At 37.7% G+C, this 72089-nt stretch overlaps 1 pseudogene; it reads left to right on the forward strand.

Moving 5' to 3' along the window:
- Positions 1-4533: 4533 nt before the first annotated feature.
- On the forward strand, positions 4534-54271 carry LOC122739654 (annotated as a pseudogene).
- The last annotated feature ends 17818 nt before the right edge of the window (positions 54272-72089 follow it).

Here is a 72089-nt window from a genome sequence, read left to right on the forward strand (position 1 = left end):
CAGAGTTATATGACTTGGGCAAGTCACTTTAAACTAGTTTCCCCATTTGTAAATTATGAGTGAGAATTGTTTCTCTCTCTCCCTCAAGAAGGTGCTTTGGAGGGTCAGATAAGACCTATAGAGTATCAAATGCATGTGAGAGAAGATGTTACTAACAAATATCCTGATCTATTTGAGGCCTTATTGGCACATCTACATTTATGTGTATACCAGTATATTGATGTTTGTTTTTTTTTTTGCATAAGCGCACACATATGTGTATGCATTTTTGCATGGAATAGTTTCAAAGCTCTGAAAAGTCAGTCTGTTGGACACTGGGTCAACTGCCTTAGTCTATAGCCTTGTTGGGGAGACAAGTCACAGAGATATGAAAAGGATTGTGCTACTGTGTGTCAGAGGCTCAGGAGCAAATGGGTGCTCTTGATATGAAGTAATGTATAAGTGATATCACTTGCCTCAGTGTGACCTCTAATCCTTTGACCACTCATTTCTCTCCCAAGTTCTGTCTCCTGCACTAACCATTCTCTCCTCTTCTTCCCATCTTAACTACTGGGTGAACCAATCCAATGCTACATTGTTTTACCCCATTGAATCCCTAGCCTCATTATCATATCATCAATCAAGTCTAGCCAAGCCTAAACTCTGGATCATTTCCAACACTGGTCACATTCACTCCTACACATAAGCTGCTCAATGAAGGTGCAGAAAATCACACACCTGTTCAAACAGGGTCCACTACAAAATCATGTTAAAGAATCTCAACTAAGTCTTGAGGGTTGCTAGGCATTCTTACCATGCCTTCCTCATCATTTCACTCTTCCACTCTCCACAGTGACTCTTCCAAACCTTCTCACACCTGGTTCTGCCTCCCCGCCCTCTCTCAGCAGAGAACCTTGACTTATATTTCACAAAAAAAAAAAAAAGGAAATTGAGGCCATTCACTATTAACTCCCTTTTCTTCCATCTTCTTTCACCCCTGTCTCACATGATACAGTAGACTTACTCTTTACCAAGGCCAAACCTTCTACTTGTACAAGCCATCCCATTATATACTGTCTCTTCCAACAGACTTCCCCCTCTGTCATCCCCACCTCCTTTTGACTTATTTTCAATTTCTCCCTCTCTCTTGACTGATTTCTTACTGCCTCCCAATATGCCCATGTCTCTTCTATCTTGAAATAAAAAACAACCAACCTTGATCCTTCCACCCCCACTATCTATCATTCTTTATCTTTGCTCCCTTTAGTTGCTAAATTCAGACAAAAGTTCATTTAAAATAGATGGTTCAACTTTCTTCCCTCTCACTTTCTTTTGAACTACATACAATCTGATTCTCATCCTTAGCATTCTCCTGAAACTCCATTCTCCAAAGTTACCAATGATCTCTCAGTTGCCCAATCCAATGGCCTATCATCAATGCTCAATCTCCTGGCCTTCTGCACAGACTTTTAGGCCATCTATCACTCTCTCCTTCTTGATACTCTCTTCTCTTTAGCTTTTCAGGACATTTCCTTTCTCTTGTTTCTCCTCATACCTATTTAATCACCCATTTTCTGTTTCTTTTGCTGGATCCTCCGCCCAATTATACCCCCAACCTCAGGTGTCACTCAGACTTCTGTCCTAGCCTGGGCCCTTTTCTAGTTGTCCTCTATACTGTTTCACTTGATGATCTCATCAATTTCCATCAATTTAATTATCATCTCTTTGTTGATTATTCTCCATTTTACTTATTCTGCCCCAATCTCTGCTGAACTCTAAATATCAAATCTCCAAATGCCTTTCAGTCATCTTGAACTGGAAGTCTAGTAGAAAGTTTAGATTCAGTGTGATCAAATGAGAACTCACAACACCCCACCAAAAACAAACAGACAAACAAACCTCATCCCTCATACTTTTCCTATTACTATCAAGAAAAATGCTATTTCCCCAGTTCCTCAAACTGCCAACTTTGCAATCATCCTGGACATCTCAAGCTGTTTCCAAGTTCTATATATTTCACCTTTGCAGCATCTATTGAAAACATTCCCTTCTTTTCTCTGACACTATCCCCACCCTGTCACAGACTCTCATCATCACACACCTAGACTATTTCATTATGTAACGATTGGAATGATGCCACCTGCTGGAGGCTTACTGTAGGAAAGCTCTGGTATCAGGAGAAGGCACCTGAGGGCAAGACATGTGGCTTTTCTTTGGCATCAGGAAGTGACATTTGCTTGTGGGAGGAAGAGGGGGCAAGGCTGGCGTTCTTACTCTCTTTTGCCAGGACTCTAGTGGAGAGTGGAGCAGGAAAACTGTAGCTCCCCAAGATAGATAGATGAATCTAGGCCTTTCTCTCTTCTTCACCAAATTTTTATTCTCCTTAATAAATGCTTAAAAGTCTAACTCTTCCTAAAGCTTGTAATTTATTGGTGACCACTCATTAGATATTTTAGACAGAATAGCTAGAATGATAGCCCCTTACAATTAGCTATTAATAGTTCTGTTTGCCTCAGGCATCTCTTCATTTCAATCCATTTTCCATTCATCCACAAAAGTGATTTTCCCAAAGATCTGATCATGCCACATACCCTACCTCAATAAACTCCAGTGCCTTCCTATTGTTCCCAAGAATAACTATACTATACCTATATCTATATCGACCTTCCTTCTGTTCTTAAATGACTGTCTCTGAATCCATGTCTTTATGGAAATAGGTGGGTCTGTTTGCTCCCTCCACTGTGTGCATTGTATTCTCTCAAACTGGTAGATGGTATGTATTCCACTGGTTCAATAACCTGGCATGCCAGGCATGCATTTGAGAAATCTACTTAGAATTGTCTCCAATTCTAAGGAGAGGAGACACAAAAGGTCTTTCCCAAACCAGAAGGAGATACTATCCAATATTGTTCTTTGATTTGATTAAGCTAAAATGAACTGTTCTTAAAATGATATTCTATCACCTAAGGGTCATCCCAGAGATATGGCCCATTACTGTATTCCAAAGCCCATTACTGTATCATTGTATTGGTAATTTGACATGTTGCTATTAATCCCTTCCTTAGTGATTAGACCTTGGGCTTATTGAGTTGGAGTTGTGGGGGGAAATAGATGAGGGTGGTCAAGACTAATTTTCACATATAAAAAATAAAATGGTTTTACTAGATGACTGTGAATGTCACTTCCAAGTCAAATTTGATGTTTCCATGATTCTATTATCAAGGTAACAATTTGGTAACATAATCTATCTAGTCTATCCATCCAACATTCTCCTAAATGTTGCTGAGATCTTCAATCTTGCAAGACTTAGATTATTGTGAAGTTCTTGAGGTTAGAGTAATTTATGTATGACAATGTTCCATGTAATTAAGTTACCAATTTTGTTTAGTAGTTCACAGTCATGGGGACCTCAGCACTGCCTTAATCTATCTGGTACCTGCTGTTATTCCTTTAAAGATTAGGCTACATATCTAGTGCACTGTCACCAACATGGATACCATACTAACATGTCTTCTGAATACCAAGCAAATCATTGCCAGGAAGTGTGAATCACCCTGTAGTACAAAAGAATCCTATAGAATAAATTCATTAAAAGCTTCTTGGAGGGGGGTAACTAGGTGTCCCAGTAGATAAAGCACTTGCCCTGGATTCAGGAAAACACTTGATACATACTAGACCCTGGGCAGTCACTTACAAAAAAGGAGGGATCCATTGGTATTCCTCAGTCACTTGATAGTGTATTAGGGTAAAAATGGAGTCAGTGTAATATGGTTCCAGTCTGTCTCTTCCTCTTATTAAGCAGGTGACTTTGGCTTCACCTATATGTGCCTCAGTTTCCACAGTTGTAGAACAGGTATAATACTTTCAGTACTCTTAATTTTTTTTAACTAGAACTCAAGGCTAGTATTAATTTTACCACAAAATGATTCTATTCCCCATTAATTCAGAGTTCATTCACCTACAACCAACCCACAACATGCATGGGAAGCATGGGCACAGATAGAGTATCCAAAAAGAGAGGTAAACACTTGGGCAACACACGTAGCTCAGTTTACTGACACTTCTCCCATTATAGGGTCCAAGAATCTATTCTTTTTCATGATATATCAGTGCTATTTTTCACTAGATAAAGCATTTCTCCTAGTCATTTTTTTTTTCTTAATTAAGTCTATTCCTGTCTTCAGAAAAATTCCTCATGGCCAGACGTAAGCCTCCCTTGACTCAAAAAGTTACCTTTGGGGGCTGCTAGGTGGCACAGTGGATAGAGCACCAGGAGCACTAGCTTTGGATTCAGGAGAACCTAAGTTCAAATCTGGGATCAGAACCTTGACACTTACTAGCTGTGTGGCCCTGGGCAAGTCACTTAACCCCAATTGCCTCACCAAAAAAAAAAAAAAAAAAAAAAAAAAAACACAAAAAAAACAAAACAAACAAACAAAAACTTACCTTCCTTGGTTGGGTAATTGGGTAAACTGACTCTGCTGGACTCCCCACATCTGCTCCTTTCTGCTTGCTATGTTTCCTATTGTGTAAGTATCTGCACTGCAGGACACCATGAGTGATGGTGGGCAGAGAAGTGGGACTGCCAGGCATGCATTTGAGAAATCTACTTCCTACCTCCTCTTAGATGATGGACTTCTTTGTTTTTCTCATAACAGACTTTTTGTTTTTCAAATCTCACACCCCTAAAAGATGTTTCCTGCCTCAATAGATTTCCCCAGAGAAAGATACATGTGATCTCTTTAAAGGGGCCTCAGGGCTATAACTAACCCCCAATTACCTGATTCCATTAAGTTTGAGCAAGAACTTCCTTGCACTATGTAAAGTGGTAACAGTGCAAAACTTATGGTTACAGCAAATTTATGATGTTCCTTCCCTCAGCATCATTGATGCCTCCTCAGAATATTCTCTGATTTCATCAGCTGAGCTGAACAGGAGGGGTTATCAATTTATCTGACAGACCTGATCCACCCCTCTCCCAATATACAAATAGATGCAATGTAAAAATGTTTTAAATTCATGAAATCAGAGAGCAACAAGACAATCGTCACAGTTATTAAGCACCTCTGCTAGGGGATGGGGAATATAATGAGTAGTAGTAGTAGTGGTAGTAGTAGTAGTAGTAGTAGTAGTAGTAGTAGTAGTAGTAGTAGTAGTAGTAGTAGTAGTAGTAGTGGTAGTACTGGTAGTAATGCTGGTGATGATGTTAGCAATGCTAATGATAGGGATGTTAACAGTAGTACTAGTAATACTAGTTTTAGTAATAATGGTGGTCATCATCATTGTTATAATTATAAGTAACATTTATATAATACTCTGGGGTTTAAAAAACACTGCATATTTGTTAAAATACAAGTAAACACAAACATCCAATCCTAAAAGATGGGAAGGACCAAGGAAAGTAAATGGAAAAGAACATTCCACATATGAATGAAAGTCTGTGCAAAAACAAGAAAATGAGAGATTCAGTATCATAAATAGGTAATAGCAATAGCAAGTTCCACTTTTTTTGTTTATGTTTTTTTAAAAAAACTTAGAGGATGTAGGGGGCAGCTAGGTGGCACAGTGGATAAAGCACCGGCCCTGGATTGAGGAGTACTTGAGTTCAAATCTGGCCTCAGACACTTGACACTTACTAGCTGTATGATCCTGGGCAAGTCACTTAACCCTCATTGCCCCTCCAAAAAAAAAAATTAGAGGATGTGAGTCATGTGAAATCAGCCTAGAATGAAAAAAAAATTAACAAACTGTGAAGGCTTTAAATACCCAAGGTGAAGCTTATATTACATCATGCAGGAAATGTGGGCACTCAATCTAATGATGCAGATAACATTCTCTGCTTTCATTTCTTATTTTAATTTTTAATTTTTAATTTTATTTTAATTTTATTTATTCATTTTCATTTTATTCCTTTTTTTCATTTTTCAAGGTAGGAGGCAGGGAGAGTTTAGAGGGAAAGATAATGAGTTCGGTTTTGGACATGCTTAGGTTTTAGATGTCTACTAGACATTGCATGGGAGATGTCTGAAAGACAGGTGGAACATTCTATCTGCTCCATCATTGACATGACAAAACCAAAAACAAACAAACAAAAAACAACTTGTCAAGATCAAGTTCTGAAAGTGAGTAACAGCTCATTGGGGTTTCATTGTAGAAGCCTCAAATTCACAAAGGAGATAAAGTAGGCATAGCCTGTTTAGGAGGTATTGTAGGAAAGCATAGTAATACATTGTTAGTGGAGCTGCAAATTCAGTTCATCCCTTATTTAAAAAAAATTCAGAATTATATAAGCCAGTAAATAAAGTGTCCATTATATCTATAATCTTTGAACCAGAAATAACACTGTTATGCATGTGAAACATGAAGGCCAATTCTTAAAAATAAGGGGGGGGATATGAATAGTGAGACTTTGTGGTAGCAAAGAATTGGAAACAAAGTTAATGTCCACAAATTGAGTTATGAGAAAACAAATCATTGTGCAATAAATTAATAGACTATAACTGTGTTGAAAGAAATGGTGAGTATGAAGAATTCATAAAACTACATGGAAATGAATACAAAGTGATGCAGAATGACAAAAACACAATCAGAGAACAATATACAATAATTGCATTGATGTCTTTAAAAAAGAAATGTTGTGAGTCCAGAAAACATCAACAATCACAAACATAGCAAGTTATGAAGGAGAAAAGGGAAATAAATGGAATTGGAATGTATTATGATTATAATGTCCATCCTTTGTCCAGAAGAAGAGTTTGAGCAAACTCACCTCCCTTCCTTCATTGAACACAGAAGGGACCATGGTTAGACAATTGTCCATGTAATGTAAGCAGTTGTCTATGTGTTGGCTTCTTTTGATAACTTTCTTTTTAAAACTCTTTTTGAAAAAAGTCATGGCTTCTGGGGTGGGGAGAGGAAAGAGATGGATTAGGAAATAAAGGTGACATGAAATTGAAAGGAATAAAATGTAAACGATTTTAAAAGAAAAAAATCAGAAAATGAAAAACTCTGTTGGATGATACATAAATGAAAAACTATGCTGTTTTCTCTTTCAAAATGTTTGGGTTTTTTTAGGGGGGAGAGGAACCAAAACAGCCGGAGAGTGAGCATGTAGCACCTGGAATTATTATCTTCACCATGTTTATTGGACATTGACATTTCTGACCTGATCTGAGGGACCTTCATTTTCCATTTCATTGTTATTAAAAATACCTCAATATTATGGGGGGAAATATGATTGCAGTCAACCCAAGGTCATGGAGGTGGCTATGATGAGCATAAGCTAGTGTCAGCATGCTTCCAAAAATTACTTGTACATTAAAAATGTTATAAAAAATGTCATCCATGATATAGAAAATGGGGAAATGGACCAACCACTTGTGCAATGAGAGCAAGGGATAAAAGTTGTGAAGTACAAATTTTGTATTTCTATGGAATAAATATGACTCTAGGACAGGTTCACTCTAACCAGTGCAGAGGTGCATCCCAGGAGTTAATTAGCAAACCCTGAACAGCTTACATTACCATTGGCAAACATCATTGGGGTTCAACAGGCCAGAATGCTTGTATAAGGCTTTTCATATCATCCATGGAAAACAAATCTCCTATGGAAATTGAGTTCTTTCAAATGAAGTGTGATAGTATTCTGAAACCTCTAAAATTCTGCTATACCCTTTTATTGCTAAGTGGACTGTCAACAATGGTCTCTCTTTCAACATTGAATTTTATAATTCCATTAAACATCAGTGCTAACTGGAGGACCTGCTGATTGGGAACTACAGGTTGATCCAATTTCATTTTCACTGTGGCTCCAATGGGAGCCAGGGCTCTGAGCACATTGTGGAAGGAAAGCAATATGCAGCTGAGCTTTCCTTGGAATACATTCATTAGATACAAAATATAGAGTTTCAAGGTTGATATGACCAAGGATTATGGACTGGCTGTTGTTGGGGTCTTCTTAGAGGTGGGAAGTGCTAAACCAGGACTTTAGGAAGTCATTGATGTGCTGAATAAAATCTAAAGCATAAAGATGCAGTCTCCACTGACTTTATCCCAATTTGTCTCTTTCCTTAGTTTTTGGAATTTTATATTTTTAAACTGTCTCATTGGCCACTCCTCCTTTCTTGGAATATGTAACCTGGATTGTCTTACACTAGACCAGCTGTGTGAACCATGATCAGATTGCAAAATTATACAGCCTTTACTTCACTTCTGTTGGTGAAAGTCCCCCGAAACACATGATATGGAATTGGTGACCCATTCAACCCCTCTCTGGTAGGAGAAGCAGATCTTTCCAATGCTGATTTCTGATGGAAATGACCCTTTACTAAGCACAAATCAGTCTGTACATTGGCAGCTTCGCTGCTAGTCTCAGTCTTTTTCTGTATTTGTGCCTGATATTCTTCCTCATAAAATATAAAATGGTTGTAGATCAAGTTAAAATGTTCTTCATGTGTGAACCCAATAACTTACACATACAGACCCATGTGCAATATTTGGCAAAGTGATGTTGACCTGGTGATTTGGAAATGACATTGCTTTTTTTTTTTTTTACAAGGTACAGGATGCTCTGCCATGAGGAGAAGGCAACTGAGGGCAAGACATGCTGCTCTTTGGTGTCAGGACGTGACATTTGCTTGTGGGACAAAGAGGGGGGCGAGGCTGGTGCTCTTTTTAGTCAGGACTCTGATTGAGAGTGGAGCTAGGAATGCTCTCTCCCTTTAATAGATAGATGAATCTAGGCCTTTCTCTCTCTCTTTACCGAATTCTTATTCTCCTTAATAAATGCTTAAAAGTCTAACTCTTGCTAAAGCTTATAATTTATTGGTGACCACTCATTAGATATTTTAGACAGACTAGCTAGAATTTTAGCCACTTACCAAGCCAATAATAAGGAATAGTAGAATTCTTCCTTCTTCCCCATGCAAAGGGAGACATGAGTGCAGAGAGCTGTAAACCTTAAAGCTGTTTTTATACAAATATAGCAATGCAGAAGGTTTGAAGGCAAACCTCCAATGAAGGATTAAATTACATCAATATAAACTGTAAGAAGGCAGAATTAGTAATAGTGATTCCAAGAGGTTACATTTAAGATATGGAAGTACATTTTTTTTAAAAATTCTTATTAGTTTGTATCCATGCAATTTTGTAACAGGAATAATGTTTTTTTAATTTATTTTATGAATTTTGAATTAAGTATTATCTATGTATGAATTAAGTATTATCTATCTATTTTGATTACAGTTATAAAACAGATTATATTCCCATTCAAAGAATACATACCATAACTTGAAGAAAAAAATACTGCATTTCAGATATGTTAGCTAAAAAAATAAAACATATATAAAAAAGAAATATGACTCTAAACACTTTCTTAGGTGGATCTCTTGTAGAAGATGAATATAAGTAAGGAGTAAGATAGTACAACATGAAGAGGGTTAGATAAGATATGGGGAGTCAACATATTCAAGTAAATGCAGTGGAACCATGGATAGATATCAGGAACTGGAGCCAGGAAGGCTGGAGTTCGAATCTGGGCTCAGACACTCATTAAATGTGTAATCCTCAGGAAGTCATTTAAATTCTCTCTGCTTCAGTTTTCTCATCTGTGAAATGCATATGATGGGCATTTATCTCCCAGGATTGCTTTGAGGATAAAATGAAATAATATTTTAAGTGCTTTGCAAATTATAAAGTACTATATACATGATAGACATAATTCTTGTTGTTGTTGTTATTATTATTATTATTATAAAGAAACCTTCCACAAATATGTACTATGTGTTAGTCATTCTACTAGACATTAGAGATTGGGTTAACGATGAACCAGTGCCTCTCTTCCTGGAACTCATATCCATTTTTGTGACAACAGGAAGTACAAACTTAAGGAAACAGCATAAGTGCAGAGGAGCCTAGATTCAGGGGAGGAAGAGACATTAAAATTCATTGCCAAGCCCTCATTTCACAATGGAGCTTAATAAACTTGCCTGGAAATATAGAGATAATAAAGTGCAGACCAAGGGTTTGAAACCAGGTCCTCTTATTCCAGATTGTTCTTTTCACCGTACCATGGAGAATGTGGTATAATGGGACAGGGATTAAGCAGAAGATCTCTTAAACAGATTTAACAGAATAGCATCAAATGAGATAATATATTTTAATTACTTTGCAGCTATACTGAATTCTGTATTTGGCAGTGAAGGTGTAAAGTTGGAGGTCATCAGAAAGGTTGAGGAAGAATAGGTAGATGTAAGAATCATTCACAAATCAGACAACAATGACCATAAGTGTATCAGGGATCTCTTACAGTTGGGAAAACTGAAAAACAGAGGAGGAAAGTGACTTATCCAGGATGATACTGTGAGTTAGAGAATTAGAACTAGTACCCAATTCTCCCCAATCCAAATTCAATTCTGTTGTTTATGCGCATTCAATTTCCTTTAAGTCTCAGAGAGATTTTTCAGAAGCTATTATCCAGAGAAGGTACTTCCATCCTCTTCTGAAATCTACTGTACCCTTTCTTTCCCCTCCAGGTGGTTACCAGGGAGTCAGAGACAGTGTGGATGACTACCTGAGCAGGGAGTCCAGAGGCTCCATCCTAAACTGTGATTATTAGTCTCTCTTCTCATCACATTATTTACCAGGGTAGCTAAAAAATGTGGAGAAATATATCCCCTTTCCTTTCTGTTCCTATTGAGATGTGAAAGAACAGTGAGACACTTGAAAAAGAAGGGGAGAGATGTAAGCCATCAGATAACTTGCACTCAACAATTGGCCTCTAAACAGACTCCTCATGTAAGAGAAATGAACAGGAAATGAAAGAAGAAAATGTCAGAGCTGAAAGGTAACTCTCCAACATAGCATGTCCAAATTGAAAAAAAAAAAAACAAAATAAAACTTAGTACAGAAAACCAAGAATGTCACAGTGATAAGATATATTAGAGCATAACATGTGAGAGCAGAAAGATATTGGGATATGAAGAATATAAAATATCTACCTCTAGAGAGGGAACTGAAAGACTCAGGATAAACTGAGGCAAATGTTCTCTGTTCTTCCCTTATCTTTTCTTCTCTCCACTCCTCTCCCTTCCCTGCCTCTTACCTTCCCTATTACTATTGAGGGCAATACCATCTTCCTAGTCCCTCAGACCTGCTATCATCACCCACTCCTCACTAGCTCTTATGTCCTAATTTCCAATCTGCTGGGAGAACCTGTTGGTTTTCCCATTGCGACATTTCTCAAACATGCCCCTTCTGTCTTCTGACATTGCCACTGCCCTTGTTCAGGCCCTCATCACCTCACACTTGAACTACCTTCATAGACATCTGGTTTGTTTGCCTGCCTTAAATCTCTCCACTGTAACCTATTCTGTATTCCACCACTGAAGGGATTTTCCTAAAGCACATATTCGCCCATGTTATGCTTCCTACTCAATAAATTCCAGTGGCTCCTTGTTGCTTCTGGATAAAATATCCAATTCAATTTCTCATTCAAAGTCTTTCTTGACTTAGCCTCTTCCTGTCTACCTAGTATGCTTATACCTTACTCCTTTTCATATACTCTTTAATTCAGTGATACTGGCCTCCTGGCTGTTTTATATACAAGATACCCTGTTTCTCTTAGGTCTGGGCATTTCTTATAGCTAACCCACATGCCTGGCATGCCCCATGTCTTCCTTTCTGCCTTCTGACTTATTTTAAATTCCCAAGTAAAATCTATTGTCTACAAAGAAGCCTCTTCTAATTCATCTTAATTCTAGGACATTCCCTCTACTGTTTCCTAAGTCTCCTGTATAGAGCTTGTTTGCTTGTCTTCTTTCTCATTAGATTGTAAGTTCCTTGAGGGCAGGGACAGCCTTTTGCCTCTTTTTGTATCCCAAGTGTTTAACAAAGTAATGAGAGAAAAATAGGTGCTTAATACACTTTTTATAGATCTACACAGCTCATTTTTATTTTGTCTCTTGCTAAAATTTTACAATTAGAAATTTATTTGGTTAGGTGGGGAAGAGGGAGGGAATGAGCATTTCTATATTAGCTAGCACAGTGCCAGGCACTTTACAAATATGATCTTCTTTGTTCTTCATAACAGCACACTGAGGTAGGTGCTATTATTAGACTCATTTTATAGCTGAGGTCACATAGAGCAAGTTACTTAATATGGTCATGCAGCTACCAGATCTGAAATCAAGACTTCATGCAAATGGGCCCAGTGCTCTAGCCCCTGCTTCAGCCAGCTGCCTAGGAACAGAAAAATACACTTTAAAAAACAAACAAACAAACAAACAAAACCCAAGAATGGGGCAGCTAGGTGGTGCAGTGGATAGAGTACCGGCCCTGGAGTCAGGAGGACCTGAGTTCAAATCTGGCCTCAGACACTTAACATTTATTAGCTGTGTGACCCTGGGCAAGTCACTTAACCCCAATTGCCTCACTTAAAAAAATGTACATAGATATATCATTCGTACTTCATTTTATGTTGATTTGACCATTTCCAGATGTTTCTCACTCCTGAGATAAGGTTTTTAAAGAATGGTACTTTGCTTTTCTGGACTTCAGTTCTTTTAGTAACCTCTGTCTATTTCTTGACTTTTTCTAAGTAGACCTGTGACCCAGGGATGAGGAGGAAAGCACTATTCACAGAAGGAAGTGTGCAGTTGGAGTCCCTGCTACATATTAGCATATTTGCTAATATGATGCTGGGTGACTGCCCTGGTAGGTGTCTCAATTGTGTCACTTCACTCTATGGGTTATTGTTATGAAATGACTTTGCAAACTTTAAACTACTGTTCAGCCTTTTCCTTCTTGTGTCAAAAGTTCTCCTATTCCTGAGCCCTAAAGTTCAGTGGTTTCTGCCAGATAATTAAGGTTCCTCATACTTCAAAATGGACCTGGGGTAAATAATACATGAGTTCAAATCTGACCTCAGATATTTACTAATTGTGTGACACTTGGTAAGTCCTTAACCTTTATCTGCTTCACTTTCTTTATGTGTGAACAAAGAAAATAAAAGCACTTATTTCCCAGAGTTGTTCTGAGGAAAAACTAAGCCAATATTTAAAAAGTACTTTGCAAATTTTAAATGTCTACAAATGCCAGTCATTTTATTAACCTGAGCTATCAAATATCCACTACCATCCTCTTTTTCCCTGTTCACCTATCATCTATTCCATTACCTCTGGGGATATGTAGTTTGCTTTCAAGATTGGCATGAATAAATTCTGGAGGGGAAATACATTGGTAAATTGATGGGGGAGGGGATTGAAACTGTTATTGTCATTATTTTATATCTGGCTACTTGGTCTTAGTAGAATCATTATACCATTCTTTGTTCTCAGCTTCCTAATTGTGAGTGGACATTTGAGACGGGAGAAAGCTTTGACATCATAGAATTGCATAACTGAGGGAGACCGAAAAACACAGTGAATAGAGAATTTGTCAGAACTTGAAAGGAATTTAGAGACAAATGAATGTCAGACTGCCCTCAGAGGCAATGGGGTATGGTAGAAAGAGCATCAGAATTATGAGTAAGGTTATAATTCTTTCTGTCACCTACTACCTATCTCTATTTCCTTACCAAGGAAATAACTTAGAAGACCTCAAAGGCCTGTTCCAGTTCATGAAATTCTGAATATAAAAGTAGAATGTCAGAACCAGGGAAGACATTAGAATAGAGAATCTGAAAGTTGGGAGAGAGTTCAAAATCTTGTATGTCCAAGCTCAGTTACCCTTCAGAGATAATGCTGCCCAAACATGTTACTTTTTAGAGGAAGAAACTGAGCCTATAGAAGTGACTTAACCAAGATGCTAGAGTAAGACCATGCCAGACCCAGAAATAGACCAAAGATTACTGATCCCAAGATCAAGTTCTTTCCCCATCATCCTCTACTTCAGTTTTACCCAGGGTAGTCTCCTGCTATTATTCAGCTCCTAAAGTTATTGGAAGGCTAAAATCAGATCAATCAGTGTAGATGCTTCAGAAGTAAGTTATACCCAGAAAGGAAAAGGCACTACTTGAAGCTTGGCTGAGCTATTTTTAGTGTAAACAGCCCTCCAGCTGCTCAGGCTGCACCATCCTGAGATTAATGATGGCTTGCCAAGCCGGCACCTGCTGAAAAGTTTGTTCTTCAGCAAAGTCAAGGAAAGAATTGGAGTCTGTCTACAGAATGAGCCAGATATTTAGGGAGATTTCAGGATTCCTTAAGTTGACCTTTACTCTTACCCAGCATAGCATCATGTAGAAGAGATGAAATGGCTGCCTTATACATAAACCAAAATAAAGAAATCCCTGGTTTTAATCCCATCTTTTATTTAGTTCACTCATTCAACAACCACTTGCTATATGTGCCAAGTCAAAGTTTTAGATGTGAGAGAAAAATATATTTCAGGAAAACATGATCTATATGTTCCTTGACCTAACACATTATAAACATTCAGTACTGCCTTCTAAATTCATGATGAAAATGTAAAGGAATTATATCAGGTTAGGTCCAGAGGGAATAATCATTACCAACTGGTGAGTATGGAAAGTCTAATAACATTTGAAGGATTTAAAGGATAAGCAAGAATTCAATGAGACATTCTAGACATAAAGAATAAGTCAACGGAGTGATATATAGGGAGGAAAACTTAGGATGTGTTGGGAGTTTCAAGGAGACATCTAATTTAGCTGACACTTAAAATGCTTGAAGGAAAATGGTAGAATATTAGACTGGAAAAGGGAGAGTGTTACAGCCATGAATGTCAGGTAAAAATATGGGAACTTTATTTCAAAAGAAAAAGAGAATATGGAAACATCTTTGAGCAGAAGAATAGCATGTCCATATCTTATTGGGGAAAAAAAAAGAATTTGCTATTAGAAGCTGTGAGATTTAGAATTGGATATAAGAGCATTAAACTCCCCTTTGAACTTTCCCTTATATATCTCCCAGACCAATAAGTGAAAGAAACCTCTGAGCTTTAATTAGAGATGGATTACTTAGCTTTTATTGTTTGGGAATTAATTAGCCAACAAACAGGTGAGGCTGATTAGGGAAATGGGAAAGCAGAAATACAAATAAATAGTCTTAGATCTAAGCTTAGTCTATATACTTTATAAAACTCACCGAATCCCAAAGCTACCTCTCAGGCTGAGAACGAGTGTCAAGCATGTGTTGCCACCGAGGACCAGGGCCGATCACCAGAAACACGCTGTCAAACCTGAGCCAGTGTGTGTGTAGAGTGAGAGCAAAAGAGACCACTTCCGTTCTCTCCTCGTTTTTAAGCTCACACCCCGGAAGTGGAGTGCTTGGTCACGCTCTGCCAATCATCGGCAGGCACAGGGCTGTTCCTCAAGGTCTCCTCCCCAAAAGGGCGGTCCTTCAAAAACTGGTGGTTCTTCAGGTATTGTTAGCCAACTCTTAAATTTTAGTTAAAAACTTTCATTTTTTACCACAAAGCTTAAAGAACGTGTAGGAGGAATTAGAAAGTAGAGGTAGAAAAACCTGACAGGAAATTCTTGAAATTATCAGACCCAGTAGTTTCAAGAGCAAATTCTAGAGTGGAGACAGTAGCAAGAGTAAGCATGAGAAAGGCAAAAGTGTGAGGAGAGCAAATCTGATATATGATATAGAAGTAGCATTGACAGGACTATATGAGAAAAGAGGAAGAGATAAGAGGCAGAGGTAGCACCAATATGTGCAACATGGGCAAATTGGGGAATAGATGATGAAGGCAGTTGATTCTATCTGCAATAAAAGGTGGAAAGCCAGGGAAGATCCCCGGCACAGAAGAACTAATAAAAAAAAAAAAAAAAACAACCCATAAAGTTCATCTTCTTTGGGGTTGGAATCAATACAGTGGAGTAAAGGGTCAAATTGCTGAACATCCCCCCAAACCTCTCCTAGAAAATGACCTGAATAAAGTGTGGACATGCATTCCAGAGCTTTTGTGATTGGTGGCACAGCACTATGACTCAACATCTCCTAGTATATAGATTAGCTCTACCTCACTCTCTCAGAAAACTAATAAATTCCTGTTCTTTCGCCAAGGGGGCAACCTGACCTAGAGTCGTTCAATACTTCTGAGCCAGGGCTGAGTCCAGTGATGCAGGGCCATTTTTGACTGAGATTCCCTGAAGGACCACAGTCATGGTTACCCTAACTCTCTCAGGACCCAGTCTCATCCTCTTGATTTTTGTCTCTACCTTGGTACCCTCCCCTACCTTTGAGCTCTCCTTTGACAATTGTTTTTCTCCTATTTTAATGTAAGATTGTCGAATGCAAGGTTGTCTTGATTGCTTGATTTTGTTTTCCCAATGCATAGAAAGTGGATAGCACATGATATCTGCATAATAAATATTCTCCCTCTCCTCCCTTTCCCTACCTAACTAGTTTCAACTCAATGGACAGGTTACCTATATCATAGAATCTCTGAGGATAAGGATAAAAAGAATGTATTAATATACCATTTTTTGTTCCAACTTGAGAACTTGCTTAATGAATTACCTAAATGTTCTCCATGTTTCCCAAAAGCCACTGCTTGATCCTTAGTGGTAAAATAGGCTTCAAGGATTTCTACTGATTGTTTTTTGTTATCTGCTTTTATTTTGTAAATGACAATATGAATTTATGAATTTCTTCGATATAGACACTTAGGTAAGTTTTAATACTTTAAGAGAGAAAAACCAAAAACCAAAAACAATGGGGCAGTTAGGTGGCACAGTGGATAAAGCACCAGCCCTGGATTCAGGAGGACCTGAGTTCAAATCCAGCCTCAGACACTTGACACTTACTAGCTATGTGACTTTGGGCAAGTCACTTAACCCTCATTGTGCCCCCCCCCCAAAAAAAAAAAGAAAAAAGGAAAAGAATAATAGTCATCAGTATTTGAAATTTAGAAATATTTTATTTTAAATTATCTTGGGATCTGAAGGAGTCAGGAAGAAAAAGTGCTCTTTTGTTATTCATAGAATGGCCAGTCTTCTCCCTCAGAAACTTCACTATATTTAACTATTTTCTACCCTTATCATGGAACCTGCCTTAAATCATTTCCTCTACTTAGTATTTGCCCAGATCAACCTATATATGCTGGGTCTCCCCTCTCCTCCCATTAGTTAGCTCCTCCAGGTCTTACAATCTGGGAAGTGCCCCAGGCATGCCAACCTTCATTCTCCTTCTGGCTATACTTAATAATAACTAGAATGTACATAGGACTTGCTACATACCAGGAACTTTGATGACTATGACCCTGAGCATGACAGTCACTGAGGTAAACTGGGTTCTCCATGAAGTACAGCATATCGATAGGTTTTACCAAGCTTATTAAAGTACTGTATTGCTTGGCACATTCCTTTTATTTACTTATTGGAGAAAGATTTACCTGTACCTTCTTCAATGGAATATAAGCTGTCTAAGGGCAGGAGCTGTGTTGCCTTTTGGCCTCCATATCTCCAGCACCTAGTCCAAAATGCCTGCCATGTTAAGAATCGGTCAGTGAAGACTGACCAAATTGAGTTTTGTAAAGTCTTCAGATAAGGGGTAGAAAGTCTCGAGACAACACGGGGTGGTAGGAAACAACCTGATTTCTGACTCTTTTTGTTCTAGCTTTTGTGTCATTGGACAAATCAGTAAGCCCTCATCCTCTGAGCCTCCATTTCTTTATTTTGTAAATGAAGGGATTAAATTAAATGTCCTCTAAAATCCCCTTCCCATTCCAAGATGTATAATTATAGGGTTTTTAAAAATTTTTTTAAATTTTTTTTTGCGGGGCTATGGGGGTTAAGTGACTTGCCCAGGGTCACACAGCTAGTAAGTGTCAAGTGTCTGAGGACGAATTTGAACTCAGGTACTCCTGAATCCAGGGCCGGTGCTTTATCCACTGCGCCACCTATCTGACCCCCATAAGTATAGTTTAACAGAAGTGATTAGGAGGTTATCCTGATTTTCTAGCAAAGATGTGGAGTCAGTAAGACCTGAGTTCAAATCCAAGCTTAGAGAAGATCCAAAATGATGGAGAAAAAGAAGTAACTCACCTGAGCTCTCCCCCAAATCCCTCCAAATACCTTTAAATCATGCCACAAAAGCAATTTCTGGAGCAGCAAACCCCACAAAAGGATATGATTTTCTTGCCAAAAATAATTTAAAAGATCAGCAGGACAGGTATGTTGTACCAGGGTGAAAGTGGAGCACAATCCAGGACAGGTTGAGCCCTGCAAACCAGGAGCAGATGTTGGGAGCCACTGAATCCATAGCAGCAGTGGCTGCTTCCAGGGCTTTCAGCCTACAGGCTGTAAGACAGTCAAACAACTGGTCATAAGGAAATTACAAGGGTCTCTTTGCTAGCACTGATTCAGAACTCTGTTGCTTTGCCCATATATGGATCTAGGCTGCAGTCCTAGGTGGTAGTACATGCTGAGAAGGAGCACTAGTACAACTGAGCTTGTAGCTGTAGTGGAGCAGGGTACCTCCTCATAGTTTCAGTGCAGTGTTTGTAGTCACTCACAGAACAGTACATAGGTCAGAAGAGTAGTAAACAGATCTATCCTTAGATCATATCACATTGGAAGAAACAAAAACTTATAGGTTCCTAGAAGTATCTCTGAAAACAGTTTCATAAAATCCCTGAAGCTTGGGAAAAGTGCATACTCCACTCTGAAAGCAGAATCATACTTTTAAAAAGACTACAATTCAAGAAATAGACTGGGGAAATGAGCAAACGAAAAAAAAAAATCTGACCCTAGAAAGTTACTACAGTGACAATGAAGATCAAAACACACACTCAGAAGACAGCAGAGTAAAAGTCCTACATTCAAAACCTCAAAAGAGAATATGGGTTGTTCTTAGGCCATAGAAGAGCTCAAAAATTATTTTGAAAACCAATGAAGAGAAGTAGAGGAACAATTGGGAAGAGAAATAAGAATGATGAAAGAAAATCATGAAAAAGAATCATCAGCTTGGTAAAAGACACACACACACACACACACACACACACACACGCACACACACAAAATGCTGAAGAAAACATACCTTATAAAACAAACTAGGCCAAATGATAAAAGCAATACAAAAAACCAATGAGAAGAATGCCTTAAAAAGCATAGACAAATGGAAAAAGAGGTACTAAAGCTCACTGAAGAAAATAATTCCTTAAAAATTAGAATTGAGCTAAAAATAAAAATTAAAAAAAAATAAAATTGAGCAAATGAAATCTAGTGAAATCAAGAAACAATAAAACAAAACCAAAAGATTGAAAAAAACAAACATAGAAGACAATGTGAAATATCTCATTGGGAAATCAACCTACCTGGAAAATAGATCCCAGAGAAATAATTTAAAAATTATTGGAGTACCTGAAAATCATGATGAAATCTAACCTTAGATTCTTACTAGCTCCATGACCCTAGGAAAGTGACTTAGTTTTTCTGAGCCTCAATTTTTCCATCTATAAAAAAGGGCATAATAATCCCAACTTACTTCACAAAGTAGCTGCTAAGATGAAATGAGTTTTTGTATGTGTAAAATTCTTTGTAAACCCTACAGTTTGTTACAAATGCTTATTATTGTCATCATCTATAGCAGCAGAATTATTTATTGCTGATATGGTCTGGTTCTCTGCTGGTTGTGCTAATTTTGGCCTAGCAATAACACCAAGAAAAAGCAGGTGCACACAGTACACAGCATGTTGAGAAGTTTAGAATATCATGCATAAGTTCACTTGCCTTATCAGTATACTTTCCAGTGATGTACACAATGACGATGAAATTAACTTACACACTGCCAGAGCTAGCTCAGGATTTGGAAGGCTGTGAAGGAAAGTGTGGGAGAGAAGCAATATTAAGCAGCCCACCAAACTGAAGGTCTACAGAGTTGTGCTGACCTCATTGTTGTATGCCTGTGAAACCTGGACAGTCTACCAATGCCATACCAGGAAACTGAATCACTTCTATTTGAATTGTCTTAGGAAGATTCTGAAGATCACCTGGCAGGATAATAGGCCAGACACTGAGGTCCTTTCTTGAACTAAACTGCTAAGCATTCAAACTCTTCTGCAGAGACTGGAACTTTGATGGGCTGGCAAATGTACACTTCCTAAAAGACTATTTTATGGAGAACTCACATAGGCCAAGAACTCACATGAATGTCAGAAAAAGAAATGATACAAGGACACTCAATATCTTTCTTAAGAACTTTGTAATTGATTTCATGGCATGGAAGACGCTGGCACAGGACCACCGAGTATGGCATACCCTTATCAGAGAAGGTGCTGTGCTCTATGAGGAAAGCAGAATCAAAGTAGCTTAAAAGAAATATGATATGTACAAATTTAGAGAATCCACCCCAAATGTTCATATGTATTATTTGTGCCTGACCTGTGCTAGAACATTCCAAGCTCATATTGTTCTGATCAGCCACAGTCGGACACACTCTAACTTGACTCCAACATAGTGATGTCATTTTGGTCCTCTTCAAGGATGAAGAACCACCACCACCATTTGTTGCTGTTAGTCTATTTCTGGAAGTTTGTGACAATGGAAAATGTAATGTGCAGGTATTCTGTGAATGGTTCTTATGCTTTTACTACATGGTGAAGAGAATCCTTTGGGTGGACTATAGGACTGCAGCTGAATGGGAAATAAAAGGGATTAAGTCACTGGGTTGTTCTCTTAGTGGTGATTTAATGATTGCTATCGACCGGGGGGCGGGGGTCAGACAGACAGAGACAGAAACAGAGAGATAGAGAGGTGGGGGTAGGGGGAAGGGGCCATCAAGGTACTCTCCCCACCCCAGGCAACACAAGTATGAAATGAATGATTTTTCTGACTCAGTCATGAGTATAATTTATTCCGCTTAAATAAAGAAACATGGGAGATTACTACAATTAGAAAGATTTAAAAAGAAAGCCATGAAAGGTCCATGAAGTAAATCCCATAAAACATTTGCTGGCAAATAAGCTTATTATGGGGACAGCTAGGTAGATAGAGTATTGAGCTTGGAGTCAGGATGAATCCTCTTCCTGAGTTCAAATCTGGCCTTAGACCCTAACTGTGGGACCTTGGATAAGACACTTAATACTCTTTGCCTCAGTTTCCTCATCTGTAACATGGGCCGGAGAAGAAAATGACAAACCACTCTAGTACCTTTGCCAAGAAAACCCCAAATGGTATCACAAAGAGTTGGGCAAATGAAAAATGACTGAACACCAAAAAGCCCCTTCTGGCCACAAAGCCCTAAGGAGTAATACACTTTTCCAATGTGATGAAGATGTCTTGTCTTATTCTAGATTGTGCAGTGGAAAGGGAATGGGATCTGAAGTCTGAAAGACCTATGTTCAAATCCAACTAACTAGCTGGGGGACCTAGGTCAAATCATTTAACCTGCCTCGGTTTTCTCAACTCTTAAATGGATATAATAATAGAGCCTACCTCTCTGGGTGGTTGTGAGTATCATACAATATATTTGTGAGATGCTTCAAACAGTGCCTGGCATAGCGGGCCATTAATAAATCTTATTTTTTTTTTTACTCAAACCAGCTTTCTTTCCTTCATCACTTCTTCTCTTCCTATGGCTACATTATGACTCATTCAGTGGTTATGATGAATTTGAAAGTGAATATCATGGGATAAATGCTTTTTAGTAACCACTTAAAATTTGAGCCTACTCTCTCTGTAGGCAAAGGTGGAAGGGGGGAAATACGACTCTATTGTTGGAGAAAATGTTGCATATTTCTAATAATATAATAATAGGGAGCCATTGAACTTTATTATATATGAAAAGAACATTGTTGGGTTTTTTTTTTTAATCAGTTTGATTCACATATGAAAGACTAGAGATGAGAGGGAATTCAGGCAGGAAAACACATTAGAAGGGGATTGCAAAAGACCAGGGGAGAGGTGATACAGAACTAAATAAGGGTATTGACCATGTGAGGGTACAGGTAGATACAAGTTTATGAATGTAAATTATGTTTTTGAAGGAATAATTCATAAGAATTGATAGCTCATTGTAATGGAGCAAAAGTGGGGAAACTGAGCAAAAGTGAGCAATCCAGGGTAATGGAACTTCACAGTACTAAGCTAGTCATACACTGCACCTCTAGGGATAAAGTACAAGGCAGAATTGGACTTCAATCGCATATTGTATATCTCACTGAACAGTGGTTGTAATGTTTGGCTGTTCCCAGTGTGAGAATTAGAGCGCCACCAACCTGCTGAGAATGTCATTGCAGGGAAGTTCTGCCCTGAGGAGAAATCAGGAGGTGACCTTTCTGAGGTTTCAAGGGTCAGTTTGTTCCTGCTGCCTGTGGGTCATGTCAATCAAACCTACCAGCAAATTAGCTTGGAGTTATGTGTGTGGACAGCCCTGCTTCCTCTTTCAGAGAGGGCTTCTGGGAGAAGCGGCTAAGGATCTCAGTCTTTTCGTGCAGGAACTGGCTGTAGGTGGAGGGACATTATCTCTCTCTTAGATAGCTAGATGAAGGCTGTTCCCCACCCCACCCCCCTCTCTCTTTGATAACCCTTAATATACTTTAATAAATGCTTAATGCCCAAAGACTGATGCTAAAGTTTTTCTAATTTAAGGTGACCACACATTGGATTTTAAACATCACAGCTAGAATTTTAGGCTTTACACCTGTTAGAAAGGTGAAAGTAGGTTGGGTGATCTCTCATCTGGCATGTTGCAAAGAGAATTCTTATTCTATCCTGGAATGGACTGAATGCTTCTGAGGCCCCTTCTTAGTCTGTGTCTGTGATTCTGCTATAAAAGTTGATGATTATGGAGGATGTAGGAGATCTGTGTTATAACAGGAGATCATGCCATTTGTACACATTCCACATCTCCTAGTATAATGGAAGCTCTTGAAGGGTTCCATGAATTGGTTTGCATGTGGTCTTTGGATTCCCAGCTTCTAGAACATAGGGAGTAATGATGGTAGACATGGAGATAGGAACTACAGCTGCCATTTTCTTTGTGTAGGAACACCTGGGAAAGGAAATGTGTGTGTCTATGCAGTCTGAAAACTTCTCTGCAGTTTGCAGAGTCAGGAACACTCAGAAACAAAGTGAGTTGCCCAAGATCCCACGGCAGTATGTGTCAGAGCTGGGGCTTTAACCCAGGTCTTCCTGAAACTGAACTCTCTAGCCACTGAACCAATGCCTCATTTAATACATAATAAATGCTTACTAAATGCATATTGGGTAACAGTCCTGGCATTTTCCACTTTATACATGTAGTTAATACCTCTGTAGCCACAACTAAATACCCTCCAAGACCAGCAGAGTGTGTGCTCAGAGAATAGCTAGTTATTTTTCTTAGGATGTAAGGGATAAACCTGATGAATTGCAGTTCCCTCAGGTACTGCCACTTAGAAGACCATGCCATTGTTCTTCTCATATTCATTATTAATTAGCATCATTAGAAACCATCATTAGCTTTATTTATTTATTTATTCATTTTGGTGAGGCAATTGGGGTTAAGTGACTTGCCCAGGGTCACACAGCTAGTAAGTGTTAAGTGTCTGAGGCCGGATTTGAACTCAGGTACTCCTGAATCCAGGGCCAGTGCCTTATCCACTGCACCACCTAGCTGCCCCAAGAGTATTTGACTTTTCTTTCTTTCTTTCTTTCTTTTTTTTTGGTGGGGCAATGAGGGTTAAATGACTTCCCCAGGGTCACACAGCTAGTAAGTGTCAAGTGTCTGAGTCTGGATTTGAACTTGGGTCCTCCTGAATCCAGGGCCGGTGCTTTATCCACTGCTCCACCTAGCTGCCCCCAGCTTTATTTTTAAAAGGAAAATGTACAAGCATGTAAGGAGTTTGTAAAAAGACATCCTCCCTAAAAGTTGAAGGTACAGTCTTCTAGAAATGCAAAGGAATATGTGCTCAAGGTTAAAAATAATGTGTATATTGGGGTAACTCAGTTCTTCATTGGATGAAAATCTTTTTTCTCATTTCCTCTTCATATAGTTTCCCTGAGTTTTATGTAGCAACCTCTTGGGCCTCAAGGGTCAGTTCTCATATAGAGTCCTGAGACTTCTCTCCTCTTTGTCCTAAACAGTCACAATCTTTGAAGGTGCCTTTCCTCAGCCTCCCTAGTTTGTCTTCTCTCAGCTTCAGGCTCAATTCTTGGATTGTTACTAACTCTGTCTCTCTGAATTTAAGATCAATGGGGAGCGTGAAAGTCACTATCGGCTCATTCTAACACCACATACATATACACACACAGATACACACACACACACACACACACACACACTGCCCTTTTGTTACTGTCACAAGGGAATGACTCCACATAATATTTCCAAAAATTAAGTATCAAAGTGTTGCTGGAAAGCACCTGATGGAATCTCCCTTTATTATACATATATACATACATACATACATACATACATACATACATACATACATACATACATATACACACACATATGTGTGTATACATAGCCACATATATATGAATCTGTACACTATATACTCATGTGTGCATATAAACATATATAGACAGACCTTCGTTTATATCTAATGAATTTGACTCATTCCATTGCATATCAGCATCTGATTCCACCCAATGGATCCCAACACTAAACTCCTTTTCAACTTGATTACCTAGGATATTCATACTACCTTTTATGCTTTTGGTTGAATACTGGATTCAATAGATAATTCTAGGAATTGTTCTTGCCTACTTTGAATGATTTCAACAAAGGTTCTTTCTCATTTGATAAAGTGATCAAAGCACAGAGCATCTTGTTGGTTGCATTCCTTGGCTTTGGAGTTGTGAAACACCCCTCTTACACATCTGATTTCATTCAATGCTATTCAACACAATAGATATTTATTAAGTCCCACCTTAAGTCAAGGACCCTGTCCTAGTCATTGTTGAAATAAACATGAAAAGTAGCATTGTGTTCACCCTTTTGGCAGTTATAATTTAGGGTGGGGTCATGGAATGTACAGAGATAAATGACATCTAAGTGGCAAAGGCTTTCTAGGAAAATTAAAGGGAGTGCTGACTTTTAGTTGTAAGAAATCATATAGAAACCCAGAATCTCTGAGCTGGTATTTAAATACTGCTTAGAGGTATTTCAACTAATGCAAAGCTGACCAAGGCGACACTCCCCTGCAAAGAAAAAAGCTTTTGAAAGTGTCAGCAACATAGTAGGCACTATATAAATTCTCTTCCCCCTCACCTAGATTTTTCGATAGCATGGATAAACTCTTTGACTTCCATTAAGGGACAAGTTATTTGATAAGAGCACTAGATTTGGAATCAGGAAGAACAAAATTTAAATCCTTATTCAGATACTTATTGTGTGACTTTGGGCAGGTCACTCATCTTTCAAATGCACTTTCACCATTGCCATAATAAGGGTCATCATATTGCATACCTCATAAGGCTGTTTCGAGTATAAAATGAAATAATGTATTAAAAGTTCTTTGCAAATGTTAACATATTATATAAATGCTAGCCATCAGATATTATTTATTCTCTCCCCAAACAGCCTATTTTTTTTACTATGCAATGTCTTTGTATTACATAAGAATTTGGAATTCCATTCCATATGAAATCTTTTTGTTTGTTTGTTTGTTTTTTTGAGGGGCAATTGGGGTTAAGTGACTTGCCCAGGGTCACAAAGCTAGTAAGTGTTAAGTGTCTGAGGCCGGATTTGAACTCAGGTCCTCCTGAATCCAGGGCCGGTGCTCTATCCACTGCGCCATCTAGCTGCCCCCATATGAAATCTTAGTGGTAGAGATAGACTCCTCTCACCTGATCTTTGACAGAAGAATAAGAATTTCACAATCTTCTAATTGGGGCAATATGATCAATCAATCACCAATCATATATTTAGTGTGTACTACATACTAGGTAGAATGTCAATTTCTTAGGATAGCAAGATAAAAAGCAAAATATTCCCCATTTGACAGAGTAGAAAACCAAGGTTTATATCAGGAATATTATATAGGAAAGATCAACCAGGTCATAATTATTGGAAACAATGCTTGATTTAGACCCACATGTCTAAATCTTTCCAGGACTCCTTATTGATTTACTTTATTGAAGTCCAGTAAAAGTGCAACCAAAAATTCTAGCTAAATGATCCATAGTCTTTTCAAGGTATTTGACATGTGAGAATATATTTCTGGGTGTTTGTGACTGGAGAGTAAAATGTTTAAAAAAAAAAAAACTTATTTGTCTGCATCTCAATATTTTCCTTGCAATAGATTCAAGGAAAAGGATCACAGGAGTCAAAGTTTATATTTATACACTATGGAGTTGGTATTGACTCTGTGAGGCAGCTGACAAAATAGAGAAGCAAGAGGACATCACTCATAATCCTGACCCTTCCTCTTGCTGCTAATATTATTATTGGCTGATCACTTCAGTCTGATTTTCAGTTTCCTCATTTGTAAAATGAGGGGGTTAAGCTACATGATCTGGAGATTCCTTTCCATTCTATCCAGGATATCCTACCTGTCATTGGTAGAGAGACATTCTTCACCAAAAGTGTGCTATTCCAATTTAGGAAGAAAAATAAATGTATCAGATACAACTCCACTTCTATCAACTGAACCTTACTTGGCATTGTCTCAATTCTCTTAATCATCCCAATAAAATTTCTCTTTTTGTGTTTTTTTTTTAATTTTATAATATAGGATGCTCAGTACTGAACATGATTTTTCACTTATTGGTGCTATGATAATAAACTTCAAGGATTTGAAACTCTTTCATATGTGTTTAAGTTAAACTCTTTATATTACTAGATGGGAAGATGAGACTTTTAACTCTTTTTTTGTAAGGCAATGAGGGTTAAGCAACTTGCCCAGGGTCACATAGCTAGTAAGTGTCAAGTGAGGCCAAATTTGAATTCAGGTCCTCCTGAATCCAGGGCCGGTGCTTTATCCACTGCACCACCTAGCTGTCCCGAAAATATTTCATATAAAAAGGGGATTCAAGGGGCAGCTAGGTGGCACAGTGGATAGAACACTGGCCCTGGATTCAGGAGGACCTGAGTTCAAATCCAGCCTCAGACACTTAACACTTACTAGCTGTGTGACCCTGGGAAAGTCACTTAACCCCAATTGCCTCACCAAAAAATAAAGGGGGGGGGGGTTCACATTGTATTTCTTGGCCCTTGGGAGAAGAAGTAGAACAGGTATGTCTAAGTATAGACAGATTACATTCTATTTAAGGAAAGATTTGCTAACATTAAAACTATCCCAAAATGGAATAAGCTGCTATCTTGTGAGATAGTAGACTTCCTCCCTGGGCTTCTCCAAACAATGGATGGAGAACCCATTGTTGGGAATTGTCCCAGGTTCATAGATCCCTGGAATTTGTTCATTTTATCTCTCTCTCTCTCTCTCTCTCTCTCTCTCTCTCTCTCTCTCTCTCTCTCTCTCTCTCAATAGATAGATAGATAGATAGATAGATAGATAGATAGATAGATAGATAGATAGATAGATAGATAGATGGATGGATGGATGGATGGATGGATGGATGGATGGATGGATGGAAATAGAGAGATAGAGAGAGATAGAAAGAACTAGATATAGACCTAGAACTAGAACTAGATATAGATCTAGATATAGAACTAGATAGATATAGATATAGATATAGAGATAGAGATAGAGATAGAGATAGAGATAGAGATAGAGATAGAGATAGAGATAGAGATAGAGATAGAGATAGAGATAGAGATAGAGATAGAGATAGAGATAGAGATAGAGATAGAGATATAGATATAGATATAGATATAGATATAGATATAGATATAGATATAGATATAGATATAGATATAGATATAGATCTATAAGGCAATTTAGAAATAGATAGGATATATGCCCTTCCCAGTCTCACAAGGGCAGAAACAGAACTGAGATTCAAACACAAGACTTCTCATGTCATATCCTTCTTCTTCCCCTGTACCATGTAGTCTCTCTGCTGTTAGAGAAGAGATTTTTGTTCAAGCATAATTCAGATTGGATGACCTCTGAGGTTCTTTCTAACCTTGAAGTTCCACGATTTTGTCTTATTGGGACAATTAGTTGGAGCCGGCCTTAATGATAGAAGATATCCATATACTGAAAGAGTCACATTGGACCTTGAACACTTCTCACAATACATCAATCTCTTAAATCAGAGGAATTAGGAGTTAGGAGGAAAATGGATTTTCAGCTTTTTTATCCAAAGGATTTTTAAAATTCTCCCAATGCTTCTAAAAGCATTCCTGGGATCCGTGGAAGGTACTGCCAAGCTAAAAGTTTACAAAGGCTTCCATTGTAGTCCTAGGGATGTGGCTGCTGCCTGAGCAGCAGCCAAGCTAAACTGGTGATGTCAGGCTTAACAAGCCCATGGGAAAGGCACTGAATCTCTGAGCCCAGATGGTCTGCCTCTAAAATAGGCATAATACATGACATGTTTGTTTGTCCTTCAATATTGAAGAAGACCAATGGCATCACAGGTGATGTCTTGACTTTTACATGAATTAGATTTAGGTGAGTCAGAGTTGCACCAAGTCATTAGTCTTACTGTCTCTTCCAAAGTCATGTAAGCCCAGCAGCTCTAAGACAAAGGTCAATATGACCAGCAAAAGCCCAGGAGGCAGGAGATGACCTTGGGGTCTTTATGGATGACCAAGCTTTCAACCCAAAAATAACACCTTCTTTGGCCAGCTTCATGGCTTTCATCTTCCCATTCCACAGGGAAAATTCTTCATGTGCTTGGGGTGGACATCCCCAAAACTCACCAGCAGGTTTCAACCTATGGATTACTCTCAATTTGGTAGCCCATTTAGCAAGATGGTTTACCATAGTAACTAACCCTCACCCTAACCCTAACCCAACCTCTTGGAGTCACAGGTAAGAGTTGAGTGAATCAGATGGACATGAATGGTGGATGGGGAAACCCTAAGAAGGGCTAGGCAAGCCCTCACACAAGAGGTGCTAGTCCTATTGAACACCCCATACACGTTGATTGAGAGACAGTCATAGAGGGAGCACCAGCCTCTTTTCCTGTCTACTCACGTAAAACGTCTTGCCTGGCACTGATTGCAGATGAGTTATCGCTGTCAGTGTAAGAAGAGGTAAAGACCTCATCTCCATTTGATTTAAAAGGCTTTTTTGGAGTCATGATCATTAAGAGGGTGATGCTCTTGTGCCTGGCATCCTGAGGAGATCAGATCCAGAACCATTCTCAGAGAACACTGGTAGGCTTCTAATTAAACTTTTAAGATCCATTACAGCCTGTTCTCAGGGGCTGGGGGAAATAGATATATCCCCCTAGCGAAGCATAGTTTGACTGATGGAGAATATGACACACTTTTGCGGGTTCCCTTGAGGAGTACTGAGTGACCAGGTATTTAAGTGGGGAGAAGCCAGAAGTCACGGTGTGGGGGTTGGCAGTGTGGCTGTGATGATTCCCCACCCAGAATTGCAGAGTTAGGATTCTTGTGGTGTTCTACATTTTACACTTGGATAATTTCTTATCATGAATTTCCATATTAGTATCCTGTGGCTGTGAGAAGTGTGTTAGGGAAAATATTCAAAAGGGGAATGTTCTTAGGCCCCAAAGGAATAACCAAAAGGAAGATAGACAATCATTGATATCATCATTGAGACTGGAAAATATTTTCTTACCCACAAAGTGCTTTAACAGAGAGGTGTCAGACACACTGCTAGCATGTCAAGAAGCCAGGACATCCTTGAGTGCAGGCACACTAAATTAAAATGTAATTGGGTCTGACTTCAGGGGGGTGGAGCCAAGATGTCAGAGTAGAGAAAGCACTTAGTTGAGGTCTCCCAATATTCCCCTCTGAACAACTTGAACATAATGTTTCAAATTGAATTGTGGAATATCAGAGTCAAAGTAAAGTCAGTGAGAGATTCTTCCAGCCCAAGGAAACATAGAAGGTTGGAAAGAGAGATATGTAACACAGTGAAGGAGGCTGGAAAGGAAGCCACAAGGATGAAACAACTGTAGGGAGACTAACTGGTGTTGACAGAAACAGCAGAAGCTTGATAGTAAATCAAACTAGCAACTGAAAAGAAAGAGATTACAGGGATTTATGGGGATTAAGAGAAGACTTGCCCCTTGGTGTGAGGATGTCCCAAGACCTCTTTGGGGTTGCTTATCCACCTTTTGTGTCAACCTGTCCTTCAACCTGTGGCTGCAAGAAGCTGTAGCATGTAGAGGAGCCACTCCTTGCTAAAGCCATCTCAGAAGACAGCTAAACAAAGTTGAGGGTAAATGAAAGGAATCGAATGGGTAGATGAAAGCAATTTGTTCCAATGGCCATGAAGGCAGCTGAAGTAGGCGTTGTGGAGTGCTTAAAGCTTCATCAGAAATTAAAGACACCAAGGTCATCCACTGCATGCCAGGCTATCGCCAGTCATCTTTACTTTTAACTTGCCACTGGGCTTTGATGACTCTGGAAGAGAGACTGAAGCTGACAAATGTGTACAACTCGGCCTCACTTAAATCCAGTTCACACACAAGTCAAAACATTGCCCCTTGATGTCAGCAGTACTCTTCAAAAAGGAAGGATAAAAAAACAACGCTGTACTCCTAGGCTAGCACCCAACCCCAGACCCAGATGCTTATTGGCAATTAAACTCCATTCCCTATACCACTTCAGGATCATAGTTCAAAGGCAGACAGGAGCACTTTTTGTCAAGAGGGAGTGGGAACCCTGAGGGGAAGTATCAGGCTTGGGCCCAAGGGATTAGGGACCCTTCAGAACAGTATAATTTCTTGTCTCCAGGGAGGAAGACTTCTCCTGAGCAATGTTGATTGCAGTGGAAAGGGAGCAGGGTCCCTTCATCAGTAATGACAAAAGTATAGACAAAGAGAGCAGTGACCACACCTCTCCTTAGATCACAACATCTTCAACGGACCCAAAACTTTCAAAATCTTAGAACTACCTCTAAAAATAGCAGTGCAAAAAATTTTGAAGTTTGAGATAGTACCCCTCCATCTGCAGGATAGGAACAAAACCCAAAATTAACATAAAAAGTTCCAAATCAAGAAATAGGGTGAAAAAGGAAGAAACAATAACAACAATAAAAAGAACTTGATTATAAAAAACTTCAACACTGACAGGGAAGATTAAGATACCTACTAAGAAGAAGACAATGAAGTCAAAACAGCTATTTTGTTTTTAAATCAAAGAAAAAAATGCAAATTAAACACAACACCAAAAAAAATTTCTGGAAGAGCAAAAAACTATTTTCAAAATCAAATTAGAGTGGTAGAGAAAAATTAAGAAAAGTAATGATGGCACAGTGGATAAAGCACTGGCCCTGGATTCAGGAGGACCTGAGTTCAAATCTGGCCTCAGATACTTAATACTCACCAGCTGTGAGACCCTGGGCAAGTCACTTAACCCTCATTGCCCCTCAAAAGAAAAAAGAAAAAAAATGAAAAAAGAAAGAAATTAAATTAAATCAAAGCAAGAATTTTTAAAAGATAATAACAAATTGGTAAAAGAGACACAAAAGTAAATACTGAAGAAAATAATACCTTAAAAAACAGGACTGTCCAAGTGAAAAAGGAGATAAAAAAGGTCACTGAAGAAATAATTTCTTTAAAATTAGAATTAGACAAATGGAAGTTAATGAGTCCATGAGACACGAAGAAACATTGAAATCAAATCAAATTAATTAAAAATAAAAGAAAATGCAAAAATATCTCAATGGAAAACAATTGACCTAAAATTATAATTATTAGACTACCATTCCCAAAATGATAAATGGTCAAATGATATGAATAGGTAGTATTTAAATGTAGACATCAAACCTATCTATAATCATATGAAAAATATTCTAAAATTGTTAATTAGAGAAATGCAAATGAAATTAACTGAGGTCATACCTCACACTCATGAAATGGGTTAATCTGACTGAAAAGGAAAATAAGAAATGGTGTAGGGGATGTTGAAGTATTGGGAAACTAATGTATTGTTGGTGAACTTATGAACTGACCCCACCATACTGGAAAACAATTTGGAACTATAGCCAAAGGGCTATACAATGGTACATGACCTTTAACCCAGAAATACTATTTCTAGGGTGATATGCCAAAGGGATTTTAAAAAATGGGGTGCAGGAGGAGCAATTTGCAAAAAAAATATTTATAGCAGCTCTTTTTGTGGTGGTAAAGAATTAAAAATTAAGGAGAAGTCTGTAAATTAAAGAATGGCTGACCAAGTTGTGGTATATGATTATAATGGAATACTACTGTGCTATAAGAAATGACAAGTAGGATGATTCTTAACATGAAACAATTCAGATTGTGAGCAGAACCAGGAGAACATTATACAAAGACACAGCAATATTATTCAATGAGGAACTGTGAATGACTTAGTTATATTCAGAAATACAATGATAAAAGACAATTCTAACAGAAACATGATGAAAAATGTTATAGAGCTCCACAGATAGAACTAATGGAGTCTGAATGCAAATCAAAGATCGCTGTGTTTATTTTTTTTGTCTGAGTGTTTGTTTTTACAACATTACTAATATGGAAATATATTTTGGATGATTACATATGTATAATATCAAACTGCTTACAACTTGGGGGAAGAGAGGGAGAGAATTTCGAACTCAAAGCTTTAGCAAATGATAAGCATTGTTTTTACATACAATCGGGAAAATAAACATTGCTTTAAAAAAGAAGAAAACAATTATTGTAATACTTGAAAGCCATGATCAAAGAAAGACCTTAGATATCATATTGCAAGAAATTATTGAAGAAAACTATTCTAATCTCCTAGAATCAGAGGGGAAAATAGAAATTGAGAGAATCCACTGATCGCTCCTAAGAGATGCCAAAATGAAAACTTTCAGGAATATTGTAACCAAATTCCAGAATCCCATGGCAAAGAGAAAATATTTCAAGCAATAAGAAAGAAAAAAAAAAGTATGCATCTATGCATGCATGTATATGTGTGTATATAAGTACATGTAAATATACACATACACCTACACACATGTATATGTATTGTGTGGCTCTATACCCCCATGTGTGTGTGTGTGTGTGTGTGTGTATATATATATATATATATATATACATGCATGTATGTGTGCCTATGCAGCATACATACACATATAAAATAAATTGGTACTATGAATCTCTTACCCAACAGGAAAGTAGGGGAGGGGTTAAGGGAGGAGAAGTGATGAAATTGAGGCCGAATAAAAGAAAGCAGTGGTCAAAAGCAAAACAAACTTTGGAGGATGGACAGGATAAAAAGAAAAATGTTTAGAAGAAACAAAAGAAAATAGGATAGAAGAAAATGTCCAGATTGTAACCATAACTAGAAATGGGAATGAGATAAAAACTGAGGACAGTAGAATGAATATAAAAACAGAATTCAAAGATATGCTTTTACAAGAAAAACACATGCAATAGAAACACACAGAATTAAAATAAGGGATTGGAACATAATTTATTATGATCCAAAAGATGTAGAAAAAGGGGTAGCAATCATGATCTAATACAAAGGGAAAGCAAAAATAAACCTAATTAAAGGGGATAAGCAAAGAAACTACCTTTTGCTAAAAGGCACCATAGACAAAGAAGCAATATTAATAGTAAACATAAAGACTTAAAAAATGAAATAGCATCCAAATTCTTAAAGGAAAAAAATAAATTAATTACATGATGAAGCGACAGTAAAACAGTACTAGTGCAGGGCCTCTACTTGCCCCTCTCAAAGCTAGATAAATCTAAGGCCAAACTGACCCACAAAAAAAAAAAAAAACCCGAAAAGAAAGAAGGCAAGTATATGTAAAGAATCTTAGAAAAGTTAGATATGATAGACCTCTAGAGAAAACTTAAAAGAAAGAAATATAGCTTTTCTCAGCTTTATATGACATTTACAATATGCAACCATGTATTCATGTATTATGGAACAAGAACCTCATATACAAATGCAGAAAAAAAATGTTTAATACACCTTTTCAGACCATAATGCAATAAAAATGATATTTTATAAAGAGCCATGGGGGAAAAGCTTAATAATTTAATCAAACACTAAATAATCTAGTTCTGAAGATTGAGTTGCTCAAGGAATAAAACAAAGAAGTAGTCAATAATTTCATCAAAGAGAATGACAACAATGAAATAACATTCCGAAATTTATGGGATACAAGCAAAACACTACTTAGGGGGAATTTATCTAAATGCATATACCAATGGGGGGGAGGGGAGAGAGAGACAGAGGGAGGGAGGGAAGGAGAGAAAGAGATCAAGAAATCAATTGGCATGTAACAACAACACCAACAAAAAAGAACTAGAAAGACAACAAAATAAAAATACCAAAAATAAGGGGAGAGATCCATAAAAAGTGAAAGTTATAATACTCTAAAACTTTGAAATAATGAATAAAACTAGGGACTGGTTTTCTGAGGGAAAACATAAAATAAATAACATTGGTTAATTTGTTTCAAAAGAAAAGGAGAAAACAAAATTTCTAAAATCAAAAATGGAATTGGTAAATGCATCACCAATGAAGATGAAATTAAAGCAATTATTAGAAGTTCTTTTATCCAACCATGTGCTGGTAAAATTGACAAAGTCAAAAGGATGAATATTTACAGAAATATAAACTTTGCAGATTAACAGAAAAGGAAATAGATTATTTAAATAACCTTTTATTAGAAAAATTAATTGAAAATACCATCAATGAGTTCCCTAAGAAAATATCCCCAGGACCAGATAGATTTATGAGTAAATTTTAGCAAAATGTAAAGAAGATTAATATTCAATATATATAATCTATTTGAAAAATAATAAACGGGGGAGTCTTACAAAATTAGCTTTATGACAAAATATTTTGATGCTTACAAGAAAACTATAGTCCAGTTTCCTTAATAACTATTGATTAATTTTGAAATAAAATTCTAGGAAGGGGATTATGGCAAAATTTCATAAAGATAATAAGCTCTGAAAAGGTGTACTTTAGATCAGGAATTTAGGGCTCATTCAATATTAGGAAAATTATTAGCATAATAGACCATATCAGTAACAATAACCAAAAATAATGAGATTATATCGATAGATGCAGAAAAAGTCTTTCACAAAATACAACACCCATTTCCATTAAAAAACACTAGAGAGTTTATCAATCAATGGAGCCTTTCTTAAAATGATAAGTTTTGTTTATCTATAATGGAGAGTAAACATTATCTGTGATGGGGATAAAATTGAATCCTTCCCAATAAAATCAAGAATGAAGAAAAGATTTCCATTATCACCACTGTTATTATATATTGTACTAGAAAAGCTAGGTACAGCAATCAGAAAAGGAAAAAAAAAGAAATTGGATGAATAAAAATAGAAAACAAGGAAACAAAACTATCACTGTTTGCTGAGGTTGTAAAGGTATATTTAGAAAACCATAGAAAATAAACCACAAAAAAAAGCCTACTTAAAATTTTAAAACTTCTGCAAAGTTACAGGATATAGAATTGACCCAATACATTAGCATATACATATATTTGTGTGTATATGTGTATGCACACACGTGTGTATGTGTATACACACATATGCATATTATCACATATATAAATATTCTCACACATATGTATATATACACATATGCGCACATGTTTGTATATGTCTGTATGCATGTACATATAGGTACATGTATATATATATGTGTGTGTGTGTATATATTTATTTATAGTAGCTATTGTATGTGTGTGGTGACAATTAGAAATTGGGTGTCCATCAGCTGAAAAATGGCTGAATAAATCATGCCTTATTATTATCATGGAATACTATTATGCTATAGGAGATAATGAGCAGGATAATTTCAGAAAAAATAATTAGAAAGTTTTGAATGAAATCGCAAAAAACAATTGATGGGCCTCCCTTCAATTTCTATTTCTTTGCCACCATCAAGAGTTGCTAAGATATAGATATAGATGTGTGCATTTACATATTTTCACAAATATACATATATATACAAACTCATACACATACAAATATTCTATTTACTTTTCCTTTATTTCTTTGGAATAGAGACATAGGAGTGGTATTGCTAGATCAAAGACTATGCAAATTTTATAGTCCTTTGGACATAGTTCCAAATTGTTCTCTAGAAATATTAGACCAGTTCACAAGTCTACCTACAGTAAATTTGTGTACCTATTTTTTGACAGACATTTCAGCATTTATCATTTTTCTTTTCTGTCATTTTATTCAATCTGATAAATATGAGGTAATATCTCAGAGTTATTTAATTTTCATTTCTCTAATCATTATGGTTTCAAGCATTATTTCATGTGAATACTGATAACTTTGATTTCTTTTGAAAACTGCCTATCCATATTCCTTTCTTTGAATATGATGTAAGATGTTTGTCTATTCCTAATTTTGTCCAAATTACTTTCCAGTTTTCCCAGCAATTTTTGTTAAAAGATGAGTTCTATTCCAATCTTTGGGTTTATCAAAAATTAAAAAACTATGATCACTTACTATTCTGTAGTGTATATTGTTGAAAATTAAATATAGTTTAATCTGTCTGTCTCCTAAAAAATAATAAACAGATCAGATAAATTAATTTTATAATATCTCCTACAAAAATTCATAATAATAAACAGAGACATGTCTCTCCCAGAACAAAACCAACATCAGAAAACATAAAATCTCCTACAGGATAACCCAAATCAGTGACAGACAGGAAACACATAATTACAATTTATTTTGTCCCAAGAAGAAAGAAGCCATGATCGTGTGGATACCCTTCCCAAAAAAGCTTGGGGACTTCTTTTTTCTGAAAGTGTATAAGCCTTTTTTTGTCCAAGGGTTACAGAGTGTTATCAGTTTCAATAGTATGATAAATTCAACCCAGAAGCAAAAGCAGTTTAACAATTTCAGTTATAACAAGTATGGAGAAAATACAGAAGCATCGTGATAAGATTACAGGATTCAAAAAAAGAAAATAAAAAGGTTTGGCAAGGATGAGGATGTCCAGATGTTCCCAAAAGATAGGAACTTACTATCCTGAGGGAAAAGAAGTCACCAGATAGGGACTAATCTGCTAATCTGTCTGGGTTCAGTTTGGAGTTCAATTGAAGGGTATTTTGCCCCTATTAATCCTATTAATCCAGGGTTTCATAAAACTCCCTTGGATAATAAGGCACCTCCATCAAATCCAGGTGTTCCATACATTCATATTAACAATACCTAATCTATTCCACTGATCCTCTACTATATTTCTTTTCCATTACCAGATTGTTCTGATTACTGCTTTATAATATAGTTTGAAGTCTGATATTATTAGGCCAACTTTCTTCATTTTTTTTTATGATTCTCTTATTATTCCTGTTCTTTTTTTCTTCTGTAAGGAATTGTGATTTGGGGTTTTCATAAACCTATCTTTGCTTTATTATGGTCATACTGAAAAAAATGTAAGCTTAGGTGTGTACTGTGAGAGATAATTGAACAAACAAGAGGAATGCTTACCACAGGAAACATTTATTGAAACTATGTAACTAGCCTTTTTCTAATAGCTTTCCCACTCCCACATGGATCTGGCCAGATTATAATGGGGACAGTCCATGTGGGTGTGTTGAGCCAATCATAGACTCAGCATAGGTAAGAACTGCCCCTCCCCTTCCTGTGAAAAAGTCAGTTAAGATACAGTTAGGTTCAGTTGGAGGGGTTAGGGATTCAGTGAAAAGGCAGTTAGAGAGGTTCTGAGGGAAATGGGGAAGGAAGGCAGACATTTTAGGGGAGCTGCTGGTGTTTGACATTCAGACAGAAACATAAGAGACTGCACAGCTGATTCTCCTTAAAGTTACAGATTTCAGGTGTGGTGAGATTGATGTTTTTGTTTTGTTTGTTTGTTTTTAGGAAAAGCTCTTTGGAGCTAGCTGGGCTGGAGGTAGGTGCGGATGACTGAGGATTTTTCTTACTCCAGAGATTTATACATTGTTTCTAGTTCTATTAATATCACTTCTGTGATTCAGTTAGTGTTTTAAACTTATTCCCGTTAATAAACATTTTTTGTTTTTGAAAGAGGCTGTTTCTTTTCTTACCTCAATTTAAGGTGAGCCACCCAATTAACTCTTCCATGACTAAATTTGGCCCTTATACTTCCAGATTAATTTTGTTATTTTATTTTATTTTATTTGCTACATAAATTTCAACTACTACCTTTGATAATTACTAGTTGTGTAATCCAAGGCAAATCCTTCAGCCTCTCAATAGCTTCAAATTCAATAAGCTTTCATAAAGTGCTTTTTTATATGTGGGGTGCTCATTCCTATCCCCCTCAATCCTCTTCCACCAAAGTTTCAACCTCACTCCAGCCAATCCTTCCACTGTGTCCTCTGGAATGCCTGTTCCATGGTTAATATATTTCCCTGCATCTTAAATCCTTTTTTTCCCCCTCTCCCAACCCTTTTATTTATTAGCTCTCACTGAAACCTGACTTCCCCTTGATAACACAGCCTCTATTCCCAGTACTGGCTCCACCTTTGGCTCATTCTCTTAGTTCTCCATGCTTCCAATGGGGAGGATTTACAGTTTCTTCCCCTTCCTCCATCACTCATTAAGTTTTCTTCATTTTAAGTAATACTATTCATATCTACCACCTAATTAAAATCTTGTTACTTGTCTACAGACACCACCCTACCTTGTCATTCTCCTTCCTACCTCCATAATTTTGTGACCTAGTTCACAATTGTTTTGATTTTTCTTTCCTGCCCTCATATCAGGGGATTTCAACATATATAATGACACTCCTTTAAATGCCCTAACAACTCAATTGCTGATTTTTGTAACTTCCTACAAATTGCTCTTCCACCCCACATCAGTCACACAAAAAGATGGTCATACCTTTGATTTTGCATTATTCTCAGATATACAACTTCTACAATCAATAATTCTATAGTCCCATTATTTAACCATAATCTATTGCATTTTCACCTCACCTTCTGCCTTCTTAATCCACACTTTGGCCTCTACTTCCAATCCTTTGACCCTCAATTGTCTCCCAGGTCATCTCCCTTACTCTAACCACTTTTTTAATCTTCTTCTCATCTTGACTCTTTGGTGCATGAACTTAACCCCTTTATCACCTTACCAAGTACTTTCAGCCAAGCCTCAATTTTTCATCACTCCCACCACTCACAGACTTTGCTCCTGCACACTTACTGTTTATTTGTAATCTCTCTATTTCTACAGGCTCATTCCTTACTGTCAATAAAAATGCCTGTCTCCCCAGCCCTAAAATCAAAGCAAAACAAAGCAAAAAAAAAAAAAAAAAAAAAAGATTCACTGAACCCTTCCATCCTAACTATTGCCCTATATATCTTCTGTCCTTTGAAGCTAAATTCCTTAAAAAGACTGTCTACAATAAGTCCTTCCACTTCTCCTCTCATTCTTTTTTTTAACCCCTTATATTCTGGTTTCTGATATCATCATTCCAGTAAATTTATCTCTCCAAAGTTGTTAATGATCTCTTAGTGCCAAACCCAATACACTTTTCACAGCCATCATTCTTCATGACTTCTGTGCAGTCTCTGAAACTGTTGACCATTTCTTCCTCCTTGATATTCTCTTCTCTCTAGTTTTTCAGAACACTATTTTCTCCTCCCCTCTATCTGACCTCTTTCTCTGCTCTCTTTGCTGGATTTGATGTGGAAGCGAATGATCAAGGAATTGAGAATGACATCTAAGTTTCATGCCTGTGTGACTGGAAGAACTGTGATATACCCAATGGTAATAGGGAAGTTTGGAAGTGGAGAGTATTTGGAGAGAAATAGTGAATTCAATTTTGGATATTATTGAGCTAGCTAAGCTATCAACCCTGGCTATGGATTCTGCCAGGAAAGAGGAGCACTTGAAAAGCTGATGAGCACAATAGTTTATTATCCTTGCAGGGGATTGTAATGATTGTAATGATGCCACCTGCTGGATACTTACTGTAGGAAATGAGGAGAAGGGGCCTGAGGGCAAGACATGTGGCTTTTTCTTTGGCATCAGGAAGTGACTTTGGCTTGCGGGAGGAAGAAGAGGCGAGGCTGGTGCTCTAGGTCTCTTTTGTCAGGACTCTGGTGGAGAGAGGAGCTAGAAATGTGCTCTCCTTTTAATATATAGATGAATCTAGGCCTTTTTCTTTCTCTTCACCAAATTCTTATTCTAGTTAATAAATGCTTAAAAGTCTAACTCTTGATAAAGCATATAATTTATTGGCGACCACTCATTAGATATTTTAGAGGGCCAGCTAGAATTTTAGCCCCTTACAGGATGTGATAGGACTGGGAATGACTGAGCAGTCCATTCCAGTGACATAGCAGAACAGACAGACACAGAGACACATACACACAAACACACATCCAGTAAAAAGAACTGTGGACTCTGAATGCAGATTGAACCATACTGTTTCTACTTTTTTCTTCTTTTTTGAGGTTTTTCCCTTGTGTTCTGATTTTTCTTTCACAACATGACTAATGAAGAAATATGTTTAATGTGATTGTACATATATAACCTATATCAAATTGCTTTCAATCTTGGGGAGGGGGAAGGAATGGAAAGAGGGAGACAAATTTTCAATTGAAAATCTTATGAAAACAAATGTGAAAAGGTGTCTTTATATGCTACTGGAAAATAATAAAATGTTTTTATGATTTAAAAAAAAAGAGGGATAATCCAAGAGATCCTGCAGGCAAGCATTTGAAATGATGCCCGTGCTCCCACTCATATTTCCCTTTCAATGGGAATAAGGACCCAGACAAGCCTGAGCTTGCTGTACAGTCAATGATGAGTTTCTATGCGACATCCAGTTTTAGATGTCAACTAGGCAGTTGGATATGTGAGTCTGGAGGTTATAGAAGAGGTTGGGATACATAAATCTAAGAATTATTAGTATAGAGATAACCATTCCTACTGTGGAAGTTGATTTTTAACTTCCTGGTTCTACTTCCTCTCTTTCCATTTAATTCTCAACCCTTTGAAATCCCAAATCTAACCTAATCACTCCACTGAAAGTGACATTTCTATGCAAAATGGATGATTTTGATTACATTAAGTTAAAAAAAAAAGTTTTGTATGAACAGGAGCAATGCATCCAAAATTAGAAGGGAATCAGAAAGCTGAGAAAGAATTTTTACAGCTAGTGTTTCTGATAAAGACCTCATTTCTCAAATATATAGGGAACTAAATCAAATTGATAAGAATGCAAGTCATTCCCCAATTGAGAAATGGTCAAAGAATATGAATAGGTAGTTTTCATATGAAGTAATAAAACTATCTATTGCCATATGAAAAAATTCTCTAAATCACTATTGATTAGAGAAATGCAAATCAAAACAACTCTGAGGTACCACCTCACACCTATCAGACTGGCCAATATGAGAAAAAAGTAAAATAAAAAATTTGGAGATGCTGTGGACTAATTGGAACATTTATGCATTGTTGGTGGAGTTGTGAACTGATCCAACCATTTTGGAGTGCAATTTGGAACTATACCAAAAGGGCTTTGGGATTGTGCATACCCTTTGACCCAGTAATACCACTACTAGGTCTGTATCCCAAAGAGATAATAGAAAAGGGAAAGGGACCCACATGTACAAAAATATTTATAGCAGCTATTTTTGTGCTGGCAAAGAATTGGAAGTCAAGGGAATGCCCATCACTTGGGGAATGGCTGAACAAGTTGTGGTATATGAATGTAACGGTATATTATTGTGCTGATGATCAACTGTGATAGACTTGGCTCTTCTTAGCTGTTCAATGATCCAATACGATTCCAAACAATTCATGATAGAAAATGCTCTCCACATCCAGAAAAATGAACTGTGGACTCTGCAGATTGAACCATACTGCTTCTACTTTTGGACTCCTTTTATCTTCACAATATGACTAATTCAAAAATATGTTTAATACGATCGTGCATATATAACCTATATCAAATTGCTTTCTGTCTTGGGGAAGGGGGCGGGCAAGGAGGGAGGTAGAAAAAATTCAGAACTAAAAATATTATGAAAACACTTGTTGAAAACTATCTTTACATGTAACTGGAAAATAATAAAAAAACATTTTTGGGTGGGGCAATGAGGGTTAAGTGACTTGCCCAGGGTCCCACAGCTCTTAAGTGTCAAGTGTCTGTGGCCAGATTTGAACACAGGTCCTCCTGACTCCTGAGCCAGTGCTTTATCTACTGTGCCACCTATCTGTCCCCCCCCCGGGAAAATAATAAAATTATTTTATGATTAAACAAGTGACATTTCTAAAGTTTGCAGTGATATCATAATAGTCAAAGATGATAATATTTTCTCAGTTCTCATTCTTTAAGTTTCCAGTGCATTGGACACTATTGGTCCTTTTCTCCTGGATACTAAGCTCTGTCTGGAGTGCTTTGATAATATACTCCCCTGATTCTCCTCTTAAAGTCTTACTTTTGTTTCCTTTTCTGGTTCATTATCTATATCCCACCCCCAAATGTGTGTGGTGCATGGGGAAGAGTAGCACCTCTGGTATGAGGGTTTGCTGATCACTTGTCAGGGCTGCTCATCAACCTTTGGTGTTCACCTTCCACCCAACTTTCACTTTTGGCTCCAAGAAGCTACACCATTCCCAAGTGCATGCTATATCCCAGAAAAACCATATCTGTTGACAGATTAAACCATTGTGCGGTAACTGATAGATCTCAAACCTGTTGGTGAGTTGAGGATGGTCTACTTTAAGTATGTGAAGACTTCCCCTAGTAGAATGGGCAGATGAGAACAATTTGTTTTAACATCAATGAAGGCAGCTGAAACAGGAACTGTAGAGTGGTTAGAGCTTTGTCAGACATCAGATATGCCAAGGTCATCCACTGCATCCCTGGCCATTGCCAGTCATCTTTACTTTTGTCTTTCCACTGGATTTTGATGGCTCTGAAAGAGAGAGTGAGAATAAAGACTGCAACTCTACCACAACTAAATCCAAGTCATGCATAAGCCAAAGCATCACTTCATGATGTCACTGATCTCCTTCAAAAAGGAAGAACAAACAGCATCTATACCATACCCCTAAATCCTAAATGTAGATGTCCTTGTACAAGGTTCTGTCCTAGGTTATCTCTTCTATTTCTGCTCACTCTTTCTGTTTCTGTCTTTTCTTGTTTTTGACTCTCTCTCTCTCTCTCTCTCTCTCTCTCTCTCTCTCTCTCTCTCTCTCTCTCTCTCTTTCCCTCCCCCCCTCCCTCCCCCTATCTCCTTGTGATTCTGTCTGCCACTGTGTCTCTGTTTTTCTCTGTCTCATTGTCTTCCTCTGCCTCTTTCTCATTGTAACCTTATCAACTCCATTGGGTTAAGCATCATTTTTATGAAGATGACACCCAGATATCTATCAAGCTCCATTGTCGTCCCTCGGTTTCTGTCTTGAGTTCCCATTTATCTATTTGATTTTTCCAGTTGAGTGTCCTTGACAAAAAATTTGATCAACAAATTAAAACATAAAATGCTATCTTTCCCTGCCAAGTCTTCCCCCCTTCCAAATTTTCCCATTTCTGTAGAAGGCATCACCATCTTTCTAGTTTTCCAGAACTATGCATTTTATATTACTCATTCTCCTTTACCCACATTTTAAACCAGTTGCCAATTCTTGACATGTAACCCTTCCCAAAATCTCTTGCATTTAACCCTTTCACTCCACTCATTTGTTATGACCTTGGTTTATGCCCTTACCATATGTCACCTATATAATTATGACAACTTCCAAATTATTCCTTCTTGGTAAAATATCTCCCCATTTTCATCCGTCCTTCACCCAGCTGTTAAGTTAATCTTAAAAATGTAGGCCTGACCACATCATCCTTATTAAATAAACTTTGGTGACTCCTTATTGCCTCCAGAATCAAACATAAAAATATCCCTTTTAGATTTAAAGCCCATCATAAGCTGATGTCCTGATGTTCTCCTACATTTTCAATCTTTTTCTAAGTTACTCTGTTAGATATACTTGGAATCTACCATTAGTTTCCTTACTATTCCTCACTCCATACACAGACTCCAGACATTTTCACTGGCTATGCTCTATGTTCTAAACTGTCTTCTCTCTTTTCTCATCTATGCTTGCTGGATTCTTTTCAGTCTCTAATAAAGATCATTTTGTCCAAGAAGTCCTTCTGAATCCTCCTTCTCCTTTGTATATTACCTCTAAGATTATGACTAATTTATCCTGTATACACACACACACACACACACACACACACACACACACACACAGAGTCATTAACATTTTATCTTTCTGATTCAGATGTGAGCCTACTCAGAAGAGGTTCTTTCTTTCTTTCTTTTCCTTTCTTCCTTTCTCTCTTTCTTTCTTTTTGTTCTCTGACAAACTATTTTAATGAACCCAATTTCTCTTTTCTCTTCTTTCCTTCCTTCTTTCATTCCTTCATCCCTCCCTCCCTCTCCCTCTTCCTCTCTCTCTTCCTTCCTTACTTCTTTGTTCTCTTGCATTTTTGCTTTCTTTCCTGTCTATATCTATCTGTCCATCGATCTCTCTATCTGTCTGTCTCTCTGCCTTTCTATCACAAAATTGCAGAATGTGAGAGTTGAAAGGAAATCATGTCCTCATCAGTCATCTAGACCTACCCATACACAAAAAATTATCCCCAATACAATAGACCAAGAAGCGGTCATCCATTGTCTGAGTCTACAATTAATGGGACCCTCTCACTTATCTAGGAATCCCATTCTTTTTAGGGACAACTCAAATGCTTAGTTAGTTGTTTGTTTTTCTTTCTAACACCAAGTCTAAATTTGTTCCTTTTTAATCACTATGAAAAAGAAAAGTACATGAGGCTTTGGAAATGCTTTTCACCTAGAAAGCAATGGAGAGAAATGTGGGGAGTAAGTGAGAAAAGGAAGCAAAATAAAACCAATAAGTAACTTTGAAGAAAAGGATTAACTATGTTATTGAGAAACAGGAAGAGTAGATGGGCTGATAAGGTACTATGTTTGAGAGGGGACAGAAAGTCTAAGTGTTCTAAAGATATCCTTGCAATGTCAGGGGAATTTGAGGGAAGTCTCCAATATAATGATTGGACATTGTAATTAACTTGCAGGTGGGAAGCTGTAAGAGAAGACGAAAAAGTACATATGGGGATGGGTTATAATTTATATCATTGGTGGAAGGTCTTGAATTTATATGACCACTGAACTCCTGGTACATTTGAGTATATTCATAGCATGTCTTTGTGACTGAATCATTGAAGATGACAGTATCTATGGAATCAGATCTGTAGGTGAATCAGAAGGCAATGGACACTAGTAATCAGTCTGATAGAATTTAGACTTAGTCTAACACTTTCACTATATTTGACAACACATTTTAAATGGATACTTAAGCTTAATATTAAAGATCACACTGTAAATATATATATATATATATATATATAAACATATATACATATATATATGAGAAACAGATCATATATCTCACATTACAAGTAGGACATAACATTCTTAAGCAAATAAGAGATCTAGGTAATTACAAAAGATAAAATAAAATATTTTGATTACATGAAATTGAAAATATTCTGAATAGACAAAATTAATGCCCCCATGGTAAGAAGGAAAGTAGTTGAATTGGGGAAAAATCTTTGTATCAAATGCTTCTGATAAGAATTTGGCAGCTAAATGATTCTGAATAGAGAACTGGGACTTCAGAGAGAAAGACCTGTGTTCAAATCTGGCTATAGACATTCACTAGTTGTGTGACTCCAGGCAAGTCACTTGACCACTGTTTGCCTCAGTTTTCTCATTTGTAAATTGGGAATAATAATAGTACCTTCCTCACAGGTTGTAAGGATAAAATGAGATAATAATTGTATAGTTTAGCACAGTGTCTGACATATAGTAAGCACTATTTACATCTTAGCTATTTTTAGAACCAATGAAACAATATACACAATGACGACAAGTATATAAATGTAAAGAACACACATACAAATCAAAAGTGAATGTACTAAAATACCAAAGATCCCACAGGGCTCGAATAAGGAGGTGTGAGAGGACATCCACAACCTTTCCCTTTGTGGAGGAGAGAGGCACACAAATATTAAACATTGTACAGGTTTTTAAAGATTGTTTTTTTTAATATATTGATTGTTGATTCTCTTCTCCTTTTAATAGTATTTATTATTTGGGATGGATTCATGTCAAGGGGATGGAGAGGGATATTGGGAAAAACTTTGATGATGCAAAATCAAAAGACATTAATATAAATTAATTAAAAACAAATCAAACCATAAAAAGGCAACGGAGAGAAACATGGTAAGATTGAGGAGGCTGCATCTTATTACCTACTTGGGCTCATGGCATGCTCTATAACCTGACAGCAGGGACATGAGTGATTGTCGAAATGAGTGAGTGACCTGAATCCATAAAATCTGAAAAGACTTGGAAGAACACTTCTAACCATTGTATAGATGCCCTATAGAATATTTAAGCTGGGGACATAATTATAACTGGCATAGAGGATACAGTGTTGAACATGGGAGTCATGAAGTCTTCAGTTCAATTCCTGTACCAAGCAATTACTAGTTGTGGCACCCTAATTAAGACTCTTTACCTATTTTACCCTCAATTTCCTTTTAAGTAAAATATGGAAGTGAGATTTGATGATTTGTAAGGTACCTTCTAAATCTATGTCTAGATAGATGAGAGGACATGGCAGGGTTGTAATGTAATGTACACTGTTGGTGTACATTCTGGATCCCCAGAATGGATGAGGTCACAGATTTGTGAAACAATCAATAGAGTCTAGCATATTCATTGGAGGGTGGGAAATTGGAGGTGGGAAGTCAGTGGAATCTTGCCTTTGTTAAAAGTTGAAGCAAAGCAATCTAGTACTTAGTTCTCCAAATCCCCAAAGTTAAACAAAAAAAAAGTTTACAAAGAATGACTGCATTGTGTTACTGTTAACAGCTCAGTTCCCAAAACAGTCTTCCTTTCCCAGTCTATGAATATCTAATTTCCCCCACCTACACCATCGGAAACACAGTGGAGAATTCTGTGCCTTTTAATATAACTAAGACTTCTGTAAACTCAAAGAAAAGCCTACTTGAATTCTTAATCCCTAGTGTAATCCATGTTGAAACAGCTGTCAGAGAGCATTCTGGGTATGAAGTGTTTGTGAGGATATTGAGGGATGGCCTAAAATAATATAAATTGGCAATGAGCCCCGACTAATTCACAGGGACAAAACCCACAACATTCAGATTTACACCTAAGTTTGCCTGGAACTCTAGGGGAAGCAGTCCTAATTACTCTCTGGCATCAGCTGCAATGCTGAGGCAACAAAGTCATAAAGGGTGGGGAAATATGCAAATATCTATAGCCTCATTAACAAAGTCATCAACAAACAGAACATCTTTGCCACATTAGAGTCAAATAGTCCTCCAGCAAGTGGCACAGAGAATGGAGGTTATGGCTAATTGAATTTTATTACTTTAAAGAAAATGTGTTAGGCTTTGATAATGTTAATAATACTATTATGATTCTTCATTTCAATGTGCAAATGCTTCTGGGTTGTCAAGAGCCAAAGCAACAGAACCAAAGTTCTGGCTGAGTGATTATATGTCTTGAATCTTTCTTTCTTTATTGAATGGCTCAATTCCATGTTATCTTTTATGAACTTGACCAAATATCTCCCATCTTTAAAAACTTTTACTATGTATTATCATCACCCTGGACATTCAACCTTGAGTCTTCTTCCAGTTCTCAGTCCTACTCCTAGAAGTCTCTGCTACTTATGCTGCATTCTCCTCTTCTCCTCTTTGTATTAGATCCTTGGCAATCTGGCTTTCTAGCTTACCATTCAAGCAATTAATCAATACTATTCTCCCCAAATTACCAGTGATCTCTTTCATTATTTCTACATATATACGATATATGTGCATGTGTATGTGTGTGTATGTATATGAATATGGTATAGACATACAAATTTCTGTATTTATATAAGTATACACATATCAATTTATTTATGTATGTACATATTTAGTGTATATATGTTTAAACATATATAGATATTTATTGTATGTACATACATGCACACATACATACATACACACATCAAGCAAACAGAAAAACTTTGAAACTATTGTATAATTTTATTTTATTTCTGTTTTGTTTTGTTTTTTGTTTCATTTTGTTTGTTTTTGTGGGGCAATGATGGTTAGGTGACTTGCCCAGGGTCCCCCAGCTGGTAAGTGTCAAGTGTCTGAGGCCAGATTTGAACTCAGGTACTCCTGAATACAGGGCTGATACTTTATAGACAATACCACCTAGATGCCCCTATTGTATAATTTTAAATAGACATGCAATCTGTACCTAGCATAGGCATAGGGTTGCACATACAAGTGTATATGTGTACATATATGCAATATAGGCATAGATAAATTTACTAAACTTTCCTCCATAGGACAACCCTTAATAATGTTGCTGCCTTAGAATTAGGGAAGAAGGGGTTGAAAGCTGGCAGAGAGGTCCATACACAACTGTAACCATTTTATTAGACAGCAAACTGTCTTCTATTCAAAATATGTATTCATTTATACATCTATATACAATCTTGGGCCACATTACATAAAGCTTTCATGTTTCTTGAAATCTGCTTGTTTGAAAGCCATGCTATTTGTCTCTTTGCGTCTACATTTCTATATTCAATGAAGAAGAGAACATGAGGATTCCCTATATAGCAGCTGCATATATATTACAATTGCTTGCATTCCTTCTAAAAATTATATAAGAAACTCATCATGCCCAATTCACAGTTGTTCTTTTTGCGTTTTTTTCTTCTTACCTTCCTTCTATTCTTGGTTCATTTTTAAATGCTTAAATGTATTCCCAATTTTTTTTTAAATTTACAATTAAATGGAGTCAAGTAACACAAATCTCCACATTACCATGTCCAAAAATATGTTTCAAGCTGCCCCTGGGGTTTGTAACTTGTTTTTCAAGGAGTGGCTAGCATGCTTCATCCCATCAGCCCTTGGTGCTGATTGCTTTAACCATCATTCTTAAGACTTCTGATTTATCTTATCTTTACAATGTTGTAATTATTGAATGCAGTGTCCTCTTGGTTCTACTGCCTTCCTTCTCCTTTAGTTCACATGAACATTCCCATGTTTCTTTGATGACTTCATCCCTTTTCTGATTTCTTATGAAACAATAATAATCAATTACATTCATAAAACAATTTGTTCAGTCATTTCCTGGTTGATAGGTACCTATTTTGTGTCCATTTCTTTTCTACAACAACAAAAATTCTGTCACAAATATTTTTGTACACATGAGATTTTTACCTCATTCTTTTATTTCTTAGGAACACATGCCTAGTAATGTTATGTCAGTCACAATGCAATGATTTTCAAGGCACAGTTCCAAATTCCTTTTTGTAATGGTGTAAGAATTTGAGCGCTACCAACCTGCTGAGAAAGATATTGCAGGGAAGCCCTGTCATGAGGAGAAAGCATGTGACTTGGCATTCACATGTGAGTTAGTATCTGGAAGTGACCTTTTCTGGGGTTTCAAAGTGTGTTAAGATAATGGATTTAGCTGATACTCAGGGACCCACCTGGAGATTTAAACTGATTAAATTAGATAAGGTAGGGGCAGCTAGGTAGCACAGTGGATATACTGTGCTCCTATTTAACCAGGCGATATCTTGGGTCAAGTCTCACTGGCCTTGGAGTCAGGAGGACCTGAGTTCAAATCCGGCCTCAGACACTTAACACTTACTAGCTGTGTGACCCTGGGCAAGTCACCTAACCCCAATTGCCTCACCAAAAAAATAATTAGATAAGGTGACTTACGGTTGACTGCTTACTAGATTGTAAGCACAAAGAGTACTTAAGAAAGCATGGTTCTCAGAAGCTAACAATTTTGAACTTTGACCACCTTCCAACCCAGTCAACCAATAAGCTTGAACAACCTCCCATTGCTGGAAGGGGACAGGAAGGAGGAAGCAGAGGCTATGCAGGAAGCTCACTCTCTTTTGGTTCCTGACTTCAGAGGACTTCACAGGGAAGTTGAGGAAGATAGGAATTCTGTTCTCAATCTTTCTCTTTCTTTTACTCTCTTTCAATAAACCCTTAATAACATAAACTCATTTATCAGTGATTTTAGTCAGTTTCCCCCAAAACTGGGGGGACAGATTAGAACCTACATGTAGAAATTTAAATTACACAAAATGTCAGACCACCATCAGGAAGTGATGTTTGCTGCCCATTGGTCCTGTCAATCAGTGCTACCAACCATTTAGCTTGAAGCTGTGTGTGTGTGTGTGTGTGTGTGTGTGTGTGTGTGTGTGTGTGTGGACAGCCCTGTTTCCTGTTTAACAGGAGTCTTCTGGGAGGAGCGAGGCCTTTTTGTTTCGGTCCCTTGGCTTGGTGGCAGGACAGATGCTGGGCTTTCTTAGATAGTTAGATGAAGTTTGCTTTTTACCTATCTCTCTGTTTACTAACTTCTAATGCATTTTAATAAATATTTAAAAGTCTAAACTCTTGCTAAAGCTTCATTAGATTTTAGACATCATAGCTTGAATTTTAGTCACTTAAAATGGTGAGGTCAGTTCACAGCTCCATCAAAGGAGTATTAGTGTATGTCTTCTTTTATCCTTTCCAGCAACTGTCATGTACGTTTTTTTGTTTGTTTTTTTTGTCATCGTTGCCAATCTTGTAGGCATAAAGTAAAACCTCAGAGTTGTTTATATTTTAATTTGCATTTCTATAATTATTAGTTATTTGGAACATTTACCAATTATTTCTTAATTCTCAAAACTGATGATCATTTTTTATGGTTAATCCTTATCTTTCTTTCTTTGAAAAAAATTATCTGTAGCATTTAATTAACTATCCTTTCCTTTTTTTGTAATTTCTCTTCTCTGGGCTTTCATAATGAAATTCTCTATGGGAGTTCATCCTATATAACTATTCCTACCCAGTTTCCTTTGCTGGTTCATTGTCCATATTATTTCCATTACATGTTACCTAAGTCTCTGCTTTGGTCCATTTTCCCTTTTCTTAGTGCTTTGCCTCATCAGTTTCCCATGGATTCAATTATCATGTTTATGCATATAACTCCCAAATGTCTTTCTTGAACACTTGTCATCAACTACCTATTGAATATTTCAAATCATATGTAGAATGGACATTTGAAGCTTGGCATAGCCAGAATCAAAATTATCTTTGCCCCTAAATCCACCATTCTTCAGAAATGCCTTTGTTTCATTTTTTTTAAGTTTATAATTGGGATTATATTTTGTTTATTATAATCCTTCACCTCATATATCCATTCAGTTGCCAAACCTTCTTATTTCTACCTTCACAATATCGCTTGCATCTGACACCTGCTCAGTATTTAATCAGGTGATATCTTGGGTCAAGCACGTATTTCCTTTAGCTAGGCTTATTACAATCACCTCCTAATTGATGTCCCTTCTTCATGTATCTTTCCAATCCAACAAACATTCCAAACAGCTGCCAAAATTATTTTTCTTCAGCATACATTTAAACATGTCATCCCCTCTTTGATGCATTCTGGTAATGTGATATTACTTTGAAGATAAAATAGAAATTCCTCCCTTCAGCGCTAAAGCTTCTTTATGAAACAAGCCCAAGCTACCTTTCCAGGTACTTTCTGCATGATTCCCTTACTTGGTCTTTGTGGTTCTTCTATCTTAAAGACTTGGCCTTCGTGATGTCCACACACAAGGTGCAATAGCTTCTGTATCTTTGGCTTTGTCCTGGCTCTCTCTCCCATGCCTGAAATCCCCTCTTTCCTCATCTTTACCTTTTTGTCTCACATTTTTTTCTTCAAGAAGCAACTCACTAACCACCTTCTGAATGAAGATTTTACTGTTTTGTCCTCCCACTCAAACTGTATAACTTCCTGAGAAAACTTTCATTATGCTGGAGAAACTGATATATTCAGTGACTTGTCCAAAGTCATGTAGCCACAATTTCAGACATGGGACTTAGATCTATGTCTTCTTGGATCAAAAATCAGCTCTATATTTATTATAAAACAGTGTCCAAGGGAAGCAAATTGGCTTGGCCAACTCTAGACCTAACAAAATTGTCTTATTAATGTTGTGTCAACATTAGCCATGTGTTCAGCAAGCTGTGATGGAGCCACAGATGGTCCTGATGAACAAGAATATTTATAGGACAACAATTAATCAAAGCCAAAGAGAATGGTCTGATCAAAAGAACAGTTAACCTGAATGAAAGCAAAATAAATCATTTTTTCCATTGAGATAGTGGTTTTATTGCCATGCAGCAGAATTCAAAGTTACAGAATGCTGCATTTGAAAGAGACTTTGGAGACAACTTAGCCCAACACCTACATAAATGTGATTCTCTTGTGCAGCATCTTGACGAGAGGCCATTCAACTTTTGCTTGAAGACCTCCCAGGAGAGGGAACTACTACTTATCTGAGCAACACCTTCCACTTTGAAGGAGTCTTCATTGCTAGGGGTCTTTCTTTGTTTGGTCTGACTTGGCTACATGAAGATGGCCCACATAGGGGGTTAAGTGGTACAGTTTATGGACTGCTGGTCCTAGAATCAAGGGGACCTGAAATCAAAACTAGCTGTGTAACCCTAGTCAAGTCACTGAATGCTGTTTGCCTCAGTTTCCCCATCTGGAAAATGAGCTGGATAACAAAATGTCAAACCACTCAAGTATCTTTGCCAAGAAATCTACAATCTGTGTCATGAAGAGTGAGACATATGGGACTTAGACAACAACTTTACAATCCAGCCCCAACCTCATTGCTTCTAACTTCTGGAGCCAAAAGAAAACTAAGGAAACCCCTCTTCCAAAAAGCAGTTTTTAAAGAGCTTGAAAACAGCACCATAATTATGCATCCTTTCCCCCACTTTCAGGATGAGGAAACAACTCCAATGCCTTGCCTTGACTTGTCCAATACTACATAGTTTGTAATAGTACATAGCTCCTAGGTGGCACAAGCAAAGGTAGAATCTAGGTTTTGTCATAAGGAAAGCAAAGGTCTTTTCCCCAAGTCCTAATGTCTGCTATTTTTATCATGTTGATCATGTATTGCTTAAACCTAAAGCTTAGGGAGAGTCATAGGTTCATCCATCATCACCTAGCTCAATGAACACACCCTATCACCCTGACAACCCTGAAATACGGTGATGCTTCTGGAAGGCAAAAGATAAGCTGCATTAAAATCCTTTACAGCCATCAATCACCCAGAATAATAAATAGTAAATGACATTCATATCATGCTTTATATTTTTTTCAATGCACATTACCTGCATTATTTCACCTGAGACTCACAAAACCCCTTATGATAGGTAGCAGAGGTAATATTAATCCCATTTTCTATATGGTAACACTGAGGTTCATAAACTTTAGGAGACCTTTCCAGTGTCTCACATTAAGCAAATGCCAGATGTGGGATTTGAACCAAGGTTTTTTCCCCATATGAGGAATTATTGGGATTGGAATTTAATAATTTATGAACAAAGCTTGGCTATGCCTACCACAGTGCTTTGTATAGAAATTCAAAGGAATTATATGCTAAAAGGACCTTACAAAACCTCTAGCCCCTTAAGTTTGTCTTTGGGGAACATAAGGCTCAGAAAAATCACTAATTTATCTAAGGTAATGTCAATTACATATGCTAACAACTGGATTTGAATCCACAACTCATCTTTCAGTGGAAAGATAAATTACTGGTTATAGATTCTGCCTTCATCTAGGTGCCTACAACTACTGTAAAGTTACCAATAGGGATTCATGGAGATGCTCATTCTTAATGATGAGAGAAGAGAGGTGATCTGGAATTTAGAGATGTTTCTTGGAAATGGGAAAAGGGATATGGGTGTGGTTAAAGAGGCTTGCATGGAGATCAATGTATGTTAGAATCCTTTTGCTTTTTTGTGGGCCTTAAGGCAACTGTCTCAGAAGCTGAGATTAAGGCTTTCTCTGAGGAGAGTCTCTAAATGTCTGGAGAAAGTGAGCTGTGCTCCTTAATTATTGTGCTTGAATTTGGACCCTGAGCATTGGTGAGCTCTCTATCTAGTTCTCTTTCATAGGTGTGGAAGGAGGCAGCCTTGACATGAACTCTGTTTCAGGAAAAGGTGGTGCATTCACTGGGGCCAGGACACTATGTGTGAATCTGCAATTTCAAGAAGACATGTGGCCTCCAGCTTTCCTGAAGATCCTGCTGACCAGACATATTGCCATCAAAGTTACTGAGCAGACAACCTGTATATATCACTCCCAAGTGAACCCTGCTGACATTGACCTCAGCCCAGTAGAGGAAATAACCCCTGATTGACCCTTGGGACCAGTTGTGCGAGAAAGGACCTAAAATCAACCAAGGCTCTTGGTTCATGAGTTTACTTGACCCTGATAAATAGAACCTAAATCCCTTATATGCTCTCTACATTGCCTTTGTTATGTGTGCTTTACATTCTGTTCTGCACCTTTGGTATAGCGGACATCAAAGAGCTCATCATTTTTATGTGTCTGATGCAACATGTCAGTCCTGCTTTTAACTGGAAAGGCTGCTAGATATATGCACATACCTCTTTGTCCTTGAGAGAAAGAATGCCCCTAGTTGAGGGGTGGGGAGGGGAGACATTAAATACCTGTGTGATTATTCTTTTCCAATCAATAAGATTAACTTAATTATGATACCAAATGTGACTTTCATGGGCTGAAGGAATGAGTCCTCTCACTCATCTGTTTTTAATTAGAAAAAAAAAAATCACTAACCTTTCACATTTCTCACCACCATCCCCTTAACCTTACAACATGTTGTAAGGTGACCAGCTCAGCATTTTGAGCCAAAGAGCACTCCAAGGTCAGACAATGAGGTGGCTGATGGGATGCAGTTATGCTCTATCACTAAGGTAGAATGTGAATATTCAGGAAAGAAAGGTGGGTGGGGAGGCAGGCACACACATGCTTGTTTGTTGGTTGGTGTTTTGTTGTTGTTACTGTTTTCGTTGTTTTGTTTTGGTGGGGTTTTTGTTGTTGTTGTTGTTGTTCTTTGAGGATAGCCCCAAACAGTTTTATTTCCTGGTAACAAAAAGGATTATTAATGTGTCCCCTCAAATTGGACAGGGAGATGTGGGTTAGGACCAGTGCCTTTTGCACTCCAACCCACACCTACCCTGTCTCTTAACATGCACTTTTGAAGTAAACATGAAACCATCCAAATTTCTATTACACTTCCTCCTTTTAGTGAGCAATAAAACCATTTTTTTCTCTTTTTCTCATGCTACTTATGTATGGGACCAACACAGCCTGAATAAAATAAATGCATTTCTGCAAGCATTTGGCAATGAAGCCCTAAACACAATGGAAGACCTAAATACTGAGATCCTGTGCTTAGGGGTTGTAGCCTTACAAAATAGTTTAACTCTGCATCTCTTCCTGGCAAAGAAGGTGTGTTTTGTAGCCAGTAAGGAAGAAATGCTGCACCTTTGTTCCTGACAACTGTGATGAAGCCCCAGTCCATGTGACCTGGGTTTGAAATGCCTGGAACAAGTTTTAGTTATAGGGAAGAGAATCATGGTGTCGGGGGGAATTTCAACCTGGTTTGGGGTGGGGGGGAGGGGGAGGCTAGCTCACCCAAAGAATTGGTGGCTTATCATGAATCTTCTAAAATAAAAAGAGATTTATTAAGAGAGGAATATGTGGCTGGGGAAGAGATCACCTGGGTGACTCTGCTGCCGGAGTAAGAGAAGAGTGGTCTTTTGTATCTTTATAAAACAAAGAAGGGGAAGGGAATTACAGTGTAAGGGGAAAAATGCAAAGACTGGGGCTCCATAGCTAAGAGTGGATCTTTGAGGAGGATATGTAGCATCCATCCCTATCCTGCATATCATCGTGCAGACCTTAGTATTGCTTATGAGCGTACTGGAATCATGTCCTGGCACACCTCATACCTGAGGTGGTAAAAAGAGCTGCTTTTCCCTTGGCGATGTCTAAGGATTCCTTGGAGTTTGGAATCTTTAGGTTTCTTGGGGTCCCAGTACATTCCCATAACACTGGGGCCCATGGGAGTGGCTAACCTCCTGACTTTCAAATCTTTGTGCTGAATCTGTCTGTGGGGTTTCTCTTGTGTGTCTTCATGGTAAACCAGTGCTGTTTGTACTTATGGTGTCTCCCTTGATACAAGGAAGTGATTCCCAAACTAATTACCAAATTACATGCAGGTGAGATTAGGATGATGCAGTTGAGAGGAGAGGTGCAATAAAAATCCAATTGTAGTGCTGCACCATAACTATGGTTAGCACTAAATTAGATAATTAGAGAATTCTTGTGTAGAATTTAGCCATTTTACTGACAAGTTAATTCATGATGTTCTATTGCCCTCTAGCAAGTGCACACGCAAGCTCTTGTGTAAGGGGGACTGCACAGGTATACACAATTACACTCTCATAATGGGGGCTGCCATCAGAGTGTATGGAAGGGTAGCCCCAGCCCCCTGTTTTAAACTCTAGTCCCTAATATGAATGGACCCTCCCCTTTGTCAACATTGGCAGGATTACTCAAGGGTTACAATCTACATGAAAAAACTAGCTAATGGGGGGGGCAGCTAGGTGACACAGTGGATAAAGCACCGGCGCTGGATTCAGGAGGACCTGAGTTCAAATCCGGCCTCAGACACTTGACACCTACTAGCTGTGTGACCCTGGGCAAGTCGCTTAATCCTCATTGCCCCACAAAACAAAAACAACAACAACAAAAACTATCTAATTGGAACACAGTATTCCCATCCCTCTTCCTTATATGGGCATAATTTCGGAGTGGACATTATTCTTCCTTAAATGGACAGAACTCAGGAGAGGACCTTAGTGAGTCCAGGGCTCCTTGAACCATGTGATTTTGTTACAGGGGGAGGAGGGGATCTGAGACCTTTGTCCTAAAATCAGGTCAGGAGGAGTGTGATTGACTGTTATATCCCCATCGAGAGGAGACAACTATCCATTTTCTCACAAAAAGCAGCTTGGGGCTTAAGCTGGGGTCTGGCCCATGCAACCTATATGTCTCGTATGTTATGACAATCCCCCCCTCCATTTTTTGCCTCATTTTCCTAAGCTTGTCTGATTTATTAGGGTGAAGTCCTAACCAAGCTTTTTTTTTTTTTTTTCCCAACATTAGTTCCAAGCAAAGGCACTACACGTTCCAACTTTAACATCTGTGCAAACACTCACAGGCTGTGTAGGAACTGAAACTGTGCTTAAACCACAAATGAATATTTTGAAAAATAAACATTGATTCTTTATGGGTAAAACCACAAAGTGGTAGCATAAACAAAAACAATTCTGTCACTCCAGGAGGAGATTCTAAAATGTGAGAGAGGAGTGATTAGCCACATGAAGACTAGGCTTTAGAAGAAAGATAAGGTCTACCCAGGAGAGGACAGAATTGACCTTAACATCAATCTCTGGAAGTCCACATAAGAATTGCATTAGACCTATTAGAAATGTTAACTTATGAAGCCTCTTGACAATGAGAAAATAAACACTGTGGCTAGAGAGCTGAACCTGGACTGAGGAGGGTGAGCTCAAATCATGCTTTTAACACTTACCAACTGTGTGACCCTGGATGGGTCATTTTACCCCCATAGACTTGTTTTCCCAACTGTAAAATGGGGATATAAATACCACTTGACTCACAGGGGTTTTGTGAAGACCAAAGAATCCTCCATCCGGCAGGCACTCTGTATTTGAGTGCCTTCCTTCTTGTCATTTCCTTTTTATTTGTACTGTTTATTGTTTCTCTGGTATAGATCTTTGTAGATACTTATTTGCATTTTGTCTTCCCCATTACAGTATAAGCTCCTTGAAGGCAAATACTGTCTTTTGTCTCATTGTGTATCCTCAGCTCTTAGCAGAGGTCCTGGCACATCATAGACTCTCAATAAATGTTTATGGAATTGAAGTGAATTGAAATGAGAAAATCGACATAAAATGATTTACCAACGTTAAACTGCTATAGCAATGTTAGTTATGGTTATTTCCAGACTGTCGGGGGGGGGGGGGGAGAAATGGGTGGTGGGGGTCCTTATGTATTCCACCTTAAAGAATATGCTGTCAGGATCATAGCACAGTGGAGATGATGGAGGTGGGGCCAAGATTTGAGATGAAATTTTACATGATCTGCCTGGGTACACCTGAGCATGAAGCCACAGCAGATGTGGAGTGGCACTGGCACCCCTATTGTTGTCATTAAATTTCCTCCCTCTCTTGCAAAATTAATTAATTAATTAATTAATTAATTAATTAATTAATTAATAAGTAAGCAAGTAAATAAATAAATACACTGTCAGGTACAGTCCAATTAGAATTAAAGTGGTCCTTTATTGGGTGCTAAAGAAAGTGGCCTACAGGGGAATAGAAGACTGAGCCTCAAAGGGAAGACATGGCTTAGATACAGCTTTCTCCAAGAACAGAAGAAAGGCCAAAGCTTTTATAGAAGACAGATGGGGTGATCAACTGACAATGGAAGGTTGCTTTTGGGGGTGGGGTGAGGAAAGATTCCTGAGAGTGGGTAGGTTATTGTTTAGGAGTGGTGGTACTGACTTCTGGAGTTATCTCTATCCCTGGCCTCCAATAGTAGCCAAGCCGAATGGCCTTCCCTGCTATAGAATTTTGTCTTCCCATACGTCTTAGGTGTGTCGTTCCTGATATCTAGTCAGCCAACCTAAACTTTAACTGTCCCTTAATTCCTCCATATGTCTGTCCTGTTATCTGGTCACCTTTGGTTTTGCTTCTCACAGGAAAAATGTATTCTGACATCATAATATCCTCATTTAGCCTCATGTCACAGACCACGGATATAATAGGCCCTTGAGAAATATCTCTGTCATTACTGGATAGAGTTCTTATAGGGAAATAATGACACATTCATTTGTCCTCTTAAACAACTCTGAAATAATAGAAAAGACACAAAGTTTGGATGGGACTCAGAATGATCTCATGGTCCTGAAAGGCCTTTGTTTTCATGTGATTCAATAGGATTTTTTTTTTGTCTTTATATCCCAAAGCCCTACATAGTACCTGGTGCTTAGCAAATACTTCTTGATTATCTGGTTGATTGATTTATTATTACTTGTCTATGAAAACTCCCTTGCCTCCCATAGTTGGCAAAATGTTATTCCTAAAAAAATCATGTGTCTATGAGTATATGCCCGATTATAATATATGTCTTATAAATGCAAACATACACCAATCAAGCAATATTTTAAGTACCTACTATGTGCCTAGTGCTTAGCACTAGGCATACAAAAAGAAGCAAAAGACATATGCACAAATATATACAAAGAAGTTATATACAGGATAAATAGGGAATAGAACTGAAAACTCAATAAAGAAAGTAGTTAGGGTTCAGGAGGAAAAGTAATGTAGACATAGGGATAAGCCAGAGAGAATGTTCAGAAAGGAGAGATGGAATGTATTGTTTATGGATCACCCAAGAGGCCACTGCCCCAGGATATAAAGGTATGTGGCAGGCAGTAAGATAAGAAGACTGGAAAGTTAAGAGAAGGTTAGTTTATGAAGTACTTTGAATGACAAGAAGAGGCTTAAGAATTTGGTACTGGAGGAGATAGGGATGCACTGGAGTTTACTGAGTTAGGGGAAAGGAGTGACACATCCATTACCTGACTTTAGGAAAATTAATGGCTGAATGAAGGATGGATTGGCATCAGGGGAGACATCAGGCAGGCAGACCCATGGCAGGCTATTGTAAAAGTATAGACACGAGGTGCTGAAGGCTTGAACCAGAGGGGTGTATGTGGCTGTGTCAGAGAAGAGAAGGGAGAATATTCAGGCAATGATGTAAAGGAGAAATTAAAAGGCAACAGCTTGGATGTAGTAGATGACAGATGATGAGGAGTTCAGAATAACTCCCAGGCTGAGAGCCTGTGGGACCAGGAGGATTGTAGTGGCCTTGAAAATAAGAGACAATATGGGGGTGGCAGGATTTAGGGGAAAAGATAATGTTGTGTTTTGACATTTTAGGTTCAGGTTTTATGTTGGATATTCAGTTTGGGATGTCTGAAAGGCAGTTGGAGATGTGAGACTGGAGGCCAACAGAAAGGTTGGGGCAGGAGAGGTAGATTTGAGAATCAACAGCACAGAGATGGTCATGAAATTCATGGGAGCTGATGAGATCCCCAAGTGGAGTAGTATAGAGGGAGGAAAGAAGAGTCAAGATAGAACCCTGAGGGATATCTATGGTTAGATATCAAGATCTGAATGAGGCTCCAGCAAAGGAGACTGAGGAGAGGTAACATAGGTGGAAGGAGAACCAAGAAATAGTGGTGTCCTGAAAACCTAGATAGAAGAAAAAAATCCAGCAGGGGACTGATCAAGAGTGTCAAGAGAGTAAAAGAAGAGGAATTTAATACACATATTGTAGATGGCCTTTTGGAGAAGTTTGGCTACAATGGACATAAGAGGTAACCGACTATAGTAAATATGAATGAAAGGATCAAGTGATCCTTTCATGATGAGAAATATCCATAATAAGAAATATATGTTGGGGGGGGGGCGGCATGGAGCAAAGATGGTAGAGAGTAGCCAGCAAATCACTTAAGCTCTCCTTCTGTTCCCTCAAAAAGAACATTAAATCAAGCATCTAGACAGATTCTGAAACTACAGAACCTGCAAAGAGACAGACACAGTCTTCCAACCAGAGATAATTTAGAAGACTTCAGGAAAGGTCAGTCTCACTGGGGCAAAAGGGAGGTACAGCACAGAACAGAGGGTGTCAGGGCAATTCAGCAGGAAGCTATGGGCCACAGCTGAGCAACTGAGGCCCCTGGATCCTGGCTCAACAAGCTGGTGGTGCAGCAGGACAGTGGCAAAACCCCTCTGCACCAGCTGGACAGCCACCCAGAGGACAGGTGCAACCAGGCCTACCAATCCCAGCACACAGCTAGCAGGGCCAGGGCAGGGAGAAATCCACAAGCCATAGAAGTCTCAGTGTAGAATACCAGTGACACAGCACCTATACCCCAGCACATTAAGCTTGAAACAGGGAGCCTGGTGCCCCCAGAGCAGTCCTCAAATTAAAAAACAAAAAAACACAAAAAACTGCAGTACGAGTAAGAAACAAAAAAGAGCTCTCATTATTGAGAGCTTCTGTATCAATAGGGAAGAGACAAACAAGAACTCAGATGAGAACAATACTCCCAAAATGCCTACATATGAAGCCTCAAGAGCAAAGATGAATTGATCTCAATAACAAAAAGCCTTCTTGGAAGAGCTCAAAAAGGATTTTAAAAATCAATTGAGAGAAATGGGGAGAGAAATGAAAGCAACACAAGAAAATTATGAAAAAAGAACCAGCAGCTTGGAAAAGGAAGCACAAAGAATAAGCAGCTTTTAAAAGGAAGCACAAAGATTGACTGAAGAAAACAATTCCTTAAAAAATTCATCTGGCCAAATGGGAAAAAAGGTGCATAACCTCACGGAAGAAAACAATGCCTTAAAAAATCAATTTGGCCAAATGGGAAAAAAAAAGGTACATAATCTCATTGAAGAAAACAATGCATTAAAATTTAAATTGGACAGTTGGAAGGTAATGAATACATGAGACACCAGGGATCAGTAAAGTAGAACCAAAAGAACGAAAAATAGAAGAAAATGTGAAATACCTCATAGGAAAGACAACTAACCTGGAAAACAGATCCAGGAGAGACAATTTGAGAATCATTGGACTACCTGAAAGCCATGATCAGGAAAAGAATCTAGACACCATATTCCAGGAAATTATTAAGGAGAACTGCCCTGATATTATAGAATCAGAGGATAAAATTGTCATTGAAAGAAATCCCCAGGTCCAGATGGGTTTACAGGTGAATTCTACCAAATTATTTTTATGGCACAAATATGGTGGTGATACCAAAACCAGGCAGAGCAAAATCAGAGAAAGAAAATTATAGAACAATTCCCTAATGAATATTGATGCTAAAATCTTAAATAAGATATTACCAAGCAGATTACAGCAAGTGATCACCAGGATAATACACTGTGACAAGGTGGGATTTATACCAGGAATGCAGGGATCGTTCAACATTAGGAAAACTATGAACATAATCAACCACATCAATAAGAAAACTAACCAAAACCATTAATAAAAACATTAGAGAGCTTAGGAATAGGTGGAGCTTTCCTGAAAATAGTAAGCAGCAGCAAGCATTATATGTAATGGAGATAAGTTAGAAGCCTTCCCAATAAGATATGGGGTGAAACAGGGATGTCCATTATCACCTATATTATTTAATATTGTATTAGAAATGTTAGCTTTAGCAATCAGAGAAGAAAAAGGAATTAAAGGAATTAGAATAGGCAAGGAGGAAACAAAACTATCACTCTTTGCAGATGATATGATGATATACTTAGAGAATATAAAGAATCAACTAAAAACTACTTGAAAGAATTAACAACTTTAGTAAAGTAGCAGGATATAAAATAAATCCACATAAATCATCAGCATTTCTATACATGACCAACAAAGTCCAGCATTAAGAGATAGAAAGAGAAATTCCATTTAAAGTAACGGTAGATAATATAAAATACTTGGGAGTCTACTTGCCAAGACAAACCCAGGAACTCTATGAACACAATTACAAAACACTTATCACACAAATCAAGTCAGATCTAAATAATTAGAAAGATATCAATTGCTCATGGAAATTGGAAATCTTATCTAAAGTAATGTTGAAAATTATAATAAATAAAATTTTAAAAAAGAAATATATGTTTGTAGGCAGTAGGGATGGAAAGATTGAAAATAACTGATAGAGTAGAAATGACAGAGTGGAGGCAATCTGTTGGAGGGGACTGGGTGGAATGGGTAGAATGGGATCACTTGAGCAGTTAGAGGGTTTTGTGAGGGAGGTTCAAGAAGGGGATAGTGGCACAAGGCATCTGCATGGAAAAAAAAGGAAAAAGAGAGTGGTGAAAGAAGGAATTCATAGCAAATGGACTCTTTTTTCCTTTAATAAATGAGACAATATGTTCAGTTGAGAAGGTGGAGGCAGGAGCAGACACAGAGGGTTTCATAATAGCTGAAAAGTTTGGGGAGCTAAAATGTGGAGAGAGAAGTAGTTGATAAGGCAGGTATAGGAGTACAGACACGCACATGCATATATACAGTTAGCTAGGTGTCACAGTGGGGAGAGCATAGAGCTTGGAGTCAGGAAGACCTGATTTCCAATTTGGCCTCAGATACTTAGTGGCTGTGTGTCCCTGGGTATGTCACTTAGCCCTATCTGTCTCAGTTTCCTCCTATGTAAAATGAACTGGAGAAGAAAAGGCAAACTATTCCTGTATCTTTGCCAAGAAAATCCCAAAAGAGGTGATGAAGTTTTGAACATGACCAGAAACAACAAAGAAAAAATTAATATACACATGAATTATACAGATATGCATATAGAAGTGATTATAGCAGGTGTGTATATATATATATGTCTGTGTGTATATGCACACACATGTCAGGCATACATAAATATGCGTATAGATAGATTCATGTATCCTCTTCCTTCATTTGAACATAAATCTGTTGATAACAAAAAGTGAGGTTTTTATTTTATTTTGGGGGGGTTGTTTTTTTTCACCATTTATAGCCACAGCCCCTTATAATGTGCTTTGCATACAGTTGTTGTTTATTAAATGCATATTAGATTGGATTGGTAAGGATTGGATTTAATTGAAGTGGGCAACTCTAGAAACTAAATGAAGTATGATTTCCTAGGGACCAAAGTCTAATCTTGAATGAAAGGAAGAAGATCATGGAGTCTAGAGACCTGCCCCCAAGTGGCAAGACACTTTTGTTTAGACTCAGCTGAAAAAGAAAGGGGTTGTATGATCATAGAATGGAAGGGGACTCAGAGGCCAGCACTATGAGATGATTACTCTGAACAATCTACTTTGCAGGTACAGGACATGTAACCTTGCTTAAACAAAAGCTCTGAGGTTTTCAAAGGACTGCAGGATAAGTAGGCCCAAAAGAATGACAGAAAGCTGATGGAAACATTGGCCACACTCAGATATATAGTGTTCAGCACCAAGAACATGATAATCTTACTGCACTTTACCATGATTAAGCAGTTGGAAAATCATCTTCAATTCTGAGGGATGTCTTTGAAGTTTGACACTGACAAGTCAGAGAATATCAAGAGCAAGCAGGAGGTTGGGGCTGGGCCTTTGAATCCATACCATGGGAGGGGCCATTAGAAGACCTGGAGATAATTCACTTGTACACCCAGAAGATAAACATGATATTTGTGATTGTATTTGAAGGGCTGTCATATGGAAAAGTGATTCAACAAATTCTGCTTGGTCCCTAATAATAGAACAAAAATCAATGGGGGAAAGTTCCAGGTAGCCAAATTTAGGCTAAATATAAGACAGTGTTTATATTTTAGTTAAACTTTTATAAGATCCTTAAAACAACATTACATTGAATCATCACAAAAACCCCATGAGATAGCTATCCTGTCAGACAGGTGAGGAAACTGAGGTGAGACTTAGATTATGACTCACACCTGTTCTACTAAGTGTTAACTAGCAAATGAGAGAGGGAGGCTTTTAACTCATCTCTCTCCTTACTCTATATCTAGGTTTCTTTCTATGGCACCAGAATACAAGGAAGAAATCACCACTTCCTTACTGAGAGAGCTGTCCATCACTGAAATGGAGTGCCTTGATAGTTAATGAGCTCCTCCTTTTTTAAAAATCGTATTTTTTAGCTGTGAAAGGAGGAAATGGACTCATTTGTAAATGATAATGTCTACAGGATTCATTTCAGGTATGGTTTCGATTTGAACTTTCTTTTATCTCTAAGTCCTATTTGAGAATCCCAGGACCTGGAAGTAGCAGCAGCAGCAGCAGCATCAATAATAACACTTCACAAAGGTCTGTGTCATTCTTGATCGGGGATCATGCTCATTTTCTCCATTTCTCCCAATTTTAGTATATGTACAGCCCAAAAGAGCACAAGTCAAAAATCTATTACTAATAGCCAACAACTTAGAGCCATGGACCAATGTTCACTCTGAGAATATAAACTCTAAGAAAAAGAAAGATAGTTCCTGTTCTCAAAGAGTTTACATTCTAATGTGGGAAGACAACATGTAGTAATAAATTAGTCAACAAACATTCATTAAGTGTTTATTATACGCCTGACACATGTAGCAATGAGCATTTGACAGTACCTAGTCCTTACAATTTAAGTGGGCTAAGCAGGGGTCACTAGCTCCCCTAGCTATGGCACTGAAAATGCACTGACATCTTTAAAATGCTCTAAAAATAGCAGTACATGTTCCAACTGTTATATAAATGTTGTAGACTTCTTGAAGCAAGCTGGCTTCTGGCAACCAAATAATTCTATTAGTTGGCATTTCTGCATGTTTGCAATATAATAAAAATGCTTATGATCCACATGTCTATAACATTCTAAAGCTGCCAAAATATTTGTTTTGCAATAATTCTACCACATATTGGTACTAAGAATATTGTTATTTCCATTTTATATGTTAAAACTAAATGAGTGAATCCATGTGATTTGCCCAGACTCACAAGTATTGTAAACCTTGGCAATTGAGCCCAAACCCAGGTGTTCTCATTTTCTGCCTGACCAGGGCTCTATGCCCATTTTACTGCTGCTAGTATTCAGGAGGCAAGAGCAGCCACACAAGACCCTGCTTTTTCTTCTAACTGAATATCCAAGGATCTGATCACATAGTGGCCATCTAAGCCAGCCCTATTCATAGACTGGAAGATGATTAATATCAGTTTAGTGATAAGTGGAAATTTATAAATTATCTTGTCCAACAGTGTCAAACTCAAATAGAAGAAACATGGCTACTAAATTTCACATAAGAATCCTTGTTCTGCATATTGATATAAAAATCTACATGTTAACATTATCTCTGTTCCATAATATTATTTGTTTATTTTGTTAAATATTTCTCAATTACAGTTTAATTTGGTTTCTGTCACTTTGGAATCTTTTAGTAGGACAGTATAGCCAAAGAGTTTCATGTTTGAAAGCTCTGATCTCCAATCTCCACATTTTATAAATATGGACTGAATGATTAGCCTAAGATCACACAGCTAGTGACTAACCAAGATAGGGTTCATAGTCAAATCTAGTGCTTGAAAATTTCTAGCATGCCACTCCTTTCCTTTCCTATACATATTAGCAATTTACATGCGTAGTTTATCCAAATAGATATTATCTCACAAAAAGTTTTGAGAATAACCCATATTGTTGTGATGTCTTATAATTTGGTGCAAGTTTTCATTGTTGGGGGGGGGCACAACAAGGAGACAGGAAATACTGATTCTAGACAAACATGGGCTATGGGATCTTAATTGTCATATCACCATTCAAGACTGGTTTCACTATCTAAAAATAAGATTGTTCAGTCAGTCTACAGACATCTATCAATTGCCTACTATGTGTCAGGTCCTATGGTAAGTACTGATTCTTTTTCATGAGAGAAAGGAAGGAAGGAAGGAAGGAAGGAAGGAAGGAAGGAAGGAAGGAAGGAAGGAAGGAAGGAAGGAAGGAAGGAAGGAAGGAAGGAAGGAAGGAAGGAAGGAAGGAAGGAAGGAAGGAAGGAAGGAAGGAAGGAAAGGAAGAAGGGAGGGAGAGAGGCAGGAGAAAGGAAGACATATTTAAATATAGATTTAAATGTTTATAAATATCTCTATTATCCTAGACCAACAAAAACCAAATTCTTTGTTAATCCACTTCTTGTGTGAGAATAGGAATCAATGATTCCAGATGCATTATTCTAAATATAGTTAGATTATCTTTAGAATATATTCAATTATATGCTCTGCATTTTGCAAGTTGTGATGCTAGTATGTTGTGGAAGATTCATAAATATTAATGTTGATGATGATTTTAATAAATTTAATGGGCAAAATCCTATAAGTATGTTTCCATAAAAACACTATGATTTAAAAAAAACATGTAATATATGCAGAGCTAGGAAAAATGATGACAGCTTCTTTAAAACAGCTGTAAAATAAATACCTATTTCCTTTTGTAAAATGGAGACATTTAGAGAATGTATGGAGAATGGCAAAGTCATAACAAATACATCAAATAAAATATGTATGCATATGTGTGTTTCTTTTAAAAATTATCAAATTCCCAATTTCCAAATAAGAGCTTAAAAAGAAAGTAAGAGCTCTCCTACTTGGGATTATAGAATCATAGATTTAGAGGGGGAAGGGTCCTTTTAAAGATTCTAGGATGTACTACCAGGTCTGCAAGGTGATATAGTGGATAGAGTGCAAGACCTGGAGTCAAGAAGACTCATCTTTCTGGGTTCAAATCTGGCCTCAGACACTTACTAGCCATATGAACCTGATCCAGTCACTTAACCCTCTTTGCCTCAGTTTTCTCATCTGTAAAATTAACTGGAAAAGGAAATGGCAAGTAACCCTAGTATTTCTTCCAAGAAACCCAAATGGGGTCATGGAGATTCAGAAATAACTGAAACAACTGAACAAAAGATTCAGGCAGCTCCAATATTTTTGCTAAGAAAACTCTAAATGGAGTCATGGGAGTCAGAGATCACTAAAATGACTGAACATTAACAGAGATCTACTACTACTCTATTTATTTTTTGTCTTTTTGTAGGGCAATCGTGGTTAAGTGACTTGCCCAGTTTAACACAGCTAGTAAGTGGCAAGTGTCCGAGGACGGATTTGAACTCAGGTCCTCCTGAATCCAGGGCCAGTGCTTTATCCACTGTGCCCCCTAGCTGCCCTGGTACTACCACTCTATTTTAAAGATAAAGAAAGGAAGAAAGTAGTTTCCCTAATATCATACACATGATATATGAAGTAGAAGTCTGAGATTGAAACCCAGGTCTTCTGGTTCCATGTCCCATACCAATATTTGATTTTTACTTAGAGAAAAATATAAATAGGAAGCCAGGCAGGGGATGGCTTGATTCATAAGACTGCAAGTTCCTCCTGAGGATATTCAAGGAGAAAGTAAAGGACCACTATTTAGGGAAGTTTTGGAAAAGAACCATGCTTCAGTTAGTAAGAGTTGTTTCTGTCAGTCAGTGTAATAGTTGGAAGAACATAGAACTTTGAGGAAAGAATAGCTGGACTTCCCTTTTGCCTCTAGCATTTACAGAGGGACAGCTAGGTGGCACAGTGGATAGACCACTGGCCCTTGTGTCAGGAGGACCTGAGTTAAAATCCAGCCTCAGACACTTGACACTTACTAGCTGTGTGACCCTGGGCAAGTCACTTATCCCTGATTGTCTCAAACATCCTAGGCCATTTCTAGTCTTCCTGATATATATTTTGTCACTGAATAACTATGGCTCTGGAGGAAAGAGTGAGGCTGGGAACTCTTTACAGCCCTCTCTCACTTAAATCCAATTCACTGAAAGTCATGACACCACCTCCTGATGTCATGGTCCTCTTCAAGAATGAAGGACCAATAGCAGTAGCAGCAGCAGCAATAGTATTTACAAGCTGATCACTTGTGGGCAAAACTTGATCCAAGTCTCAGTTTCCTCATCCATAAAATACAGATAATAATATGTTACTGAAATTTCATTAGGCCTTAATGTCTGAACATTTTGTAATACATTTTAAATAATGATCTAATTTGGTCCTCATTATTCTTATGAGTCCAGAACTAGTATGTGTTTTCTTTTGGTTTGTTTTTGGACTGTACCAGTGAACTGACTATTAGGTAGAACTCTCAGAAAATAAGCACCCTTTTCCAATGTCTATCTACACCATACCTATAGATCATAGTTTTAAAAAGTGCCCTGAAGGTACCACAAGGTCTGCAAACTTGCTGTGGGTTAGAGATCGTATGAGAGCCACTGTCAGAGAAAGGACTTGTACCCAAATCTGAGTATGTACAAGAATTATTCTGTAGCCACTCTGCTATGTTGTTTCTCCAAAAGGAATGTACCCATTTTATAAAGATGTTAGAAGCATCAAATGTAATTTTATGTGTGTACACAGGTGTTACATAGTCTATTCAATGCATATTATATATATATATATATATACATACCTATATTATATACTGATACACATATACATACAAACATATACAGAGAAGGGAGAGACAGAAGAGAAATGGAGGAGAAAAAGATTAAATATCTGACCCTAGGTAAAACGCTAGCCTCAGAACTAAAAAATATTGAAATTTAAGCCCATCTTTGTTGATAAACACTGAGTCTGTAGGATTCAGAGCAAGTCAGAAGAATTCTCTAAGAAGAGTTTTTGTGGGGATGGTGTCAACTTGCAATGGTAAAGGGAATTTTCCATATCAATGAAATCACAGTCCTCTATCGCTGTATATATACACTCACAATGAATACATATATCAGCATGTGATTATATATGTATTCTATACATACATGTATGTTGAATTTTACATGTAGTATAATATGTGTATATTATAAATCTCACAGACCAGTAATATATTTAATATTACTCTCTTCAAGTTTTATGACACAAAAGTGCTGAAGGTAATTGGGTTATTGGATTTAAGAAGTTATCACAGAGATCATCTCACTCAAATGCTCCTGTTTATAGATGGGGAAACTAAGGCTTAGGAAAGCTAAATTACTAACTTTAAATCACAAAATATTAATAGCCTAGACTTGAACTCAAGACATCAGCCTCTTGGACCATAGTTTTTCCCCTTACACAAGTGGGATAGATGATTTGTAAACAGGGTTGTTTCCTTCTTTCTTTATTGAGATCCTATGATTCGAAAAAGGAGAACATATATTTACATTTCAGCACGACTCATGTCAAGAATAAATGTGAAACATATTCAAAGGAACCTAACATGCTTTATTCATAAGTTTTTGTTTGGTCTCCTTTGTTCAGTTGGCGTCTCCTGAATTGTCAGAGGGAGGCTTAGCCATCCCTCCCTTCTCCTGTAGCCAGATTCCTCAGCTTGCAAATGTCAAAACTGTTAGTTCAGTTTCTTCAACTATGATTCTAATTCAGTAATAAATTAAATAACTTTCTCTAGGGCAAATGTCCCATACTCCCATACCTGAAGACAGATAGGGCTATACGACTCCACAAACAGTGAGAGGATAGAATATTACATTAAAAGGATCGTGGGGGCGTGGGGGGGGGCTCAGCTAGGTGGCACAGTGGATAGAGCACCCGCCCTAGATTCAGGAGGACCTGAGTTCAAATCCTTTGTGACCCTGGGCAAGTCACTGAACCCCAATTGCCTCATACACACACCAAAAAAAGGAACTTGGTAGGATTGGGATGTGAAGTTGTGAAGTTCATTATGGACACTGGATATTTTAGATGGCTTTCCCTCCAGTATTCTCAATTTAGAGGCTAATGCTAAAATCACTAGAGATTAGCACCCACATCTCAGCCCACGGATTTGGAATATTTTTTGTGCTTCTGGGCATGACATTTTCAGAAGGATATAGACAAATTTGAAGCCATCTGGAGTCTGACACATAGGACAATAAGGTTCTAAGAGATCATTACTCTAGGCCCCACACTCTATCCACTCTCCCACCTAGGTGGTCTCACCCTTATCATCATTTACAGGTTAATGGCACCTGATTAATTCATATCCTTCTTCCAGTACTCTAAGTGTTGAAACTGATGATGATTCCCTTTGGCTTCCACATGCATTTACTCTACTCATCCACAAATTCTAAGTGTCTATTATGTCCCTATTCTATCTGAAATGCCATTCTAAGCACTGTAGAAAACACAAAATCTACAGTTCAGAAGCACCTAGGAATCCAATCCTTGTTCAGTTCCTAGGATGAGTAGGAACCCACTCTCCAACATCTCAACAAGTCATCATTAAACTTTTGCTTGAATATCACCAGTGACAGGGAACTCATTACTTAATGAAGCACCCAGTTCCATTTCTAGGAAGCTTTACTATATTTCATTATGTTTTATGAGAGCATAAATTTGTCTCAATGCCATCTCTATACACTGTTGCTTGTTCTACCCTTATGGGGCCAACCAGATGTACAACATCTATTTTCTCTTTCACATGGAATCCCTGAAAATATGTGAAGACAATTATCATCCCCAAAATCTCTTGTCCTTAGATTAAATATTATAAACTATTCCAATGTTTAAGGACTATAATGCACTTAAGGACGCCTGATATGTATGCCACAAAGTGTAACCTAATGATAAAAAAATTGCATAGTGATCAACTGATTGACTCATTGACTAATTAAAGATAATTACAATTAATTTATTATGTTAAGTAACTAGAGAAGACAAGAAGAAGAAAGAAAAATCAAGGGAAGAAAGGATGACATTGAGGTGGAAGGGGGAGAGGGCTCTTTGGAAAAGGGAGAATTAATCTGGTCTTTACGGGATGGACAGAATTAAAATTTACTTGATTTGAATGGAATCCACTAAGCTTTTCTGAAGCTTTTGAACCAGTGGCATTGTTCAAAGCTCAGTTCAAGTACCAACTCTTACCCAGGCCTTTCTTGAGACATTCAGGTTTTATATCCCCTAATTCTTTTCTATTTATATTTGCTTATATGTTTTGTTTTTCTTTCCTCTAGAATAGAATGAAAATACATGGAGAATAAGAATCCTTTTGTTTTACTTCCCATTTCCTAGTCCCTAGTATTAGGCCTACCCCCCCATTGGGTCATGTCTCCCTTTTCACAAAGAATTTATATTTATAAAGATAGAAATACAGTTTTATGTGGAGTTTAGAAATAGTATGATGCCATTGATTTCTCAAAAGAGACCAATTATCTCTTGCTAAATGATTCCCCAAATTCCATCCAATGAAATACATACCTATAAAAAGGTGTCAGGGAACTTTTGTACCTAAGAAAACCAAAGGAATAAGTTGTAGGGACATGTAATAGAATGTGCACTACCTTGAACTCAAAAGATAATGTTTCAGATTCATATTCTGCTCATTTCTAGCTGTGTGAATTTGAGAAAATCACTTAATTCCTCTGAGTCTCCTTCACATTTTCTAGTCCAGGAAATAGGAAGTAGCATGATGTCTGGGATAGAGAGGGGTCCTTAGAATCAGGAAAACCTGTATTCAAGTGTGACAGACTGGCTGTGTGACCCTGGGTAAGTTAC

This window comes from Dromiciops gliroides, chromosome 2, assembly GCF_019393635.1.
Source record: "Dromiciops gliroides isolate mDroGli1 chromosome 2, mDroGli1.pri, whole genome shotgun sequence".
NCBI classification, from domain to species: Eukaryota; Metazoa; Chordata; class Mammalia; order Microbiotheria; family Microbiotheriidae; genus Dromiciops; species Dromiciops gliroides.